We start from the raw sequence: 65773 nt of genomic DNA on the forward strand, positions 1-65773 counted from the left end.
TTCATCATCTTCATATAAATTTATAATATATTAATAATTACATGCATATTTTATATTTTTATAATTTTGATTAAAATACCCGGGTTGAACCCGGGTAAATTCGCTAGTATAGATATATAATTCAATCGAATTCGACGAGTAACAAAATACCCCAAAGCCATTATCTATATATTGGCAATATTTTAAATAAATATGGTATTTATATTTCCTTGCAAAAAATGTGCTGTTTTTGTTTAATATTATTCTCCACCATTTAAAAAAAATGAAGTTGAAGCCACTCAAACTTTTTTTTTTTAAGGATTTTAGTCTTTTATTTAATAAATTCTTACGATCATGATATATCTTATCACCAATTCACATAATTTATTACGAGTACTAATCTTATTAAACATGAAACATAGCCCTGCCAGCAGCAACTTTCTGTAATTTACTGTATTACAATATATATTACAAAAACCAATAGAAATAAAAAGGCAAAAAAGAACCAAGATACCACCACTAACTTAAGTATAAGAATCATCCCTCCCAATCCCTTCATATAATTATAACTAGTCTCCCTCCTGTCACTATTCTCCATTTTCTCTCTGTCACTAAAAATATAACACCTATATACACATACTTTCATGACTTATTCGTCACGTATATATATATATATCACATCCTAAAATTATTTCTATGAACAATACTTACATTTTCACATATTAGTCTCCTTAAATTCCGGCCAAATGGAGTCTGGCGGATTACCGGAGCCCAAACCTTCCCGGCTAACCCAACTCAACACTTTCATTGGCAAATCCCGGGTCGGAAAGCGATTTAAACTCAATGAACGTAACACGACTTTCACCACCGAGATTCGGGCCGGGACCGCGACGTTTCTCACCATGGCTTATATCCTTGCTGTCAACGCGAGCATCCTCTCAGACTCTGGAGGCACTTGCTCTGTCTCTGACTGCATCCCGCTCTGTTCTGACCCTTTGTTTGCAGTCAGTAATTGCACTGGGTTGGATCGTCGGGTCATACAACCCGATGATTCGTGCAAGTTTACCCCGGTTAACCCGGGGTATGCTGACTGTTTGACAAAGGTTAGAAAAGACCTTATTGTTGCCACCGTGGCATCTTCGTTGATTGGGTGTGTGATCATGGGCACTTTTGCGAATTTACCTCTGGCGTTAGCTCCAGGAATGGGCGCTAACGCCTACTTTGCGTACACTGTTGTCGGATTCCATGGATCCGGCAACGTGTCATATGAAAACGCTCTGGCGGCGGTTTTCATAGAAGGAATCATTTTTTTGTTAATATCTGCCGTCGGCTTACGAGCCAAGCTGGCTAAGCTAGTACCCAAGCCGGTCCGCATCTCATCTTCAGCTGGGATCGGACTGTTTCTAGCTTTCATCGGCTTACAAAACAACCAAGGGATCGGCTTAATTGGCTATAGCGCCTCCACACTTGTCACACTCGGCGCGTGTCCAAGCTCATCTAAAGCTGCACTCGCGCCGGTGATTACTTTCCCAAACGGAACCGTCACACTCTTTCCTGGCGGTTCTGTTTCGGGAGATATTTATTGTTTGCATAACCGAATGGAGAGCGCAACGTTATGGCTCGGCGTGGTCGGCTTCGTAATTATTGGTTATTGTTTGGTTAAAAATATAAAAGGGGCAATGATTTATGGCATTGTTTTTGTAACAGCAGTTTCATGGTTTCGTAACACACAAGTAACGGCGTTTCCACAAACTCCAGCTGGTGACACTGCTTATGAATATTTTAAAAAAATCGTGGATGTACATAAAATTCAGTCTACTGCTGGTGCACTAAGCTTTTCTAGTATTAATAAAGGATTTTTTTGGGAAGCTTTGGTGACATTTTTGTATGTCGATATTCTTGATACCACCGGAACATTGTACTCGATGGCACGCTTCGCCGGCTTCGCAGATGAAAACGGCGACTTTGAAGGTAATTTTATTTTTACGTCAAATACCTTACACAAACGTGCAATATTAGTCTTTTTTTTTTTTTTTTACGAAAATATAACTTTCACACATCTGTTTATGTCTATTATTGTAACAAGTTTTTTTTACTAATGTTTGCTTATAAGAGTAATAATTGCAACACGTTAAAATATCTCAATGATATTTTTGTAACATGACATTAAGCTCCGTCTGCCATATAAAAAACAAGATAATTTATGCATTACTTATGAGTATCTTTTTGTGACATATAAGTTATGCACGTGCCGTTAGTCAAAACCTTTTGTACATTGCCAAAAAATATAATTGCATACAACTAACAAACACGTCTTTCACAGGACAATATTTTGCCTTCATGTCGGATGCATCATCAATTGTTGTTGGATCGCTCCTTGGTACGTCGCCAGTGACCGCGTTTATAGAATCTTCTACGGGAATAAGAGAAGGTGGGAGGACCGGAATGACAGCATTGACTGTAGCGGGGTATTTTATGTTGGCATTTTTCTTTACACCATTATTAGCATCAATACCGCCATGGGCGGTAGGACCACCATTGATACTAGTAGGGGTTTTAATGATGAGATCGGTGGTAGAGATCGATTGGGACGACATGAAGCAAGCCATTCCGGCTTTCATAACGTTGATATTGATGCCGTTAACGTACTCCATTGCTTATGGGTTGATTGGAGGTATAGGGACATACATTGTATTGAACTTGTGGGATTGGGGGGAAGGGGGTTTACGTAAATATGGGATTCTTCAGGGGGTTAGGAGTAATGGAAGTGTAATTAATAATAGTGTAGGGACTAATGGGGTAAATGTAGAAAATGGTGTGGATGGAAGTGATAAAAGGGTTGAAGTGTAGGGGTTTTTTAATTAATTATATTATTTGATATTTTGGCTTTTATTCACATGATTGGATACAATATCCATTTTAGAAACTACTATCTTGTCTTTTTCTCATTGGGTACGTTGTTTGATTTTTATTTAAATATAGTTGTGATAATGCAAATATATAGAAAGTTTCTCCATCAATCTTTACTCAATAACTATAATAATTTTTTAGGTTTAAAAATATGCTTAAAGATTTATTATTGATACATGAATTCTATCTATTGTTTGAACTAATCTTAATTTGTAGCTGTTATATATAAACATCAAAAAAATTTAACATATTTATAAACCTACTATACTAATGAATAATGATGATGATTATATATTTATCATTTTCCTAAACTTTAGTTATTACTTGGAGTTTAATTCATATCTTATTAAGTCATGACATGACACTTTTTGTCATCCAGTGGAAGTATAAGTTGAAAATATCTAATGTAATTAGTTTGATTTCTAACTTTTCTTAATATCTACCACATATGTAAAAGAGGAAACTGATCGAATTCTCTTAAAATTTAGCTTAAAAATTATCCCAAAACATTAAGAAGGTGACATGTGATATTCATTAATTTTCTTATTAATCTTGCCCCTGATATTTTCATATGTCATTATCTCATAGTTAAGAGGATTATTAGACTATTTAGTTAGGGGAATTGATCATTTCTCAATGTAAAAAAAGTATTCAAAAAGGGAGGTGATATTTATTGTACCATCATTGTTAATAAATAAACCACACTGATCATGTATTACTGTTGTAAACTTGTGCATTATAATACATTTATCAATATCAATATCAAATATAATGGTATTAATATCACCCCTCATTCAACGATATCATCTACATATAAAATAAAGTATTAGTAAAACTAAAACAGAAGGCAGACTCTAGAGCTATGACTCCATAAGCAATACACAAATTGACACTATCACTTTTTTTTCTTTTCTTATTAACCTACATATCTAATCTGTTATGCGAGTAGACTAGCTAATCGCTTTGTAGGTATCTCGGAGTAGTCAGTCGCGGGTGAGCTCCATAGCCACAAGATCAGCGTATATGTTTTCGCTCTTAGAATTTGAATATTGGACCTCTACGTATTTCTATCTTTAGAGACAAGTTTTTACTACTAAACCACCACACATTTGATTAAATTGAAGATAATTACTTGGAAAGTGATCCAACTTTGACACTTTTGTTTTTCCGGGGCTCCAACAAAAAAAAGTTCTATTGTAGGGATCGAAACCAGATAAAACGACTTTTGTGGGGTTTCTTACAAGTTGTCAGTTAAAATTTAATTTGAAAATTATTTTGATTTATTTTTAACCTATATATTTCTTATGTGGATATTTTTCAGATATTTAATCATATATCTTCATATTCCACATATAACACTTTTTATATTTCAATTCTTTCTTGGATGCCTTTGTTACTGAGCTTATTCCCCAAATATATATAAGAAATCTCGTAAAAAAATACTGATTAAGTTTATCTAGATTGGCATGATGGCCATATTCATTGGCCTTGTTATATTAAATGGTCCTGATATAAAAAGAAAAGACAATAAAGTCATTTGATTTGGGTTTAGCAACTTTTTTCCAAGATATCACTTCCAGCAGTATCTATCCAGAATGAAGATATATGATTAAATATCTGAAAAATATCGACTGATCGATAATTAGGGACACAAGCACAAATCATCATTTCCATTTCAATAGAATCAAACCAAACGTGTGATTAAACAACACAAAAATCATCATCACTTTTTTCCAAAATCAACCGATCGATAAATATTTGTTCATATATAAAATGTATTAGCAAGCATCATCAACATCTCTTACGAATATGATTCGAACAACCATACGGACATACAACCACAAAAAAAAACAGATCTCACCATTGTTACAACGAGATGAATATACTAACAAACGCATACAACCACAAAAACCCTGAACCACCGGCTTGAGCCAAGAACCGCCACCACTCACCACTAGCGCCGCCACCACCCACAAGCGCCGCCGCGGCCGCCGCCACCACCATCTTCAGTTTCTTTTGTTATTAGATTGATGTTGATGGTTAAAGGATGTTCGATGGAAAGTCCAAGATTCAACGGATTAAAAAATTCCTCTTGTATCCATTGTCATGTTGGTATATGATCATATTATTATAAATCGCATGTCCGGAAATAGTTTAAGCCTACGAGGTCACACGAAATGACACGGTAACTCGATAATATTAATTGATAAATTAAAGTAATATATTAATTAATTTGATCACGAAATAATTAATTAAATATAGTTAAAGGGTTAATTATATTTAATTGATTAAAAAGGAGGATTAAAAGGGGAAATTGGAAAATAGATTTTGGACCCAAAGTTGAAGGGGGGGCCGGTCACTTTGAGGCTTGATTAAGCCTTAATGCAGCTTATTTTCCAAGTTATGTAAGCCTAATTAAGTCCTATAAATAGAGGGCTTAATTCTAGGTTTTTCATTCATTCATTCACAAAGCAAATTTCCTCCTCTCTCCCTCTTTTCCTTAGTTCGGCCGAAGCCTCCCTCTAAGGGGTTTTCAGTTTCCGATTTTTAAGTTTAAGGGTTTTAAACAAAGGGTTGTTTAGGTTCGTGATCGGGGTACTAGCATACATTACTCGAGGTGTCTAGTGTGCGATCGTGGAGGGGTTTTGCTTTAAACCCTAAGCATTAATAATAACCTTATTATTATTATTTTATTGGATCTTTGCATATAAGGTACACGTTTCGATTCTATTCTTTGTTAATTAACTTGATTGCATATATGTTTCAATTTTTTCCGTTGCGCTTACTCGTGTTTATGTATGTCTATGTGTTCATATTCTAACATGTCATATATCTATATATATATGGTTAAAGGTCGTCTTTTTCTTCTTCTTCTAAATGATGGTCGATGGTGATTGATGTTTGGATATTGAAATGAAACACGAGTTGTGTTGTCAAAGAAAAGAAAAGTGATTGAAATGGAAATGATGATTTGTGTGGATGAATTTGGTGTTCTTCCTGGTTTATTTTTATTTTGGGTTACTATATAATATAGAATATAAATAAATATAAATATATTATATATAAATAGAATCCAGATGGAAAGGACAATGACACATGATGTCTAAAAATAAGATTAAACCGGTTAGTTACAGGATACATCATCAAAAAATGGGTGTGGTCTCACTAAAGAAACTTTATCCGATTTCGATTCCTACAATAAAACTTTTTTTTGTTGGAATCCTAAAAAAACAAAAATGTCAAAGTTGAAGCACTTTTCAAACAATTATGTCAACAAAAGTGTGGCCCATTAAATTGACACTATCATTTTGTATGCTACTGTATTTTTCAAATTATGTCTTTCTGCTCATTCAAATACGTGATGCATTACTTCTTGTAGTTTAATGTCTCGATCAAACTCAATATACTTAATTAACACAATTATTACATTTTGTTCAATAATAGAAAAAATTAATAAAAAATGTATGCTATTACTATTCCTATTTTTGACATTTACTGAAAGATGGGAACATATCCCACTTTTGATGGATCGGATTGAAGTATAAGGTCAAACCTATACCCGCCAACACTCGTAGGACTCTTTGTGGGTCAACTGCTTTTGTTTGTTCTTTTGTCCAACTGGAATTTTAAAATACATTTACAATTTACAAACGTTACAATAGAACACTCGATATAATTATCATATCAGTTTATTAATTGAAAGATATTAACTAGTGTGATAGATGCGATCAAAAAGACCAATCAAAATTTTAGAGACTTCAGATTTTTACAGTCATTTCATATATATTATTATAGCTAAAAAAAAAAAAAAAAAACACAATATCAAAATGAAAGCCCATTATTAATAAAGCAAGGCTTAAGAAAAAGAATACTTTTTTTTCAATTCAATATGGTAAGAATTGTACGTAGCTCCAATAAACTTAATTCGGTAAATTTTAAAATATATGGTACAAATATTTCTATATTAAAATTCAAAACAGAATACGTATCATCGACTCATGAGTTACCGATAGCTACTTTATCATTGGTACCGTTTTTTGGTACTGACGTATCGAATGTTTATTAAATTTAAGAATACTACTTTTCCGTCAAAGTTTGATATCAAAGTTACACAATTAGACACCATTTAGGTTCGAGCAAGATAAAAGGAAAAAGGGGCAGATAAGAAGCAAGTCAGCAACTACAATTTAATTTTATCAAAATGAAATAAATAGAGGACAGAATAAAAAAAATAATGCAACTACAATCTAATTGAATTGGACCCATAATAAATGCAAAATAAGATTTAAAAATAGTTCTTATCCTCATTTTTATATAACGTTAGGCCTAAAAATTTGCAACGACCAATGACAAGTGATAGTGAAGCAAACATCAGATTTAGCATTAAATTCACAATGCCTGCATTTGCTTCTTGATGACCACCAGGACCATGTTTGGTGAAAACTCACCAAACTTTCTTAGACCCAATTGAATTCAAGCCCGTTTCCCTTCTTCATGGGACATTTCTATCAAATCGACAAATCATTAATGATATAAGAGTACAATTTTTTATTTTGTTTTATTTTATTATTGGAAAGGCAGACATAATACATTGATATACATCCTACTTATATATATTACTAACCTGTAAAAGTTATATTGTGTGTTAAGTCAATGAAATTCTATGATAAGTTAATCACTTTTTTTTTACATATGAATATGGGATTATTTATGCATTATTCTTTTCTAATGACTTTCATCGATCAGCCACATCATCAAAGATGAAACAAACTCTTGATATGTACTTTAGTTTAGTGTTTAATGTTTTTCATCACTAGATTCTCGCATGATTATGTTGGCAATATAATTTGTACCAAACATTTTCCTGCGCAATTTTGATGCACTACTATGCACCTTTACGTAACTAAAATCAAATAGACTAGTAGTTGTGTGAGAAACATAAGTATTGTCATATTATCTTCTAGATTTTGTTTAAGGTTTTGTTTAAAGTATATTACTATGTCAAATAACTTTGACGTGTATAAGTTCTCAGCCATAATAATTTTAGTGAACATGGTTACTACAACTCAATATTGGAGAAATGTGATTTTGGTCTATTAGATTTCTTTTTCATTCTGTTCATATTAAAGATATTTATGGTATGTTTAGTTTAAAAAAACTTTCTTGTTTTCTATTTTCAAGAAAACATAGAAAACAGGAAACGCGTTCAAATTTTATTTTTCTAAAAAAGTTTTTCATGAAAACAGAAAACAGTTTTTTCCACTTTTCTATGGAAAATATTAAAAACACATTTTTATTGTTTTTCACTTTTCATTTTATAGATTTTCAAAACCTCAAATTATTTTCTATTTTTTAATTTTGAACGCGTTTTCAAAATTTTCATTTGTTTTCAAGGGATTGAAAACTCCTTTTATTTTCTAAAAAATTAAAAATAAAAACTAAAAAACATTTTTCACAATTAAACATGCCCCTTGACTAATTTGCAGCCCATTCTCTAAAAACTAATATTTGGAGCATTTCCAATAGACCAAAAACACATTTTTATAGTGTGATTTTATAGCAAATACTCTACAATAATTAAAGTTCATTTTACACTAATATTATTATATTCCCTCAGTTCCGTTCCATCTTCAAATGTCCAAATTTGACTTTTCAAGTTTGATTTATTTATTTTTGACTGTAAACATTTTTGTTTGTGTTATATAACACATATAATGTACTTTTAGATCCCAGTTATTTGATGTATCCGGAATATATGTGACAACCATATAAACTGTCACCTCTAATTTCACGTTGTCACTTTACAAGTGTTTAAATGGTTTGATAAATCCAATATCCAAAATTTAAAAGTTCACTACATACACTAAAAACCCAAGGATTACATTTCTAAAAAGGCTATGATATTAGTACCAAAAGTTTTTATTCATCTACCACATCCATGCATTATTAATCTGTACAGTGTGCTGTAATATTAGTACAGTGTGGTAAAATAATAAAAAACTATGGTACTAATATCATTTTTCTTTCTGAAACCCGAAAACCAAGAATATATCAAAAATATTCTTCTCTTTTACATTAATTTTAGTGTTAAAATTTTCAACATCCACGAATGCCCTTATGACAAACAAATATTGTCCGTTTCTTTCTGGTACAAACAATGACATAGTATTCTCTTCCCATCCAAAATAAATCCTCCATAAAATCATATATAACAGATCACACATTATCTATGGGAAGTGATATTAGTACCACAATAGTTGGTTTATTTACCATACATATGCTTTACTAATTTGTACAGTATGTTATAAAAGTTGTATTATGTGGTAAAACAATCAATCTTTGTGGTACCAATATCACTTCCCTTATCTATGTGTCGTCAAACGAAAAGTACAATGCTAGTTTGATGATAAACATAGATTAGTGATAGGTTCTTGTATTTTACTTTTATACATTTAATAAGATGCTTCCTTCCACCTCAGATTAAATATTCCCTTTTTATATATTTTCCTTACGTAGACTTTTTTTTTGTCATATACTGTTAAATAATGCATCTTTCACAAAATTATTACTTAAATAAAAGGATAGATAAAAAGATGAGATTTCAACTATCACGAGTAATAAGTTCTTCTCAATCACAGAATCACTGGTAATCCCTCTTCCAAACACTTGGACATTAGAATTGGGTAATGATCCCTACATTGATATATTTTTACCATTATATAGTAATATATGCATAATATAGTTGTACAATATATATATATAATATAGTTGTACAATATATATCATATAGTTGTATAATATATATCATATATTGTCTAATACATATATTGTTATGTATGACAAAATATAATTGTGCAAGGATCACTTTCCATTACAATTGAAAAGTGATATTCGTACAATTGTTTTTATTGATGTACCAAAACTGTGCATTGTTGACTTGTACAGTCAGTTATACAATTTGTATATTGTGGTACATCAAACAAATAGGGAAATGATTAATCCTCCTAACCAAATAGCCTAATAATCCTCCTAATTATGAGATGATGACGTATGAAAAAATCAGGAGGCAAGATTAAGAAAGAAAATTAGTGGATACCACATGTCACCTTCTTAATGTATTAAAGAAGATTATTAGGCTATTTGGTTAGAGGGATTTATCATTTTCCATGTTTAAATCTAATTAAGTATTTATTAAAGTATGTCGATTCTAATGTCAGGTTAGTTGTTAGAATAAAGACTAATAGGACAGCATATTCATGCGTACGAGATCAATAGATGATTTGATTATCAAAAGACATGAAATGAAAAGACTGATTATTCTAATTTAAAATCACATTCTGGAATCAGACTGCTACATCTCACATGACAAAAAGCTCTGGGCATGGATTCCATTTTGTAATACAGTGATTAATAAAATGATACAGTAATAGTCAACAATTGTTAAATTTATGGCATATAAGCTATACCAAGCATACAAAGGGGAAATGATACATGATGTTAGATGTACAAAACCTTTGATAATTTCTAAAGTCGTTTACTTGAAACGACTGCGTAGGAACTGTTTAATTTCTAATATAGTTGCTAAACCTATGAGCTTGGTACTTGTTAGATGCATAATTTTGTGGATTTCACTACACTATTGTGAATCTTTATCTAAATACATAACTAGTTTAACATATTTATCAACATGTTAAGATAAGTAACCCGGATAATATGAACACACTATTTCTAACAATCTAACTATATTGATTTTTTATGAAAAATGTCCAAAAGAAAGTACAACTATTATTCATCTAAAAGGACAACGTTTTTTCTTAGCTGGCGTTTGTATTATTCCCAAGGAACCTGTAAAAAGAGATGTATTGTGGACTCTTATGAGATCAAAATAGCCTCAAGAGTAGTCTGATTTATTTACATGAAATCTATTGAAATATTTATATGATACGAACTTATGACTTTCTACAGAGAGATTAGAATTCTTATACAATGTAGTCTAGTGAAATGTTATCAATATGACAATATTGAAGGAATTCAGGAAGTGCATATGTACATAAATGCATGTATGTGTGTGTTAGTGAGGAACCAATGCTTTGCAACTTCGATACTAGAAATACATCTATGAATTCATATAATAAAATGCAAAACGTTTTCTAACTTTAGGTATCTGGACCATCCAATCATATTTACCTAAAAGTCGTGAAAACTGTGACACAACAGATGACAATTTACCTGATAAACGAGAAAAAGTTCAGGAGACTGAGAGAATCTGGGACTTGGCAAGCTGTGTTTGTTGGCGTCCCAAGTGGAACCCCGTAACTAGCCATAAAATGCATACCTGACAAAGATTTTACAAAATGCATTTCAAAACAATCAACTCCAAGTGAAGTACAGAACATAATAAAGTAACTATCGATGGAATTCGGCATACAGGTAAAGCATAAAGGGAAATGTGGGTTATTTTGCCATCAAGTGTGCTGTGAAGTAGTTTGTACATTCCAGCTGCAGTAGCATCTCCAAACCTTTGGACAAGGACATCTATGCATACCTGTACAAAACATGTATATTGTGAAGAAAAGGCAATAAAAACAAGTCATGTTTACCCATTTGCTTAAACTGGTTCCATTCGGATTTTTATTTATTTATCTCTTACGGATCAGATGGAAATAATAAAGAAAAAAACTTAGAAAAAAAGTCGAAAGGATTGAAAGTCATGCAATGTGCTTCTACTGCATAAACTTAAAATTAATCTAGATCTTACTGACTATCGGGCTACCCAATAGGCCAATACTTAATCTAATTCTAATATGAATAAATGAATTAATCACTTGATTTTCGGTTTTTAGGTCATAAACACTATGTAGGAGAGATGTCCGAGTGGTTGAAGACGTAGCACTGGAACTGCTATGTAAGCTTTTGCTTACCGAAGGTTCGAATCCCTCTCTTTCCTTACCTTCAACTAATTTACCGATCTTACTAACCACAATAAATCAATAGATATAGATCAAATAGCAATGTATGACTATTCCAACAGTTAGACCTTTCAAGGTCAACCAAACCCATTTCATGATATACCAAAAGCTATGCATTACCGACTCATCCATTTTCACCTCTACATTTGATGGGTGTGTTTTAGGATATGGGGGTTGTGATTGGAGTAAGAACTAAAAAGGGTACCTTGGCTTTGTATTTCTCATCTTGTGAGACAACTGTGAACAGTAATTCTCTTCCCGGCCTAGTTACAACGTAGGTTACCACCTGCAAACCAATAAATTAGTTGAGCTTTATCTATATGTGATAACGGGATGTTCCAAAAGCATTAAAGTTTCGAATTAAACAAGCATATTCACATAGAACCAAATTTGGGTATAACAAGAAATTTGATAAAAACTACAATTCAACATCATGATTAGTCATTTCAAGCTCAACAGAATCTAACATAGCCAGATAAAATGAGTAACCAGTTGAGTACTATATTCAGGAATCAGGATCCCTTAATTTTCTTTGTAGGGGTAATGCATGCACGGACATGTTATAATAAAAATTTAGCAATGGGTACTAGAAGCCAATCCCTTTTTAACAAGGGAAATTCTAGGTTTATGTCCTAATATACTAAAATTACTTGTTATGTTACTTCAAGATTATTTTACAACCATTTAGCATGTAGGTACATTAACCTTCCGTATGGTCTCTGACACTGCAACTGCTAAGTAAGTCGGCCAAACAGCAATAGCAATTGAGTTCAGAAATGCCGTGAATGGTGCAGAGCAAAGAGCTATAGTAATTCCAGCTACAGTAAGAATACGCCCCTGAAATATAAATAGAAAACAAGTACATTACACACACAACATATCATCTTTCAACTAACTGAAAGAAATAAAATAAATGTATGAAGAGCAATGGTTGTCTACTTGTCTTTTTACTATCTCCCTCAACTTGCGCTGCATATAAATCCTTTTTTAGAAGATGCAAAAGAGGAAAATAATAGACTAAAAAAAATAGTAGAAGATTTATTTTATTGTTTTAGGTATTTTCGCTCAAAGGATAATCGAAATGCAATGAGATGTTGCCTTTCAAAAAAAAATCTAAATAAGAAAAATGCAATGAAATGTTAATGTTAGATATTGTATCACCTGCATAGTATGCTTGTATAATATGTCAGAAATCAGAGACACTTAACAAAGGGCGGTGCAATAATGTGAAGTAAACAAGAACAGTTCACTTTCTAAAGAATTCAAAAAATTCGTCAATTATTTCTGCATAAATGGCATGGCAGGTTTTTGTCAACAGCACAGCAGAAGTAAAGCCGGTTATATCAAATATTTGTAAATTTGGTGTTCAAAATCTGAGAAGTGATGTTTGCATATTGCTGAAAAAGTAAATAACGAATTTAGGTGTTGATGATCACAACTGAAATGAAGAAATGACAAGATAATAACAAAATCGAATCATCTCAAAGAAGAAATAATATGCAAGTATGCAACAACGAAGGAGCAGGTGAAAATGTAATGTTAATTGGATTTACACTCAAATTGTAAACCCCAAGGATATGAGATCAATATATCAACTTTAAAAGTTGGATAAGTGTCAGTCTTTAAGAAGCATACATGTGTTCTAGTAGCTAAATATATGTTAATTTGTAAGAACTCTACCCGAAGAGTTAAACTTCACAGATAGCGTACCGTTAACGTAAGCTGGCCAGCCAGGATAAAAACAGCAATAAAACTATTGATCTGTGCAAATAGTCGCCTTCTTCCAGTAGGGGTTGTGGCAGTGGAGGCAATCACTGTTACTTTCTGCAGTTGAAAAGAACAGGATAAATCAGGACGGTTGCACAATGAGCAGTTCACGTGGTGGGTAATGGTTAACAACGGGTTGGGTGAAATCAGATAACTATTTCTACAGTCCTAAAGAGTCAGGAAGGCTGGGTTCACAGGAAACACTTTTTGTCCATAAAAGCCGAATTACTTATAAATAAGAAATCAGTCAAATATGATTTCAACATTTATATAACTTCAATAATAGTCCATTTAAAAAATAAATTATTTACAAGGTTTTATGCAATAGGATACATTTTAAGCTACTTTCAAGCCAATCTGACCCACTTTTTTTTAAGCTGTTTTCCAAAAACTACCGGGCTGACCCGCTAGACATCTAAGAGATAGAAACATATGAATAAGCTCATTAATGAGTATATGGATCAAAATTAATACCCTGGAGACAATAGAAACCAGTTTTTACCTGAAAATAGAAGAAGGAAGAGGTCACTGCACTTAGCCACAGGAATAATGACACACACAACAAATAATTCGATGACCATATAAGCCAGAACCCATCCAGTAAAGCCCAAAAGCGAGGCTTTGTCGAATCTACAGTTGAACTTGGAGCTGTTGCTGAAAAGTCTTTCCGATCAGATATATCCCCTTCATTCGTCTCATTCTTCTGATCAACTTCACTCTTCCTAGAAATTAGAAGTGTAAAGTCTATATCAAGCAATCATACTACACTTAAGAAGCATAAACAAATGAATAAATTGAATAAAACCTAAGAGGGATTAGTTCTTCAGAGGGATCAGGTACATCCTTATTGATCCTTTTGGATGATTGGGCAGCAAATTCCATCATGAGGGAAGCAAATAGCAAGAGATCTAAACAAACAAAGTTTGAATAAGAGAAAAGATTTGATACGGAAAAACTTGAAGGCAGGTTAACTGCAAATTATCATTTCCCAAAAGCAACGAGAGTAACCATACATGGTCCCAACCAGGCCATTCCCGTAGCGAACAATGAACCGAAAAGCTGACCAAAAGTAGCACCGGCACCAATAAATCCAAACAGTCTTGAACCTGACTGAATACAAGATGGAATTAAAGCATGCATGGCCACCAATACAAAGAAAACTGTGTAACATGTTAGCATACATACCTCATTGTCCATCACATCTGCGACTCTTGCCCATGTTGAAGATATAGTTATAAGATTTAGGAGAGCAACCTAGAGGGAAGGAGAGATTAGTTATAAAGCTGCGCTTTGGAGGGTGATTGGATTTTCGCTTTTATACTGATTATCCAATTACCGTGACTTGTAGTCAGAATAATTAGTTTAAGTTTTGGTAAGCGGACTTTTCTTCTGATAATCTAATTATTCAGGCATCAAAGAATCTATGTTATACAATATACCTGATTATCTAATGTAAAACATGATTAGCTAATTACACTTCTCTTTATCTAACTTGGGAAACTTTTACTCCTATCTCATAAGACACATCTCCTTTCACATAAGTGCCTATTTGGTCATTTTATATATTATGTCACGACTACCATTCTATGGGAGATCTGATAAATAGATATTTATGAGTAATATTTTACTAAATAATTCAAATTTGGCAACAAATTCTAGAACATCTTATCATCGGAACATCAGATACCAAAGCATATGCATATCCAAGCACCATCTCCTGCTACTCATCGAATTATAGCTAATTATCTAATTCTGATTAATCAAAATAACTTAATCACTTACAAAATGCATCCAAAACACCCACATATTGATTATCATCAATGCCAAAACTGAAAAATAATAACCAAGTTTAAAGGAGAGCAGCCAGGTACCCATAAGAAGAAGCCTATTCTCACAGAAATAAAAAACCAGCTATGCTTGCCCCAATCAGCAGAATGTTTAGAATCGGGTTGCATTTCAACCTTTAAATCCTCTTTTATGGTGGACTGCAAGGAGAGGAACCCCTTAAAATGTACGAAGTATTAAATTACCCAATGCAAATGTAATAGACAATATTTTAAGTCGCTTTACCCTAAAATCTGGAAATGTATTTTCTGGAGAAGACAGAACCCATAAAACGAAAAACAGCACAAGACTTGCACTGAAAAACCTGTATATCAAGACCAAAGCCTGAAATTCAACAAAAACTTATTACAGGATGATGTGCAGAGTCCAGACTCTCAATGACGATCAGGACTAATATACCAGTGAGATTAAAACAAATATCCACATATAGTCCTCCAATGAACGCTTTTATACCTCAGTTTACACACATTTACAAGTTTGCTGCTCATGGACAGAGTGGCATGTAGAACAAAGAAGCAGAAAAATATAAAACATGTAGTATGCTTACAAACTAACCAAAAATCAGTTTATGATCTGAAAAGTGGGTGGGGGGAGAGTGCACAATGATGTACAAATATTTACTTAGCTCCTCGACCTCAAGCGGCTAATTGTACATGACATTTAAACGAAATCGTTTATCAATGGTATTTATCTATGTAGTTAGGTCCCGACTATATGGAGTTAACTTCAAGCACGAGACGAAAATACAAATATGTATGGTTATTACTTAAAAAGCAAACAACTGAACGTACAGCCTATCTATTTGGTTAGAAGTATTGATACTTTTGACAATATATGTCATAACAATCAGCATTATCTAACTATTTCAATCAGCATTATCTAACCATATATATTGCATGAATGAGTAAACTTTGGATAAAAATGAGCATACATTGGATCATACCTTAGGTTTAGGAAAGTCATACAAGGAATAAATGAGCTCGCAACAAACTTACGTCTTTCAATCTTGAATCTAATCTAAAATCGATAATTAACTCGATCATTTTAAACCTAACATCATCTCACATTCGAGTAAAATAATATTAAAATCCGGAGGAAATTCAACTCGCAGCTAATACATCCGTTTCAGTCATGAATAATCTAATCGAAATCGCAAACTAACCTAAAAGCTTTCGACCTAATAAAAATCATCTAAAAAAATACATAATAATTATAGGAAATGAAATAGAGATAAGTAAGAAAAAGGTACCTTAGGTTTAGGAAGAAAAGGTAAGGAAAAAAGGAGAGTAGAAAGAGGAGCAGCAACAAGTGTAAGTAATAATGAACCTAAAAACAATCCAGGTATATTTTCTATCCCTAACGATATTGCACCTTCGTCTCGTAACGGTAATACCACAAAATACGCACTCAATACCTGCACCATTTCACCTCCATCATCTACATCTACATATATATAATGAAACTGAAATGTGTGTGTGTGTATATATATACAGATAAACAGGAGAGGAGAATGAGATTGATACGTACGAAGAAGAAAGAGGAAGTTGAGTAGAAAACGGTGATGGTTTCGTGAGGATGGATTGTGAGGAAGATTGATAGGAATGATTGGATTGTGGATCTTGTTATCATCGTATTTATCTATATTGTGTGTATATGAATGGTTTTCAATTGATTTGAGAGTGGGGAGAAGGATGTGGTTTTAGTGTGTATTGAACATAACAGAATCTGGAAGAGGAGGGTGGACTTTTGCAGAATTTCCTCAACTTCCAAAACGGAAAGAAAAATGAATTTGATATATTACAAAGACGACATGTTTAGAATACTACTGTATTTTAGACCGGTGTCCAACACTAGACACGGGATTTACAATATTAACAATATTAGATCTTCATACATTTAAGTCACAAAAGCTTACAATTTAAAAAAAAAACGGTTTTAAGTATTATATTTTGCAAGTTGTAGTACAATAATCATAGGTTCCTCACTGTCATTATTAGCCTAGACATATTGATGGAATTGTTTACCGTAGTCATTTCACAAGGCACATGCTATATATAATAATTTCTCCGTTATAATATATTTTGAAACAGATATACTCATAATGTGATATTATTAGGAAAAATAATTAAGAATTGAAATATAAACATATTTGTGATTCCGAACTTGACATTCAAGTATATGTATTTAATCATGATACACGTTCATAACACGCATATGTTTATTTTCAATCACTTGTTCTATGATAGTATGATAACAATTAGGATTGTTTTTATATTTTTTGATAACAATTAGGACTCTTCTAATATTTGTCAATAAGTCATTAGATTTTCAAATAAATATTTTTTTTTAGAAAATATTTCATATATATGTTAAAAAAAATTTATTTAATTAAATGATTGTAAATTTTAAAAAAATTTCTTAAGTTGATGACTAAAAATAAATATAAATAAGTATTCAGAGCTAAAAAGTGTAAATTATTGATGGAAAACAAAAAAGTGTAAATTAATGAGACTTTTTCTACAAATTGATATAAATATTAATATAATAAAATATTTGGATAATGATTATTAGGATTTTTAGTTTATCTAAATGATGACATCATCAAAAGTCAATTTGATGAAATCGAACGATGTAATTGGTTAATTAGTCATTAGTTCAACTGTCTTATAGTATATATTAAGATTAAGATGTTAAAACAAACCGTTTTAAGTGTAAATTTATCACCTAAAATAAATTTATTGGTGTAAATTTATATAAAAAGTTAAAAGTGCAAATTTATCACCGAAAACATATTATTAGTGTATATTTATCACTGAATTTAAAAAAAAAAAAAAAACATTATTTGCCATCTAATCTAATGATTAAAGAAACCAACTCACTAAGATGGGTTGGTAACATGACCCATTAAAGATTTGTTGTGTCAAGGGACATAAGTTTTATTTTATTTTATTTTTAACGGCAGTGGTGATTGGACTCAACGATATACCTCTTCATCGTTCGGTAGAGATTGACTACGTCACTAGCACAGTCAATCTGAGGGCATGACAGACAGTGGAAGACTGGAAGTCTCACTACCGTTCTGGAGGGAATTAACTAATGCTAGAAAAAACCCACATGCTCCACCTCATTGGCAAAGACTTCCCAATATGTCTTTTAAAGGTTTTGATCCCGTAACCAATATTTAGCCTAGAGTTAAGGCTCTCCTGTAAGAATTCTTAAAGAAATTGGTAGACAAAGCATAATCTTCTTACAAGCTAAGTTCTATTCTTACTAAAAGTAAAACTAAAAATAACAACTAACTTTCGATGTAAAAAATTATCATGGGGCTGGCGTCTAAAAATTAAGGGGTTCCTATCATTGACGCTCAAAACTGTATACACATTCATAATTATATGAGTCTGATAAACTTAAATATTACGTTGATGATCTAATAAAATACTTAAATATAAAAGAAAAATCAATTATGTAATTAACTGTATCAAGAAAGCTATAATAAAGAGATTTTCGATTGATGAGAGCTAGTAATAAGTATAATTTTTTTATTTAGACACGTGTTAATATCCACTAATGACTAATAGTACACAAAAGTTATTGGCAAAATATATTTTAGTGACGAATCTGACCTTCTGATAACAAATTTGTTTTTTTAAACCATTATTTGATGACAAAATTAAGCTTGGAAATTGGAATATGTCCCTTTGAACATATTTGTTTCTCTCAAACTTACTACCACTTACCCAGTTACCCTTGAATATGCCGTCGACTCGTCGGGCCTTGTATATGGAGTTGAAAAACTCTTCTCGTTGACTCGTTGTCAACATAAACATTAACGTTAGAAACGAGTTTTTGCTAAATGCTTTCCCATCATTAGACCCCGTCACCCGGTAATCCGTAATCAAAGGATAATACAATATTTGGTCATGGGCTTGATATTCATTCATAGGAGCAAAATGGGCTTAAGTATCTAGTCCATTTAACATACAAATACAATGGATATACACTGATACACACATATAACAGTCTTGAGCCCATTGACAAAGATATAGTAGAATTCACAAGTATGGGCAAAATAAAAAGTATGCCTCGTGACTTTGATTTACCGGTCATGAATGTGACAATAAAACTATAGTTACACTCTCGCATTTGTTTTGATTGGGTTTGTGTGATGGTATATTTCTGTTAGACTTTTTATGAAGCTATTACGGAGTACATTTTTAGGTTTTGGGTTAATATATAATAGCTTAATTACTATCCAAACGAGCTCCCCAAGCTATTCGAGCTAGTTGAGTCTTCCATTACATGTAAAAAAACACGAACATGGTACCCGCGTAATGCGGCGGCGTTAGCGGGGACGACGGTTTTGTGTTGTCGGTGATGGTATTATTGGTGGTGGTGGCGGTGTCAAATGGTGTAAGATTATAGGTTGATGTAAAGATAATAGTGAAAATATTTTAGAAGATAAGGGTTGAAGTGTAAATTATTTAATTAAAAACATAAAATGTCCAAGGGCACTTTCGATATTTCAAAGACAGAACTTTCTAAAAATAAAAATAGGTCTTTGCTTTATTAAATAGTAAAGATATATTGTATTGCAGATTGAAACTAATTACCTCTAAATTATGCTACAGGCCTACAGATGTATACTCTTGATAAATAATTACTCTAAATTTTACTCATGAAACACACTGTTAAAGTGAGTTATATGAGTTTTTTAAATACAAGATAGTTTATACATGATCATAAATGAGATTATTCGAGCTCGGGTTCAAGTAATTAGACGAGCATATTGAATTTAAGACCTTGAAATATAGTTAGAATAAAAATTTTGAAGAAGATAAACGAGTATCGAGCTCGAATAATAACGATTCGAGTAATTTTTGGAATATTTAAATAAGCCCGAGCCTGAACTAGATTTGAGTAATAAATAGTTATAGAAAACCCTAAATTTCTGAAACTCAAATCAGCTCGTACTTACCTCTAGGCCTACATACACCCGATAAGGCATGGCCAAAGTTGCTAAACAAATTTTAGTGTAGATCATGTGTATATATATATATATATATTGAAACTAGAGCTATACACGCACGATGCAACGGCAACGCCGGTAACGGTGATGGGTGTGGGTGGCGACAGGTGGTGGTGGTGGTGGCGGTGAAGGGTTGTGATGATAATGGCGGTGGCGAGTAATGTAGCAGGAGAGGCCTAGAGGTAATTTGGTCTTTTCAAAGGCTGAAAAGTTTAAAAAGAAAAGGTGAGTTTGTTTTATTAAGTAGCAGGAGAGGCCTAGAGGGTGTGCAAACCCGATTCCCGACCGGGTCATAAATTTTGAGGGGGCATAAATTTTTGAACTTATATATATATATATCACTACAAATAAAATGCCATTTAGTGGCACATTTTTTTAGTGGCAAATGCCTTATGTGCCATTATAGAAAAGATTTTAATGGCACTTAACTTTTATGCCACTATAGAAAGAGAACATACAACTTATGCCATTAATGTACATAGTATTTGGTAGCAAAATATAGCAAGTCATCATAAATAACTAGATTTTGTGTCACATATATAAACTTATATCATTAAATATATTTAATTAACTTTTGATTTTCCAATTGTGTCTGTGTTGGTAAAGAAAATGATTTTGGCCCTCAAAATTTTAGGCGGGTGAAATCCCTCCCAAATGTCTTTTGAAATTTTTGGTATTCCTTTTTTAAAATACAGAATCTCTAAACTTTAGTCTATTTCATTTCCCCTCTAGTTCAGATATCTTTCCTAAATTACACTTTAAATCTCTCCACCATGAGTCCCTCTAATTTGAGATGTATTTCGAAGATATTTATGGGTTCTTATCCATTTAGCAATGATAACAAATCCTTAAGGGTTCAAACAACATCAAATAAGTAGGTAACTAATTTTTTCTTTTTTAATTGATTTGAAACAACGGTTCAGGGAATTAATTCGCGTTTTTATGCATTCTCATTTTTTCTTAATTCATTATTATGTCAGGTCCTTCTATTATTTTTTACAATTTTCTATAAATATCCTAGCTATATATAATATAGTCATAATTAATCTATGAATATTTATGTTTGTTAGGCTTTTCCAGGATTGATTTTTTATTCTAATACTATTATATCAATTCTTATCAGTGATGTTGATTGCAAATAATCGTCCAAGGAATCGGGTTTCACAGGTTGAACGAGATGACATTAACCAAGATTCTAATTTCAGGTTTTTTCATTATTTTGATTTATAAATTTATATATTGTTTTTGGAAATTTTTTGGGTTATTAGCTGTTGAGTTCAATTTATTAATGGTGAATGTTATTTTGTAGTCAAATTGTTTTAGGTGTGAAAATCAATCGATTACTGTTAAAGTTGTTATTTTAGCTATAAGTGAAAATCAATGGATTGTTTATGGGTTATAGATAAAGCACTGCGGGGTACTTTATTTGCTTAAATATCATCCTTGAAGCTTTAAATTTTCATCAGATAGCGCGGTATATAAATGATGATATTTTCATGCTTTGTGATATTACCTAGAATCTCAAGAATTAACTGCTACAATATGTGCAGAGTTAACTGGAATTTACAAGTGTAAGTGATGGCGAGAACAAGCAGGTATGGACAACGCAGATGAGAAGTAGAATGCATTTATTATGATAGCTTCTGAAGCATCAATTCTGTGTATAATTTTGTATTGTATTTAGCTAAATTCATTTCCAAATGTATGTACTTCGTAGAACAATATCAATAGACAATTGAATTTTATTCCAATTTATGGTAATGAACTAATAATACTTTGTGTTGTTTCGTATGTTCCTTATGTTATTATATTACAATTAATTATAAGTATGAATGACAAATTAGTTTAGCTAAACCAAAAATTAGCATAATTTCTTGAAATTCATTGGCAGTTTTAGTGACACAATACATATGCCACAAAAGTGAATTTTGTTAACAATGGCATAGAAAAAAGTGCCACAATAAACATATAAGGTTGCAGCGGCACAAGCAAAAAGTGCCACAAAAAGGCTTTAGTGGCAAAGTGCCACAAAAAGGCTTTAGTGGCACCGCCTGTAGTGGCACTTTTTTTGTATGCCACTGCATCTTAAATCGACTTTTAGTGACACTTCTTTTACATTTAGTGACACTTTTTGTGTGCCACTAAATGACAGTTTATTTGTAGTGTATATATATATATATTATATAAAATGTATAATATGTTAAAAGATGTGTTACAAGTTATTGAAATCTTATTTACGATCAATAATGTTTCAAAAAAGACTTGGTGGATTAACTATAATAACTATCGGGAACGAAATCTTAGATAACATAAATTGTGAAGAGCTAATTAACCAATTTGCTATGAAGAATGCTAGGAGAGTTTCACGGATCATCGGATAAATAAGTAATTACTGTGGTATGCAATGCTAAAATTATGATCTAATTATGCATATATAATTTTTTGTTATAATGCTAGTTATCGTTTATAAAAAGAAGTTATTTATACATTTGAAGTCGGTTAAAGTTAATGGCATAATTTTTCTTTGCTCGATCGGGGTGTTAAAATTCTCGGGGCCTGTTAAGTAGTATAGATATAGATATAGAAGTATATAAGTATAGATGATAGATAACTGTGATAATGAACCTACTCAATAACTATTGCAGCCTCCGTATAGTTAGCTCATTTAAGGCCAAGATTCGAAGTATTTCAGATATGAATTGCGTGATTGGGGGAAATACATATGGGGAGGTATTAAACAGAATTAGTAAGGACAAAATAAAACTAAGGTAATTAATTTATAAGTATGATGATAATGTAGCAGATATAACCGTATTAACCGTTTAAATGTGTCAAAGACTAATTGTACAAGAGAATCAACAAGGGTCAATTGGACGGCAATGGTTAGTTAGGTATTGATAAACATTAAAGGTAATGACGATTTAGATAGGGACAATAACTATATCTTATAACCAACCAAATTGAGAACCAGATTGAGAAAGATTGGATCAGAGTATTTTAATTAGGAACAGGAAAAGAAAACAATAGGTGTGGGTCATCATTTGATTTTATGCTACAAACTGAATAACTGATTTTTTGGGCACAACTTAATTGGGGCCGGGTTCCCTCCTTCCCTTTTTATATATAATTTAATTTGATTGGAAAATTTATATGTAATAAAGTTATGAGCGCGCGATTCAGCGATAACGGTAGTGGCGGTAACGGGTGGTGGTGATGTGCGGCTGTAACGGTGGCGGTGACGTTGGCGGCGGTGATGGAGTCGATCCGTGTAATGCGGTGGTGTAATGGTGGTGGTGGCGGTGAAGCGTGGCGGCAACAAGTAGTGTTATTGATGTAACGTGGTTTTGATGTATATTACATCATGCATTAGCACGTGTACATTGTTGAATGTTGAAACTTAAAATGAAATATGCTTTATAATATAGTATATACTAGAATTATACTCGCGTGATGCAGCGGTGTAATGACAGCAACAATGGTCTGTTTTAACAAACTAGATTAGAGAATTTCTAGTACTGCTTAATTTATCTACCTTTTTTTTGTATCGATCAGTAGAAAATAAGGATGAAGATCTCTTCAAGTTTGTCAAGTTGAGACAGGCTTCAAACTTAATCTTTTAAGTATTCACTTTTAGTTTTAGTCTAATAATTGATGGAATCCTTTCCAAAAAAGAAGGTACAAACAAAAGGTTGGCAAACAACCCAGTGCCTTTGTTATGCTATCTAACATATACTTACGATTATACAAACAATATAAGTAACACTAAAAAAATTAAGGAAATAATGTTGTTATGTTCAATCAGTGTGATCGGTTTAGTACAGTAGAAACTATATACGAGTACTATATATTATTTGATCTATGAAAGTGTTACATAAAAATTAAGGAAATAATGTTGTTATGCTCAATCAGTGTGATCGGTTTAGTACAGTAGAAACTATATACGAGTACTATATATTATTTGATCTATGAAAGTGTTACATATGATGATAAGTTAGATACAAATATTTACAACTTCACAAATATATATATATATATATATATATATTTACTGCAAATTTATCGATTTTCAACTTAAAAAACCTTTAATTTATTCTGTCCGGATATCTCTTTGAAAATTTACTTCAAATTTGTCAACTTCCAATATCACGCCTCAGGTCATACTACATTTGTCTTCAATCATAAATGTTTTAGCATCCGAAATTCACTTTATTGTGTGATATAATACGTAAATTTCGGAGATGCATTATCAATGCAACATTGTCATACACGAAAATTGTCTTGTTTAACGACTTTTTGGCATGAATGTTTGTTTAAGTCACAATTAGAGAGAGTCCCACAATCAGTAGCAAATAGTTGATTGTCTATCATACTTGATTTGCCTCTTTTTCAACTTAATTTTTTAACACCCATGCTAATCACTTTGGGAATGGACATCCACTCTACAGATATCCAAAAAAGGACCAAAAAACATGTTGTGGAAAGTTGGACAAAAAGAGTATTTTGTGGGGGCCAAATTGGCAATTGCTTATGTTTGAGTGACATCATAATAACGTGGACGCTATAGTCAACACCGACGCGCTCACCACAACAATTTTAGCTATTCACCTGTCGGCTTGAAATAATTTATTTCAAATTAACCCTCGTGGTTTGATCGTGTTACATTTTCTGATTTTTAATGTAATTAGCTTAAAACTTACCGACACAAATCCAAGATAGTGTAGGATTTGCTTAGCATGAAATGTATTACTTTTGGGGAAAAAATGTTTATTTGTCATATATAATCGGAAAAAAGGTTTTCTTTTTATATTTGATCGATATTTCTAGCAGTAAATTCGGGTGGAACCATATGTGAATTTAACAATATGTACTAGCTTGTCTTTACAAATGAGATGATAATGTTTCTAATGTGTTTTGAAGTGGCACTTTAATTTGATAACACTTTTGATAATCCGATAACTTAATTATATTTTAGTAATTTATCTTTTTTTTTTAAAAACTTTGTTTAAGACTAGCAAGAATTTTACATTGTATCAATTTTCTTTTTATCGTTAAGGCAAAACCTTAATGGTATCTCAGTGTTCTCATGGAGGTCTTAGGCCTAAGGAGACCCAGGTTCGAGTTCTGAAGGGACAATGTTTACTCCTATCAATCGTCGTGCCATTTGACGATTCAATAAGAGGTTTTCCTCCCTTGGTGGTTCCTTGAAAATTCGAATGACATTTTGCCCAAAAAACATAGCTGTCGATAAGTGGAACGAACAAGATCTGATACATTAAAAAGAAAAATCAAACTTCTTTTAGGTAATTTAATAAATTTCTATTAGTTGCAAAATACTTTCTTTTAACCAATAATAAAAGGTTCAAACAGTTTTAGTAATAAATGCACAAAAGATACAGATAAAACTATACATTGTTTTTGCATATAATGCCTTTTTTTCCTTTCATTCACGCATGTCTAACAAATATGAGACATGATAAGGAAATGCAATAGTCTATTTGATCAGCTACTTAATTTCAATCACCCATCAATTTCATTAACATATCATGCTATTAAAAAAACTCAAAAATTTCACAACATATAGTTGTGGTAGATGTGTTTGCATTCATCAACCAAATCACAAAGGCGAAGCTTGGTTGGGACCTTGGGGTGGGGGACCTATTTGGACACACATTCACACAATTAACGTTAACATTAACATATGGAAATAAACGCTTACCTATAATTTTATTTATAGAAAATTAACTATTAACTTTGATTGTTACGGATTTTACTTGCTAAAGCTTTGAGATCTAATCTTTGGTTTGTCTATCGATTAGTAATAGTTATAATGTACTTATGAATACACTAACCAAATAGTCAATTGAACTATAAACTTACCACTCGAAAAGATCATAATTAACAAGACATATCTAACGCCTTGAATTTCAAGTATAAGTAACAGACATGCTTCTTTAAATCATGACCTTTAATCTTAATTTAATGGTTAAGATCTTCAACTATTTTAGAGGAGTTTAATCTTTTCTTGAGATATTATATAAATTTAATATCCTTTTAATCATCTCCGAGAATAGATATATGGAGTTTTTGATTAGAGTGCTTAAGTTCAAGCTTAGATGAACGATTGTGGTAGAAATTCTCAACATTTAAAGACTAAAATCGTTATAACTTAAACATATATTAAACGAAATGATCAAGCTCACCGCAAGTTATTATGTAAGGTCATAATTCCATGATCGAGTTAAGGATTAGATCCTCGTAAATCACATTTTCATTAAATAGATATGCATGCACATATCTATTTAATGAAAACGTAACTGTTCTAGTTATGACAATGATTGCCCTGGTTTAAGTGGGCTTTTTTCCTTTTGGATGATGGGGACGAACAATGTAAAGGTCATAAACACTAGTCCCACAAAACTTAAAGATCATTTAATTGCTTTGTGGAAAGCCAGCTGAAAGTAATGCGCGCAGCAACACAATTCCTAGATCTTCCTACTTGGTAGGGGACAGTACGTAGCAATGGCCTTGCAACGTGGAAGAAATATTTGTTACATAATACATAACGATTTTGTTTGTATAAGGTTACAAAAAGAAGCCAAAAGGTAAAATAACTAATAGAAAAATCCAATTTACTATTTGTAACAGTTATTATGTTTTTCCCATATACACCGTTAAAATATTATGGTCCATAACCCATAAAAGACAAAAATAAGCAGTTTTTTTTCCTTTCTTTTAATTACTATGTTTAGTACTTTGGGTTTAAATATAAAAAAAATTATTTTACTCGGTAACATTTATTTAATTAATTAATGTATCTTCGGCCATCACTTCCATCACATCAATTGTTAAGCGAAATTAAACATTCAACCTTGCATACCACCTCCACGCCGTGACCAATTATGCTCTCTCATCTCGCCGATATTCAAACCCACCTCTCCAATGGCTCATTCCCAGGAAACTGACGTGATAGCTCTTTTCTGATAATCAATATGTCCCCGATCAAGATGCTCTAATTGTTATCTAAAAACAACGGCGTCCTTAATTACGTAACATTATGAAATCATAAATAACACTTGATAAATACAAAAGATGAAATAAGCAGTAGTAACAATAAACAAAAATAGCATATATACAGAGGAAGTGATATCCGTACCATAAAATTTGATATATTTACCAGTGTTGTGCATTATATATTTGTACATTGTGTTTTGAAACATGTACAGTGTGATGAATATATCAAATGTTGCGATATGATTATCACTTTCTATATATATATAAAAATAATAAGAATCCTAGCTTTTTAAAACCTTCTGTCAATTTAAAGCTATTTTTAAAACTTGTCACATAGATTTTTATCCTATGTGTCATCTTCATATTTTTTTCACAATATTTATTTATTTAATAAACGGAAATTATTAAATATATTGGTATGTAACAAAATAAAAATTTGAAATTAATAAAATTGATTTTGTTTCCTAAAAACCAACATTAGTTTTAGTAAGTAGATTATAATTGTGTCGACACCAATACCATCATATTTTCTTTTAAGTTGATTTTTATTTCATTTTCGAAATTCTTTTAATTTTTATGTGTTTTATATATTTATCTTTAAAACTTTATTAGCTGATTAGTTATGGACAACTAAACCTTTTCTTTCTTTTTGTTAATTTGATTAGACGATTAACTGTTTATTTTGAGTTAATTTTGACATTAAAATTTATGGTTCTTATCATCATTTTTCTCATCCAACTTTTTTCATTTCTTCAATTCTTTATCTAGGTGAATGAAATTTAGATGCTTATGTTTATACTTTTTTCATTAATCTGCTATATTTTTTGGTTTTGGTTTGATTTTGACATGGTTATCCATTAAAACTTAAAGGAAAAATTGATGATAAATTTTGATTTAAAATATTTGATTTTCACTTTTAAAGACTTGACGATAAAATTAAATGTCTATTCTACATTTTCACATTTTGTTAAGTTTATGAACATTAGACTTTGGAATAAGATTTATATATGTACTTTTACAGATTTTATGCTTTAATGCATTATTATATATTAGTTCATGTTCATTTTTATTCTTTTTTACGTAGGTTATTTTAAATAACCGCACATCGTGCGGGTAAAAGAGCTAGTATATATATATATATATGAGAAAAAGTGAGTATGTGGTTGTTAAATATCTAACTTGTAAACATCTAATTATATATATATATATATATATATGGGGGAAGGGAATATGAGGCTGTTATGCACTTAAGTTGGGTGAAAAACCCCTCACATTTCTTTTTTAAACCATAAAAATCATGGGGGCCAAACACTTATTCAAAATATTAACATATTGGTACGCGAAGGGTTTTTCACCTAAGTTGGGTGCATAACAGCCACATACTCACTTTTCTCTCTCTTTATATATATATATATACTAGGTATTTTACCCGCACGATGTGCGGTTATTTAAATTGATGATGAATATTGTTTGTAGATACTTGTAAAACATGTTATAAAGAAATGGTATCAAAGTTAATTAATATGTAAATTAGTAATAAACACATTCATGTTTAATGTCATGTACAAAAGAACTACGGAAATATGTCATACAATGTAAAAATAAAGGTAATTTGATGGGAATTCTCTAATTCAATGTACAACATTGTTATGCTGAGTTTTTTTATTTTTTTTATTTTTTTTATCAATAGTTAGTTTCCATTCTCAAACTTTTTGGCAAGAGTGAATCTGGGTCTTTCAAAACACAAATCTTCAATTACGTCGTGATGTGAGTTGGTTAACAATATTAAAATGAGAACTAAATTAAAATGAGAACAAATGAGAACACTTAAAAACTACATTTTGATGCATTAAAAGTCTATAAAACTGACATAGTGCATAACTAATTATCATTATTTAAGTGTTTAACAACACATTAATTCGTCAAAAGCAAAAAAATCACGTTTTTTGTTTGATGCATCATTTTGATGAATTTGCATGCAAGATAGATGCACAAAAAAAACCGTGATTTTTTTTATTTTGACGGATCAATGTGTTGTTAAACACTTAAATAATGATAATTAGTTAATATAACACGTATCTTTGAAAAATCTTTAAACCATTCGTTATTTTTTTGTTTGAATGAAATTATTAATTTTTATTTTAATACATAAATTAAATAATATTTAAATATAAATATAAATTGTGAGAAAAAATATGGGTATTACCTTGATCAATAAAAAGCCCTTGAGTAAGACAAATTAGTAAAAATGAGTCAATAAAAAATAAATAAATTCTGTATTAAAAGTAATTTTTTGTTTGAGTTGGGGTGGAAAGTGACTGCTCCTATACATTATTTTTTCTCTTTTAAGAATTAAATCATCAAAACATTAATTATCAGATTTTTACATGGCGAATAAATCCCAATTACAATAATACAATCACGACGAAGCCAGGGTCTTATTTTTCTGATGAGCCAAACTTTCTTTTTTAAAAAATATATATGAATCGATGACTAAAAAAATTAAGTCACAATAATATTTTCATGTAAAAACTTATAAATTGCAATTGATTTCCATAATAGATCATTTTAAAAAATATAAATTGTGGGAAAAAAGTATGGAGATGCTACATATGATAAATCCTACGTGACATATTTTTAAAATAAGTTTGATTTTTTAGAGGCTTTAGAATCGTTCGGTTTCTTACTGTTTTAATAATTATATATATATATATATATATATATATAATAAATGACCCCCCCCCCCCCCCCCCACAAAAAAAAAAGAAAAAAGAAAAAAACATGTTTTTATGAATAGAAAAATCAAAATGTAAAAATTACACACCTAAAACATATTCGCATTCCTCTCTATATACACATATAATATATGATACTATAAGCGTTATATACTTATATAATACTTCGTAAAGTGTTGCGAAAGCGGTTTGGTTGTGGTGTGCATACATCATTTTACCCAACGTGCATAAAAAACTTGTATTTTATCTCGTTATAATTCAAGAATAGACTTTTATATAGTAAAAGATATAACTTTTTATACATGTTATTAATAGTACTTTGGGGTTTTGTCGTTAGAAAAATATTTAAAGATATGTCTTTATTAAATGTATTTTTAATATATATATATATATAATAATATAAGAAAAGAAACCCTTAAAATATCAATTAAGGAGTTTGAATAATTAAAGGTCTCGAATTAAAGACATAGAAAATACATTATCAAGGAATTTTACAAATAAAGTCCTACATTGAAATAGGTTTGAGTCATGTAGATGAGACATAGTTTTATCCCAATTAAATATTATGCCTTCGTGCGGTTTAGTTATGGGTTTTTTCTTCCTATTAGGTATTGAGGGTGAGACTCTCGAGCGCAGACACGGGTAAGACAACGTAAGTTAGATCCCTTGTTGCAAGCAAATGATTCACACCATTAAAAAGATTGTTGCAAGCAAATAATTCACACCATTAAAAAAAAGTTTTAATCATAGGATTTTTTATTTTTAGATATAAAAAGATAATGTCACAATCTAACAATTTGTCAATAACGTCTTTAATCCTTTTACTTATACTCTTTTTATTAACAAACCTTTCATGTAAGTTTGTTTATTATTTGAATTTTGAGTTTTTGTTAGATTAAATTAGAAAATTCAAAGAATATTGGATTTTCTAAATAAGTTATTTAAGAAAACGATTTCTTAGTACGTCATCGAACACAAAAAAATTAATACAATTTTCCTGTTTTTATTGATCATAAAATTTAAAAATATCATAAATCAATATACAATCTTTTATATATATTAAAAAAGAACCTTTAATTCTAAATTAAAGAAATCAAGACCCTTCATTAGTCTTCAACATTTAATATCCATCATTAAATCAACTTTGATGACATCATCTTTGACTAAACAATGAGTTTTATACATTTTCAGTCCTCCAACTTTAATAAGTATGAGACTTTCGACATAGTAATATTAAAATTTTAAAACGATATTTAGGTTAATTCAAACAGTTCATTCTCACTTTCAAAGTTTATGGCCTCCATAATGTCAACCTTGATTAATTCGTAATTTTCTTATACAAACCATTAGCAATAAAAGTTATAGAAAGGGATATATTTGTGTATGTGTGTTTTATGAAGAGATATGTCGGTATAAGACAAACTATAAACACAACGTGAACTAAACCAAATTTAAGAAAATATATTAGTGAAAGTTAATTACTTCGAGAATACGAAAAGCTCAACAACCTGTCACAAATAGTGACGTTTTATTTACCAATGCTTCCTTAAATAAACGAAAGGCCTACAGCACCATTAATCTAAGGATGGCAACAGACGAGAAAAAATTTGTTATTCGTCCATTTGCGGATCGCAAGCGGATGATGGGTATAGCTAACTATACTAATTAGACGTATAAGTACAACCCAAAAATTGTTCCATTTGAGGCTCTCTTTGATGAAGGAGACGTTAGGAAATCAATAACTTCGCTATGGCTTCAGTGAAGAAGATTAGATGCTTATGTATCATAGGCACAAAATCAGGTTCTACAAAACCAATACTATTCGTGTATCCAATTATTTTGAGGATGCCATGGATCCTTATAAGGTAGTTCACATTGGGCCAACCTTTATATCTTTCAACTCAATGGAAAACGCATGTTGTAATATGTAAAAAAATATAATTATTTGTGAGAGTTAAGGTATGCCTACATCTTAACCTCCCCCATACACCGTCGAGGTATTGGGGCTCAAAACCCGCGGAAGGCGGCACTGAGCAGTTACTTAATCTTTTGTGACATTACATAGTCTTATTAATTATATTTATACGATGGTTGATTTATAAAAACGACCGGTTAAGTATGATTGTGCTTAATTTATTTATTATTGTGTCAGTTTCTATAGCCTTTAAGTACTTTTTTTTATATCATTATGCTAACTTTTTATACGTATAAATACAATTTTTTATAAGTTTCCCCTACGTTTCACGCAGGATATATTCTAGTAGAAGTATAAAATGTAGAAGCTCGGGATCATTTATGGGGATAAAATCTTTGTTCCCGCAGTTTGGTTAGTGGGCGATCGTCTCTCTACGTACGTCCGTGGGGTCCTAGCCGAGTTTCATAAAGCTCGCCGGTGTCGAGCTAGTTTTGAATCCTTATAATAAATAGTACATTTAAAAGCAGAATGTTAATTAACAGTGGCAACTCTGAGAATTCAAGTGTCCAAACCGAACTGGGAGAAAAATGCCCCCAACTCATAGGATTCCAATTATATAAGCAATTTTATTTTAAATAAATGACGTTATAACAATAACATAATGATAGTATGAGAAATACTTACCACAATAATTAACCAATGATTCAGGAAGCTCGCCTATCATTTTTCATAGAAAATTGGGTTGATTAGCTGTTCGCAGCCTATATTTTCTAAAATTTCATTCTCAATAGCTATCATTGTCAATCCACTATCTTTCTTGGGACATTTTTGAATAGCTCAAATCTTGTCTCAAGGGAAGAACGAGCCTAATCAACAATATAAAAGAGATAGTTCACTCTAAAGTTCTCTTCCGAGGTAAATGAAACTTCTTGGCTACTCAAGTTCTCACCAAATTGTTTTTTCCTATGAATAACACGGTTTTATGGAAAAATCAGATCAATATCCATTTCACGAGCAATCTCTTTTACTTCATCAATTGCTTTTGAAAATCCCTTTTCTCTATAATATTTGAAATACTAAATTAATCTGTTTATTTTTTTCGATAGTTATATCAAGATGCATATTCTTTCATTAAAGCTTTTTACCCACCAGAGTAAAACTAAAATATTCTTACTGATGTTACTCTTTATCTTCTAAATTTTATTTGAACTCTCTGTGTGATAAAAAAAATTGTTAGGAGTATTTACTCTTTATCTTCTACACTTCATTTAGATGTTTAATCATTAATTAAAGTAAATTGGTAAAGATGTATAAATTATTACTAAGAACAAAACTTTGTATGTATATACATATTATAGTATTGGCATTAACTTGTTACTAGAATCAAATATATCCATATAATATAATATATTATACTTTTACATATATAATATACATAGATACTTTTTAAAAATTTTGTGCCCTCTCCAAAATTATACCCCGGCCGGAGGTCTTGCTTGCCACTCTCGGGGCCTCCCATGTTAATTAATTTACTATATCGTCTTTATACAATTCTTAATAGAATCGGTTTCCAAGAATATGTAAAAACTACAGAGAATATTATAATCTTGTCAGTATATTATACGAGTAATTTTAAAACTTTGTATGTTTCTCAGAAAACAATTATTTAAATATTTTCTTAACCACTTATCTATACCTCTTGTAATACAAACTAGAGTTCTTAATTTAACAGTTTTTTTTCTACCCAAAATAACCATGTACACAAATAAAACGCTACACGCTTCTCATTCTCCTTTTTCTTTTCCTCTGCCCACACTAAACACACACACAAACACACCTATCTTACCATAACCACCCATCGTCGTCAATCACCGCATTCCATTACCACCAAAGCCATAAATCCCCAAAATTATTAGCGTTTAATCGTCGCAAGCGCGAGCAACCATCTATATAACAAATTTAGTTAGTGGGTTGATATTTCACTGGTAAAATCTTTGACTTCGGCATATCAAATTGAGGTTCGAACCTTATTTTTACATGTATGAGACTATTGAAGGTTTTGGACATCTTAGGTTTTATTTTTGGTATATGTTTAGTTTAAAAAGAAAGAAAGAAAGAAATCGCTCAGTGCCGTTTTTTCGGATTTCGAGCCCCAATATCTCGACGGTTTATGGGGGAGGTTAAGATGTAGACAGACCTAACTTCTACTTAATTAGTAGATAAGCTACTTCTATTTTCTACCTAAATAATAGAAAATACCTTTCAATCTTTGCATGAGATGAGGATCATAATGTTTAACAGTGATCCAACTATGCAAGTTTTTTTTTTTTTTTTTTGGTATATGTTTAGTTTTGTATATGTTTAGTTGATGAGTAAGATAATTTATATAGAAATATTTATTTGGCAAATTCCATCGCAAATATGACCGGTTCTTCTACGTTCACACGTTATATCAATTTCCCCTTGTTAAACCTTCAAAACAAAACGTAGCCCCCAAACAAACACAAAGACATGCATGAGAATACGCGTTGCGGTTCCCTATTCCACCTGTATTCATTGACTTTCCTACTTTTAGACTTTTTCAAATATTTTTCTCCCATCCCACCAATATATAAATATTCCCCTCATCCCTTTATTTTTTTCATTTACAACAACTTGTTCAACAATCCATCAAAACAAAAACCTTCTTATTTTTTTCCTTCTCTCAACCTTCATATTCCTAAAATGACAAAAATGACCAATCTCCGGCGATTCGCCTTCACAATCGTTCTCGTATTCTTCATCGTCGTGTCACAATGTTCAGTCGCCGATTCTGCTAGACCGTTGACCACTAATAAATCCGTACCAGATAAAGTTGAAGCAACATTGCCTAAGAGATTCGGAGGTGGAAATGTTAAGAGTTTGTTTATGAGTTCTTTACCTAAAGGATCGCGTGTGCCGGCTTCTGGACCAAGTAAAAGAACTAATGGCATGAATAACTAAGCATAAGTTTTAGCTTTTTCTAATTCGTTTATTTTTTTTATTTTTATATATACATGTTTGTAGTTTAGATCAACGAAAGTTATTTTCGTGTTTGTTTAATTAATTAATTAGTTCTGGAATTAGGATGATATGATTTTTTAGATTGTTAAGTTTTTGAAATGTAAATTATACACAAATGCACTAACTGTGTGCATATATACACATATATATTCATTTATTTATTGTAGCTTATATACGTATTTAAAGTTATACAACTAATTATATATACAAATCTATGTTTTTTTTTTTGTTAATTTGTTCTTTAGTTTTAGAGTTATTATTCATTTATCCGGTTTCTGACGTTTGCAATTTTATACCAATTGGGTTGGGAAATTTTGAAGTATTCAGTGTTCTCAATTAATTAAAAACAACCAATTAACCAGATATATAAATCCTCGCATATTTATAGTTTGTGTAAAATAAAACTTGAATTCACAACTTTATGTTTGATGTAAGTTTGTGTAGTAGTAATCATAGTTTATTACTCGTAGAGTACGTCGTAGTTAGCTAGCTAGCTTGATCGTTTAGAAAAATTACACGGTTTTTGAACTTGAGATGTAAGTAGTTACAAAGAAGTGCGATATAAGATTAGATTTGGATTTTTCATATACATTATATATATGAAGATTCATGTCGTATGTTATACCAATATTACATTCAGTATTTCTGTTGTTATAATACAATTGTTGGGGTAATCTTTTATCCAAGATTCATGTGGTATGTTTCGGTGTTTCATGTTTCACGGCCAGTTAATTAGTCATTATTGAATGATTGGAGATTTCTCATTAATTAAAGTTTGGATAGTGTGATAATGGTGTTTGTTGACCATACATTAATTATATGTTAGAAATTTTTTTGTACAAGATTTGCAGGAGTAGTAAAATGGTAGTGCATAGCAGCTTTGTTTTGACTAATAGTGTAAAGTTATTTGTACCCCAATATTGTTGAAGGCGATTATTATGTGCTAACAGAAAACGTGCATACAAGTCAAGTTCTCATTTAATTATCAACACCTTTTAGCCATCAAATTCTAATATTTTATGCCTTGTAGACTTGTAGTTGGTGTGTCAATTCTTAAACAACTTGATAAATCAATTTTCAAAGTTGAACCCATATTATCTTTTCCCCACTTTGACCGACAAATAATACCCCTTTTGTTTATCTGCAAGTGTTAATATATTAAATATAAGTTTGTTAAAAATGTCAAAAGTCTTTTTAGTCATAATAGGAGGCACGAAAATGGGTAAAATCTATATATATGGTATGAAAGAGTGGCGTGCACCAACTAACGCTTGATTTAATTATTTTTCCGGCAGGTTTGAAAAATACTATATGGTAGGTTGCCGTCACCCATGGCGGTGACAATGAATGAATTTAGTGTTCTTGTTTTAAGTTGTATTAATTGTTACAACAAAAAACCATATACAAAATGAAAGTGTACTTTCTTACTTTTCTGTACGAGAACTTACATAAAAGCCAAGGTTAAAATTATGTGATTTATACACACTCTTTTTAGCTATACACTGCTATACGAGTCGTATATGACTGATGGAAATGATATACGGTTCATTGTCCCTTACATTACTACGAGTATTATGAATTACTAACAGTATCAAATATGTTATTACAAAACCCAACTACTTATAAATGTAGGTTAGTCCATTTGGTAAAGGTTCTTGCCTCTTGTAGTAGAGGTCAAAATTCAATTCTTGACAATGAGGTAGTTTTGGTATTAATTGATATAACTTAGTAGAATACATTACATACTAGTCTATATTTATATCTATATTATTATATAAAGCATCTAATTCTTTCCTTCTCTTTTAACTAAATTATTGATAACCTCAAAATGTTTCTTCATTTTACTGATTATGTTGAACATTTTCACTTGAATTATCTGTAATAAACATAATGAAATTATAGTAATAATTTACATCTACCTTAACTCCAAAAATAACTACGTACACTATCCATTTAATCTTTTACATCAATAACCTACACAATTCGTTACCGCTACTATGCACCAATCGCCGTCTCCACCACTGCCGAGTGCCACCACCATTATTAAACCGTCATATCGTGTGGGCATATGACTATTAACATATAACTAGTACTCTGATGTTCAAGATGATATTTAATGAGATTTGAACTCGAGAACTCCGAAGAAGACATCAATAATCAATTCATCAAACCATTAGGACCGTGAGCGGTGGACTAGAGAGTGTATATAATAAGTAAAGATATTGAGCAATTACAAGAACTCAACAGATTGTAATGTGTAAAAATATCGTTGTTCACTTGTTCGATATTGTAAATTGAGACGTATTTTACAGGGTTTTGGTTAACGGCATTGAATACTCAAGATGAATATGAAAAACTTAATTAGAACAAGAACGATCGAATAAGATACGCACTTAAGCCATCAAATTAATTACTATTAAAAAAAATCCAGATCAATCATAGGAAAGCTTGATGTCCTCCCTCCTAGCTAATTGATTAGTGATATTTGAGGATCGATTACATTTTTTTTGAACGGTTGGGAAAATACATAATTCTAATATTTGTTAGGAGAAAACCGTTGCGGTTCAATATGTTAGAGGCTAACAGGTCAGTACAAAGGTTTGTATTTCGATGGTCTAATATTAAGAAATTTTAAATTATAACATACATCTATTTCAACTAGTCTGGTGCACGCGCGTTGCAACGGAACCCGTTAAAAAGCGGTTGTTAGGATGTGTTTTTTAGGATGTGTGTTTTTGTTTGTGAATATGTGTTTCTAGGATGTGTGAGTTTTTTGTTTTTGTGGAAATATAATTTTGAAATTTCAAGGATAAGGTAAGGATATTTTTGGAGAAAAAAAATATGCTTAATGTCTTAATACTATTCACTTTACAAAGGGGTATAATAATATAAATAGATTTCAAAGAGAATTTGAATGTAGTTGAAAACGAGGTCTCTCAAACTCTATAATCTCAAAATAAAAAATTCATGGTGTTTTGGCCACTTTGCAGTTTGCAATGTATAAAATAAAATAAAATATGAAGCATTTGTTTTTCTTCACTACATCTATATTACCTTATAATTTTTTTTTTCCTTTTTCCCTTTTGGAAGTGTTTAGAAAAAATGGAACACTATAAATGACCCAATTGTCTTTAATGAATACCTTTTAGAAAGACTTATAAGAAGTTATTTAATTTGCACTTAATTAATTTACGCCTCAAACTCTTAATTTATAAATTTACATCATAAACTATTATTTTTAAAAATATTTCCACTATCGTTTTTACATCAATTACACATATATCAAGTTACACCATTCGACGCAACTATGTCATCGCCTCTAGCTACAGGCTTCGCCAATATTGAACCACCGTCGTGGAATGCATATCAAACTACTTTCTTTTACAATTCTCTAATAAAATATACTACGAGTAGTATTCATTTTGGTTGAAATGATTTTATCATATCACCTCATTGAGCCATTTCTCATTCACGATTTCATGGTAACAGGATTTTTAGAAGTCTATTCTACTGGATTGGACTGCCAAATGTAAAGCATCTAATTGGGCTGGTAAAAGAAGCTTAGATAGCAGGTCCAGAAGAAAGAAATAGCCCAACTAAACTCGATAATTCATAGGTTAGGGGCTAGTTTGTAAATTGTAACTCGTGAAACTTATCATTCATGATTCATGAATAGTTCACTACTATAACATTCGATCACCATTAAAATTAAATTTTTTAATTTTAAGTTAAAATATGATTGTAAGTTGTAACCATCCACTTTCTAGAGTTTTGATCTAAACCAGCCAGTTAACGAATATGCACTTTTAATAGTTACCTTCAATAGCATTTAAAAATCGTGTTCGTTCCAGCTTGAGCTCGGAAATTTTTTTATTGTTAGAGCTTGAACATGATATTCGTTTATTATTTTATTTTATTTTTGTTATCTGTATCTTAGTAACTACATATCAATGTCTCGAACTTGATAAACTTGTCTGGTTAATTGGACTCGAACTCGAATAATCTTATTTATGATCATGGATAAAATAATTTCATAGTTAAAAAAACTCATAAAACTCACTTTAACTAAGTTTTCTGAGCTTGTGTAACTCATGAAGCACGAATAGTTCGCTTAGCTCCATGCCTCCATAAACTCGTCTAGTTACCTCGAACTAGAGCTCTAATAATCTAATGTATGATCATGAATAGAGTAATTTTATAGTTAAAAAAAATTCATGAATTCACTTTGTAAGTTTATTTAATATTTGATCAAATTTATCAAATTTAAATTTAAAAAATTGGGAGAATTTTATAAATATCCTAAAACAAGTTTTACTTTTAAAACTCATATGAGTTCTAACAAGACAAATACTACGGGAGGTGATCTTCATGCTTTCACAATCTGATTAGTAAATAGGATTGTATAGGTTTAACAGTTATTTAGGTTTGCAAGTCTATTCAAGTTTTTAGAATCTAAAGCTCAAGTTTGAGATTGTTTATTAAACGAATTTCGAATTCGACTCAAAGATGACTCAAGCTTTGTTTAGGCTAGATTCAATTGGAGGTGTTAACCAAAACTTGACTCGTTTGCAACGTTAATCGTACACGGTTTCACCGATGCATCACTCTGATACCGTGAAACCCGTTTGATTCGGCCCAATACCCGGGTTTTGCTCCTTAGTCGGGCCTCAAACAGGTCTAGTCACCCTAACTTGGACTCATCAATTTAGTTGACATAAAGATAGTAGTGTGCATAAAATTCATTCTCTAGATATTTCGTTTTTTTTTTTTAGGCCCCACTACCCAAATTAAGCCCTAAACCCCAGTAATCCTATATATAAAACCCTACACAAACTTTTCTACTTCATCACTCAAGTTTATATATTGTGTGCATTTTTATGTAGAGAAAGGGTGATATGGCTTCTTCCACCACCACCCCTCTCATTAATCACAATGATTCTCAACAATGGCCCGAACCTATCTCATATCGAACGGGTCGATCATCCACATGCAAATTAGTCCTCTCGGGCATAATCTTGGCCGGCATTCTTGTGTTTGCATCTTTGGTTCTTGTGATTGATCACAACCATATACAAAAACTACAAGATGGCCGTCAGTCTAATGTCACTAAAAGTTTATTTGAAACGTCGAATATTGATCATCGAGAGAGCCTTGATGAGAATGTGGTCAGAGAAGATGATAGCGTAGAATGGCAACGATCTGCTTATCACTTTCAGCCCGAAAAGAATTTCATTAGTGGTATGTATATGATCAACTGTTAAAAAATCTAGACCTATCTAGCTTTCATGTTAGATTAAAACTTGATAAAAAAATATATATATTTAACTAATTAAGTTTAATTTTTGTTTTTTTGTGTGTTTGTAATTATGATGCTTTTGTTTTTTTGTATCATATATGCTTTTGGCTTCTTGATAATTTTGGTGGATGATTTTGCTGATCGTCATTACTACTTCAGATCCTGATGGTAAGTATTCTTTTGTTGATTTAGTTTCCTTTTATAAGTTTGAAGTTAATTTGATTTAAATAACATATTTATTGAAATTTGGTTGATTGATATATGATAATCACATCTTATTGATATTGATACCAAATAAGTATTATAACAATCAAACAGTTACTTTGTCTGGATCTCTAAGAGAGGAAAGCCATTTGTTTCCATGGTCAAAGAGTTTTTCAACCAACCCTTAACAGATGTAAAATTCGCATGGAAGTTATATTAGAAATTGAAGCAATAGGCCTGGTACATTATTTAATATCAAGTTAATTGCCAAAGCGTTCTTCATTAGTACATAGACTGGTTGCAAGCACATTTTGGATGGTTTTTGTGTTTGTGGCAAAATAAGTGATTATTTGTATTTTATTAAAGAGAAAACATAATTTTGAAAAAACAGGTAATCACATGTAGTTTTTAAACACATAATCTATTTTATAAAAGAAGACACAAACACCCCCTTAGACGGTTAGACTTTTAGTTAGTTGAGACTTTTCATGAATATAATAGGCAATTTGTTTAACTCAATAATACTTAAACAATAGGCCATATAAAGGTATTGGATAACATATCAAAACTTTCTGTACTACATTTGTGTATAATAATGATCACAAAAGACGATGAAACGTGACATGGAATGTGTTTGGCTCTATTAGAAAGAAAAAAAGTAATCTAGACGATTATCATACATGTTGGCATATCTTTAACTCTAAAGTTGCAAAACAACAAAAAAGAAATATGATAAGTATTTGTGAACAATTTATTTTAAGTAATGATTATAGTAAGTAACTTGACACATGACATATTTGGTTTTATTAGGGAACGGTTTTAAACTTATTATCACAATTTGTTTGCATAGCTTTTAAACTTTGCAAAGATACAAAAAAACTCGATTAAAGTGTTAAAATACTTTATTTATCTATAAATAAATGTTTAAAATATACTAAGGCATTCTTGTTGGTTTACCATTCTAGATTAGTTCAAATTTGTAAGCATGTTTATTCAATAGATAGATTATTGGTTGTAATTGGCACAATTAAAATTAAATTGATGTTTATGAGGCCCGCAATATTGTTATATGAATGATTTTAGTCTAACGTTTTGGATTTAATTAGTTTAAAACTTGAGGAATACAATGTAAACAAAAAAAAAAAGAAACGATGTGTCTGTTGAAAGAATGTCTATGATTAACAAACTTCTAAATTCTAAAATTTTGGGATGTATAATGTATTACAGGTCCATTGTATCATATGGGTTGGTACCATTTGTTTTATCAGTATAACCCATATTCGGCTATATGGGGCAATATCAGTTGGGGTCATGCAGTCTCCAAAGATCTCATCAACTGGTTCGAACTTCCTTTAGCCATGGTTCCGGATCACTGGTACGATATGCAGGGGGTTATGACCGGTTCTGCCACCATCCTGCCCGACGGTCAAATCATCATGCTCTATACGGGCAATGCATATGATCTTTCTCAACTTCAATGCCTAGCAAAACCCGTAAACTCTTCTGATCCACTTCTTATTGATTGGGTCAAATATGATGGTAACCCGATCCTCTTTCCCCCTCCTGGCGTCGGGTTGAAGGATTTTAGGGACCCGTCTACTCTTTGGGTCGGGCCGGATGGCAAGTATAGAATGGTTATGGGTTCAAAACATAATAATACTATCGGTTGTGCTTTAGTGTACCATACAACTAATTTTACTTATTTTGAGTTGTTGGATGAGGTGCTTCATTCGGTTCCGGGTACGGGTATGTGGGAGTGTGTGGATCTTTACCCAGTATCAACGGAAAATAATAATGGGTTGGATATGTCGGATGATGGGTCGGGTAATAAGTATGTGTTGAAGCAAAGTGGAGATGAGGATAGACATGATTGGTATGCAATTGGGTCGTATGACCCGGTTAAGGATAAATGGTTCCCGGATGACCCGGAAATGGATTTGGGTATCGGGTTGAGATATGACTATGGAAAGTTCTATGCATCAAAGACGTTTTATGACCCGAGTAAGAAGAGACGGGTCCTTTGGGGTTATGTTGGAGAAACGGATCCTCAAAATGATGACCTCAAAAAAGGATGGGCAAATATTTTGGTAAAAATACTAAAACTTTACTTGTATTTGGAACATACTAATTAAAATGTGGTTTTTTGTTATCAAACCATAACTATTTTTCTGAATAAACGAAATAGAAAAGGGCGTTATTTATAAAAATAAACTGAAATCTAAAACATCAGAACTTCACAGCTACATGAGAGTAGTACTAAACGGGTGATTCTTTAAAAACTCTTCGTGTTGCAACCCTTTTTTTTATATTTACCGGGTGTGACAATCTTTCATTCAAAAGTATAGATTTTATAAACGTATTGTAAAAAAAATTTGTTTTTGAAGACAAAAACATACATTATGCAAAAGTTGATCACATGATACATTAAGACACATACAAACGACATTGATCTACTCATATATTGTTTTTTACTAGATGACATGATCAAGACATGGATGACATTCAAATTCATTACCAAAAATATTTGTTTTTACATGCTATTTTTATTTATATACAGAATGTTCCAAGAACTGTAGTGTTGGACACAAAGACACAAAGTAATTTGATTCAATGGCCGGTTGAGGAAACAGAGTCGTTAAGGTCTGAAGAGCACAATGAGTTCACAGATGTTGATTTGCGACCTGGATCAATCGTGCCACTTGACATATGCGAAGCAACACAGGTGACTCGTTTAGTTTCAAACGATAATTTTTTAACCAGGACCAATATATGAAACCAAATAGTTAGTACATCATAAGAAAGTTTTATTATATCACTAAAATTCATAAAATCTTAACATATATATATATATATATATATTAAAAGAAAGCTTTCACTAATAGAAAAATCAACTTCAGTACAAGAAAAAACAGTTTTTGTGATGACCAATGTCTAAAGAACTAGTTTTTCTTGTAGTCATTAACCTGGCCATATTTCATTTGGTGGCATAAAAAAAAGAAATTTTCACTAAAACAGTTTTTCCAAAAAAGATGTCACCAAAAGGTAATTGAGGCTCAGATTTGGTGACACTTTTGGTGCCTCAATAACATCATTGTTTCTTCAGTTAATGACACTTCTTTTTGCATAATATTAACATATACATTTTATTTGACAAAATGGACAGTTGGACATAAGTGCCTCATTCAGGATAGATGAAACTTTGTTAAGTGCAACCTTAGAAGCCGATGTTTTGTTCAACTGCACCACCAGCCAGGGTTCAGCCACGAGGGGTGTTTTCGGACCGTTTGGACTTGTGGTTCTAGCCGATGCGGCTCTTTCTGAACAAACTCCTGTGTATTTTTACATAGCAAAAAACACAGATGGTACCTCAAGAACTTATTTCTGTGCTGATGAATCAAGGTTGCTATTTTGTTCAATCATATATATACTTCAATTCCTATTTTTGTCAGATTTCTTGATTCTTTACCTAGCTAAATGAAATTTGAATTTATACAGATCATCAAGACTTCAAGATGTTGGGAAAATGGTGTATGGAAGCACTGTTCCTGTACTCCATGGTGAAAACTACAACATGAGATTATTGGTATGTGAAATTGTGAATCCACTTTTAAGAAAGTTAAAATCTTTAAACTAACTATAGTCTATATTATTGACTCATTTAATTACATATAACAAAGTCTAATTGTGTTGGTACAATAGAAAACAAATTAGCTCTTGAAAGTCATTAGAATCCCAATAATACCCATCTGCTAACAAAATCCTTATTCAAATTATAACCCTTTTGTAATGGAAATTGATAACCGTAACATAACTTTTGATTAATCTACCAATCTTTTGTATATAATTATATTTGTACAGTCTGTTATTCGAGTTGTACCAAATGGTACATTAATAAAAAATCTATGGTACTAATATGGGTTCCCTTTTGTAATAACCCTTACAGCTTCTCCTCCCATCTATACACATCGCCTCATCACCACCACCCACCAATACAGTCACATTTAACCGCTGCTTTTTTTAAGAGATACCGTTGTAATGTACGGGTGTATATACTTATGAATCTTATATGACTTGAATGCAGGTGGATCATTCAATAGTTGAAAGCTTTGCACAAGGAGGAAGAACAGTGATAACCTCTAGAGTATATCCTACAAAAGCAATCTATGACTCCGCCAAAGTATTCTTGTTCAACAATGCTACTGGAATCAATGTTAAGGCATCACTTAAAATATGGAAAATGGGAGGTGCAAAACTTAAGCCATTCCCTTTATAATTACATGGGATTCACCATGGGCATTTTTTTTTTTTTTTGTCATTGTTAATTAATCAAGCATGTTGTTGTTGGTGAAACTTCATAAATTTTCAATTTTCAATATATCATTACTATGTTATATACGGTTTCTTCATCTCCAATGCATCTGGTAGTCCCTCTTATATATTTTTGAAGGCTCAAAGCTAGCACAATTTAAGGAAGTTTCTTAATTACACTAGGGTGGGGGTGGGGGGGATTTGAGGAGGTTTCACCAAGTTTGAAAACCATTATAATTAATCTCTATATATAGGGGTTAAAGTTTCAGGGTTTATTCATTCATTGATGACAATTAGTTGTGAAAAAACCCTAACTAGTTTTTCCTTACTTTTCTCTCTTTGGGTTCGGTCGACATCAACAAACAGAAGGGGTTTTGGGTTTGCTTAATTTCGACTTCAAGGGTTTGTACACAAAGGGTTGTGAGTTCGTGATCGGGTACTAGCATACATACATAGGGGTGTCAAGTGTGTGATCGTAGAAAAGTTTTACTTTAAATTTTAAATAATAATAATCATCATTATTAATTATATTGGAAGCTAAGCTAAAAGGTACACATTCACTCATATACTTTGTTAATTATTATATTGCATATATGATTCTTTCTGGTATACTCGTGAATATGTTTATGATAATAGTTATGAATCCAAACATCTATAATATATGCAACATTAATAATGCATCTCCACATATCGTGGCTGCTTGTTGGTCTCGAGTTTTAGGTGTTAACTTCGTACTTAATTTGTTTTTGTGGTTTAATAATGTGTTTGGTTGTGTTTGTCTAAATCTTTTATTTCATTTTTTAATAAACCATCGATCAGTCCATTACATTCCGCATAAATTTCACATATATATTTATTAACTATGAGACTATAACCTACGACCAATAAGTTGATGGGTCATACTCATTACAAACCAATTAGTTAGAGTTAATATTTATATTTCCTTATAAACATCATAATATTTGTGTGTCAGTTATTTCATTCATGCTGATTCCGGCTGGTGGATATAAATTACTTTACCTTTTTTTTTAAAAACATATTTTTGATTAACATAATTAGAGTTAAAAATATATAGTTGAAATAAAGAGAAAATTACATTTTTGGTATCTCAATTTAACAATTTTTGCATTTTTAGTCTCTAACTCAAAAAATTGCAGTTTTCATACATAAAGTTTTATGTTTTTTTCAATTTTGGTACCACGTTCAAATAGCGTTAGATTTTGCCGTTAACGCCCTCACGTGACAAGCACGTGAGGGTTATTTTAGTCTTTTGACCTCATTTTTTTGAGAAAAATTACAGTTTTGATATCTCAAGTTGTCAATGTTTTCACTTTTGGTACCTTAAGTAGGCAACATATTTTTATTTCACTCTCCAATTTTCATCTCAAACATTAACATCTATCAAAGAACACATGCTCATAAATCAAGAAGCATGATTTTTTAATTTTTTTTACGGCTCCTAAAAAAACACCCAATGGTGTGTATCTATTCTTGAAATATTATACGTTGTTGGTGTAATTCGGGTGATTGTGGATGAACCGAATGCATTGGTGGATCGATGGCCAGAAAAAACTCATGTCGCCGGAAAATTCTCTCTGGTGGTGTATGATTTATATAAGAGATCTAAATCCTCTCACCCCTAATATTATATGTTGTTGGTGTAATTGCGGGTGATTGTGTTGATTTTTAAGTGTTTGTTGTTTGATAGATGCTAATGTGTGATATGAAAATAATAAAGTGTTAATGTGTTATAAAAAAATGTTGTCTACTTGAGGTACCAGAAGTGAAAAAATTGACAACTTGAGGTATCAAAAGTGTAATTTTTCTATAAAAAGAGGGGGTCAAAAGACTAAAATACCCCTCACATGCTTGTCACGTGAGGGAGTTAACGGCAAAATTTAACGCCGTATAAACGTGGTACCAAAATTGAAAAAAACACAAAACTTTAGGTATGAAAACTGTAATTTTTTGAGTTAGAGACTAAAAGTGCAAAAATTGCCAAATTGAAGTACCAAAAATGTAATTTTCTCTGAAATAAATAAAGTGAGTTTTTACCTTGGAAAAATCTATCAGGATTCAAATCTCACTTCCTACATTTGTAGGAGTAGATTATTAGGGGGTTTTCGAGAGTTTTGGCCTTCATTCCAGATATGCATAATTCAAGCTCCACATACTGCCTAATTGAATATCACTATGGTGTCTCGAATGTTAACTGTAAACTAATAACTATCAATTCGTTGTTAAAGAAAAAATTGTAAAAATGAAAAGTTTGACTAAATATATTATGTTAGTATTAATTAAGATTTAAGCTGTAAGAATCGTCATTTCCATGTTAAATTTGTGTAACTTTTAGTGATGGAATGTAATTCTCTAAAAGAAGACTCTTTACTCTCGGAAAATGTTCGATTATCGATATGTCATCTCCTCATATATTGCTCATAACAGCTTTGGATATCATTGTTGTGACATGTTTTCTAAATTTCTCATGATCCACAACTTTTCATTTATCAAGTAGTAAAATTGTACGATCTTAATCTAGATGAAGATCGAAATCTTAAAAATACTGTAGAGATTCATTTTCAATTATTTGATCAAATCTTAAGTTGTTACAACAATTAACTAATGACAAACTTGTTTATGGTAAAACTGCTTTAGGTTTAAGATTCTTTTATACTTTATAGTTTTGTTGCACTATATGAAAACAAAGTAAGTGACGGGAACTTTTTCCCGTCTCATGTATCGTTTTAGTACTTAGAAACCACACCTCATATAACTTATGCCCGATGATTCACCATTTTCGTACATTGATCATAAGATATAATTTCTTCATTTGTGTTTGACAATTTTCGAACCTTTGACCTGCAATCTTTATTTATGGGCTAATGTGGTCACATGATTATGATACCATTGGGTTCATCCCTTTGATATGAACGTATAATCAAAAAGAGGAAATGAAGGTGAGGTTGTCTCAAAACCAACTTGGGTAAAATATCTCTTAAATCTAATTTTTTTAATATTTTTTTTACAAAGTAGGACCACTTATTTATTAATGGGATAAGTATCCTCGAATGTAACAAACTTTGGGCAAATGTCTATAGTAGGAAATAACTAAAGTTTTGTGTATTGTATGTAAACAACTTTAAAAAATGTTTATTGTATGTAAGAAAACATACGTGACAACCATATAAAGGTATCACTTGTTTGATTTTAATTGGTTGAATACATTTTCTTACATACAATAAACATTATTTTCGAGTTGTTTACATACAATACACACAACTTTAGTTATTTACTACTATAGACATTTATTCAAAGTTTGTTACATTACAAGATACTTATCCCTTTATTAATTTGTAAAAAAACATTAAAAAATTAAGATGTGGGAGAGTTTTTCATCTAAATTGGTGTAAGACAACTTCACACTTGCTGTTCAAAAAAAAAAAAAGACAACTTCACACTTACTTTTACCAAAAAGGAATTGATAATCGTACCAAATATTTTAATAAATCTACCATAATTATGCATTATATATTTATATTGTTTGTTATATCAGTTATCAAGTATGATGTATTAATAAAAATATGTGATACAAATATGTGTTCTCTTCCCAAAAACCTATAAGTTTGACACAACAAATGGTTACTTGGAAATTTAGTTTTAGACCCTAACAAAACTTCAATTCAATAGGCTTCTGATTGATGATAACGCGAAAGGATATCATGGTCAATATAGTTGCATTATTATTTGATGTTTAGGCTAAGTTATTTCGTGTACATTAGAATGTTTCACTTTATCAAGATTTACAACGCACATATCAACTTCCAAGGCTTTGCTTGTTTAAGTGAATCAAATATATACACACACATACATATTTGTGTTTAGATTTTGACTACACAAACAGAATTAACGGTGAACAAATTAATGTGATTGTGCTTGTATCTAGTCATGATTAATTTCATGTCTTATATTATCGGTCTACTCATGTCCACAGTCGACAAATACCTTAATTATTATATTAATTCCATTAAGAGCGAGTTGTGAGGATATGCAAGGTTGTTGAGATAGTGTCCACTCATGTAATCCTATTGTAATTGTAGTCTTGTAGGGTTTAATGGTAATTTAAGGGAATAATAGACACATTGAGTAGAACCAAGTATAAAAGTGTTTAATTTATTTGCTTTTCTTATAATTGATTATTGTCGTGTGTTGATTTCTTTGTCATGATGATAATCGATCCCAACATATTATACACCATAGAATTAGGGAAAAGTATTCCGAAATGTAATTAATTATAACCAAATATTTATAGTAGGAACAAACTACAACTAATTTCAAGTTGTCAACTCTTGTGGTTTTGGACATTGTATGTTAACAACTCTTGTGGGTTGCCACGTATACCATGTTACATGATTTGGACAATTTACCAAGTTATCAATATACAATGTCCAAAACCTTAGTTCGTTTTATATCCATTTGAGCATAGTTAATTACATTTTATGATACTTATCCCCATAGAATTATTATGCATTTGTCTACAACTAACTTCAAATTATAAGGGACACTACTATATATCAAATGTCCTTTGTTAACCTAAAATAGTGATTGATATCAAGATGTTCAATTGCTTAAAAGTTTTATCATAACTAGTCGCATCATACAAGAGACATCCATAAATTTGATTTGTTCCATCCAAACACAACTTCAACCAAATCCTAATCTTCCATGCATGTATACTTGTATCATAAACAGTAACCACACACCCTCTTCAAGTTTGTACATTTTGTAGTGTGTAATTAAATAGAATAATCACTATGGCTTCTGTCAACACTCTCTTTAATCAAAATGATCTTGAACATCCACAGAAAGCAACCAAGTACAAAGTTATTACCAGTTTCTTTGTTGCCATGCTAATCCTTTCTTCTTTGGTAATTATAATTCATAACCAACTACAAGAGCCACAAGGTGGCTACCAGTCCACCTCCAACGCTTCATCATCACTGGATATCGGGTTGAAACCTTTGTCAAGACGGACAATGTTGTTGGAGAAGGTTGCAAAAGCTAATGATAGCATAAAATGGCAACGATCTGCTTTTCATTTTCAGTCTGATAAGAACTTCATGAGTGGTACGTACATACTATACGTAACTATTTTCAACACAATTATAAACCAACTAATTCCAAAATGTAGTGAAAAATCATCTTAAACCTATTCCTACTAATCCTTTTTTCAACGCCTCACAAAACCGAAGCCTAGAACTCTGTTAGAGATGACCTAATGGCAAAATGCCACCACATGCTAGCCCAACCAAGCCATACAGAGCCTAGGCCCAGGAGCACCAATTCCAGGAAAAACCGAGCCGAGTTTTAAACCTCGGCTACATATCGTAAAACCTGGTTGACTCGCCACGCAGACCATGGGTCATTGGCATCCTACCAATCCTTTTGATAATTAAATCAAACACATGCATTTAGAGAACTCGGTACTAGTAACTATATGTCTCCAACTAGTACAAAAGTTCATTAGGATTTTGCATTTCTCATCACAAAAGAATTAAGAACCAAAAGAGTAAGGTTTTTAAAATTAAGAGTAAATTACATTTTTTTCCCTTAAGTTGAGACGTTTTTCACTTTTCGTCCTGAAGTGAAAAAATATCAACTTTTACTTTAAAGTTAGCAAAATTTTGCAAAATTTTGCAATCAAGGTTCTTCCATTAAACGGGGTTCGTTTTTGACCTTTAAAGTGTGCATGTGCTAAACACATAACACATGAGGGTATTAATGTAATTTTTTCGTTAAACATGAATGACTAAAAGTGAAAAACGTAACATGTTTAGGGTCGAAAATTGCAATTCACTTTATTTATATATATAAAAAAAATTAAAAAAAATAAAACCCTATTTTTTTAACAATCCATTTGCTTCTATATTTATCTTCCACATTAACCAATAAATCAAAATCTAAAAATCAATTGTCTGAGCAGTGGTCAAAGTCCGACAAAGAATATACGGACTATCATCATATATATACAAATTTATATGTACATCCAAATCTAAAACAACTCAAAAATCAAACACAAATCATATCTAGGAAATAAACAACCACATATGTGGAGATAATCCGCCGATGTTGCAAGCCGGAAGTTGCAGCCGGCGGCGTCACTATCACCACTATCGCCGCCTCCATATCCCCTACCATCACCACGTTTCTTTTTCTTGATAAACATAGTGATTATAGAGATTGTGGTTATTATAATATTGTAATTATTTAGTGAAGAAAACTGAATAGAAAAAAGAAAAAAAATCTGGAAGTAAGGTGAATTTACATTTTTTGTTATTAAAGTTGACACGTTTTACACTCTTAGTCCCTCGTGTGTAAAGAGAATTGACATGATATCCTCCCGTGTTTAGCACGTGCGTATGTTAACGGCAAAAAACAAACGCCGTTTAGGGGAAGGATCTTGATTGCAAATTTTTACCAACCTTAAAATAAAAATTGACATTTTTTCAATTAAGGGACGAAAAGTGAAAAACATGTCAACTTGGCAATAACAAAGAATGTGGTTTTTGCAATACATTTGCTCAAACCAAAACTTACATATATTTTTAAGTAAAGGAAGTATATAAATATGGAAAATGATATATGAGGTTAACATCATCTTTGTTAGATGATGTTCACTTACATACTCACTAACATCAATTTTTACATATGTTAAAAAGCCCCCCATGAATTTTATGGCTTGTGAGAGCAACATCATCTTAGTTAACATCATTCAAGTTATCCCCATATAAGTAACTTATGTTTTGTTTGGAATTAATTACGAGTATTTATTTTCTAATGCATGTCTTCTAACTTATTTATCATGGTTTTGGCATTCTGGTGGATGATTTCTTTGATGTGCACTTCAGATCCTGATGGTACGTATTGCATTTCAAATCCAGCACCTAAAACTTATAAAATTGTGTGAAATAATATTTAACCTGTTTTAAAAGGTTTAACACTTCACTAAAAACTTTTGATCACAGGTCCATTATATCATATGGGTTGGTATCATTTGTTTTACCAGTATAACCCATACTCAGCCATCTGGGGCAATGTAACATGGGCTCATGTAGTTTCCAAAGATCTCATCAACTGGTTCCACCTCCCTTTAGCCATGGTTCCGGATCACTGGTATGACATCAAGGGTGTTATGACCGGCTCTGCCACCATTCTTCCTGATGGTCGTATTATCATGCTCTATAGTGGTTCAGCCTATGATCTCACTCAGCTTCAATGCCTTGCCTATCCTCTTAACCATTCAGACCCTCTTCTCATCCATTGGGTCAAATATGATGGTAACCCTGTCCTTTTTCCTCCTCCTGGTATCGGGCTCAAAGACTTCCGGGACCCATCTAGTCTGTGGATTGGACCCGACGGTAAGTACAGAATGATCATGGGCTCAAAGCAGAACAATACTATAGGTTGTGTCTTAGTTTTCCACACCACTGACTTCATTCATTTCGAGCTGTTGGATGAGGTGCTCCATTCGGTTCAAGGTACTGGTATGTGGGAGTGTGTTGATTTGTACCCGGTGTCCATAACAGAAACATACGGGTTGGATATGTCAGATCATAATTGGTTAGATGCTAAGTATGTGTTGAAGCAAAGTGGTGATGAAGACAGACATGATTGGTATGCAATCGGGTCATATGACCCACTTAAGGATAAATGGTATCCAGATGATCCAGAAATAGACTTGGGTATCGGGTTGAGATATGATTATGGGAAGTTTTATGCATCAAAGACGTTTTATGACCCGAATAAGAAGAGGCGAATCCTGTGGGGATATGTTGGAGAAACAGATACGAAAAAAGATGATCTCATGAAAGGATGGGCAAACATTTTGGTATACAAAACATTTATTTTGTGTTAAAGTGTAAAACAATTTTTTCCCAGAAGACATTTTAAAGAAACCAGTAATTTCGAAAACTAAAAATAGATGGTGAAAGTAATTTAAAAGCCAGCACAATTCTCATTTTCTACTTATGATAGAACAATTGATGCTAAGGTTTTTGCTACTAACAGTATATTTTTCTGTCGAATATATCTACAGAATATTCCAAGAACCGTGGTTTTGGACACAAAGACTCAAACAAATCTGATTCAATGGCCTGTCGAGGAAGTGATGACATTGAGGTCTAAAGAGCATTACGAATTCAAAGATGTTGTGTTGCACCCTGGAATAGTCAAACCTCTTGATATAGGCTTGGCCACACAGGTAAAGTTTCTTTAATAAAAGAGCTAGTAAATCGAAACAAATACTGGTTATACTAACTTACATTCTACTGGGCAATGGTTACAGCTGGACATATATGTTTCATTCGAAGTAGATGAAACTTTGCTGTGTTCAACACTAGAAGCCGACGTTTTGTACAACTGCACCACAAGTGATGGTGCGGCTACGAGGGGCGCCTTGGGGCCATTTGGGCTTATGGTTCTAGCAGACGCAGAACGTTGTGAACAAACCCCTGTCTATTTCTACATAGCAAAGAATACTGATGGTACTACCAGAACTTATTTCTGTGCTGATGAATCCAGGTGGGTATAAGTTTCCTTTATTTCTTCTACTTTTGTCTTTTGTCTTCACTTTACTTAATTCTCCATTAAAATTAAAATAATGCAGATCATCAGAGCTTTTAGATGTCGGCAAAAGAGTATATGGTAGTACTGTTCCCGTACTCCATGGTGAAAACTACAACATGAGGTTATTGGTATGTTATCCTTAAAACTAAGTGTTCAAATGAAACTTTAACCTGTCAAGCCAAACCGAACCATATTCAAACCAACGGTTTGAATATAACCACGGTTCAAATCCAGTTGGTTTATTGTACCTTCTTTCTAGTGGTTTATTTTTGGTTTTCGAATATGAGTGTGCCTCTGTACATACACACATGTGCATACATACATATACACATTCTAATGAACCGTACTGAATGCAGGTAGACCATTCGATAGTAGAAAGTTTTGCACAGGAAGGCAGAACGGTGATATCAGTTAGAGTGTATCCTACAAAGGCAATCTATGAAGCAGCCAGAGTATTCTTATTCAACAATGCCACTTCCATAACTGTGAGGGCCTCTATCAAGATTTGGAAGATGGGGGAAGCAAAACCTAAACCTTTCCATCCATAAATGGATTTATCAAGGACATTGTCGTAAATTCTAAGCCCGTATATCAAATTCATGTTTTTTTGTGTGTGTATAATCTATATGTGGTCTACGTTTGTTACAACTTATCAAGCAAAACTATTAGTACGCTACGGAATTCTGTTATATTTTACAACTCTGTATAGAAATTTAGAAACGTGTGCGTTGTTGTGCCCTGCAATCATCTAACAAGACTGATTTTTTATAAAAAGGCAACATATTAATAATAGACAGAGCTGTTGTAGTAAAAGGGGCGTTAAATTGTATCATATTAATCATCAGTCTATAATGATACGAACTTTTTGTAACTCAATACAGGTTTTCTTGAGCTGCACATGTGAATTGCCGTGACAGATTTTAAAGAAAGAAAGAAATAACAAATTGATATGGAACATGAGGAAATTGTTGTTCATTAACAAAACAACAGTGCAGTAATTTTCAATCCACTCAATGGGGATAAAAAAAACTTTACCTCCTTTGTAACAGTTACTCCATCTTCTTGGTAGTCATTATCATTCCTCTTCTACATATTCTTGATTTAAGTCTATTAAAAACCGTCTTTCTACACCCGAGGAATTCGATGATGAATCTTCAGAAAATCTTTGTGATGCTATCGACTCATCGGATACTTTGCGAGATGCTATAGACTCGTTGGAAATAACATTGGTGCTAGATGTTGAAATTACGCTTGGAGGTTGGCTGCTGAATTGCATAATATGATCAATCGAGGAAGTTTGTTCTTTTTTACAGACATCTAGAATGTGTTTGGGTGTGCGTTTTTTCAGGTGGGTGTGCCAATGGTTTTTTATTTCGTTATCACTTCTTCCCGGTAACTTTGCAGCTATGGCTGACCATCTTCAAAACATCACAGAAAGTTTTATAAGCATAACCCAAACAATTTCTTTACCCTGTCTAATCTTCCATTATTAAAAGATGCAGAAACCATATTCGTTTTGCTAACATCATCACCACATTATGCTATCTAAAATTGATCCACATTAAGAATTATTTTCTTGTTCTTTATTTTGTCTACCTAACTTTAGGTGTTGCATCCACAAGTCTTTATACGTATCAAAAACTATATTTGATTTTTAGTCACATTCTCTCGTCAATCTAACGCCATTTGGCTATAGATTTAAGATTTACATAATTTGATACAATTGGTAAGTTAATTTATTATACAGCAAATTAACTATTTTACAAGGAAAATGCATAAATAATCACCAAATCATTTATCATATCCCTTCAGGCCATAATCTATTATGCAACAAATTATATACTCTGATCAAATCAACTAAAGGGTAAAAGTGAGATTGGTTAACATACCTATTTCCCATTTCTTTGTGATACTTATCGATGAGATCTTCCTCTTCTTTACTAAAATTTCCACGTTTCACAGTCGGTCTTAAATAATTCATCCATCTCAATCTGCAACTCTTTCCACATCTAGCTAATCCTAATTTTCAGCAAGAATAATTTCATCAAAACACAATTTACAAATTTTAAAATATAGATATATCAAATCAAATCCAACACCCTTTTACAACTACCCCTGTTTCGAATCATAACACCAATTTCTCCCCATTTTTCACAAACATGTTGATCTTCTGACTCAACTGAATTTTTCCTTATCTCAATTTTTTTTTTTAAATTCCTCATCTTCAAAACCAACTAGACTACCAAATCAACAAATAATTCTCCCCTAAAAAAAAAGGAGAAAATACACACGCATACAAAATGACATTGAAACCAAAAACAATATCAAATTAAGCCGTCTATTGTCTATTTGACTTTTCAACCGACTGTCTGCATCCCGGACCATATCATGTCACACTAATATCAAATTATAAGAAAACAATAATAATAAATGATCATAAAGGAATATATAAGAAAAATGGAGCAACTGGGGTTAAAGTGTACACACCAGCATATTTAGGAAGTTCGCGCCAATTCCAATGGCCATAACGTTGAACATAAGATCTTAATTGATTATCTTCTTCTTCACTCCATGCTCCTTTTTTTATTCCATTTTTATCAACACAAGGTGCTCTCACCATTTTCACTTTTTAACTTCTTCTCTCTTTTTAGATCTATCTATATCTGTATCTATAGGTTTCTATTTTTTGTTTCTCTCTTTAACTGACTATTTACTATTATTGTTGTTTATTTCTTTCTCTCTCTCTCTCTCTCTCTCTCTCTCATCAGCTGCTGCAGTGGTTGGCATGGTGGGTGATCAGTTCAAAGTCTTTAAAAGGTTAGTTACCAATCAACATCTATTATTTTAATACAAAACATATTTACAGTCTAACTACTTCTATGTTTCATTGCTAGACAATCCTTGCCTTGTGTTTTTCTCATGTTTTCACTTTTGGTCCTTGGTTTTTTGGATTTATGTTTTTTTTTGCTAACGAATAAAGTCCGACTATTTGAAGTAATCCAATGACGAAAACGTCCGCGAATGTAGACAACACTGGATAGTTTAACCTACCATGTAGCTTCATTCTTTAAATCTTTCCAAAAAAACCAATTTGATGATTAAAAATATTGTCATCTACAACAATTTTCTGTTTCAGACAGCTATATACTATACAGTAAATACGTGTAATTGTTGTAATATGGTAAATTTTTGTTGTGAATATATCACTTCTTTTAAAAATATGATTCATGCGTAAAATTTAAATGTCTTGTCAGTTTATGGGTATATAATTGTCAAGAAACAATTTTTTTTGGCAATATGTGTTTCTTTGGTTTCTTTACCTACTTTCCTATCTCAAATATATTTGTTTCAACATAAAATTTAGTCAACTATGTTTGCTTGTCTCTTAGTTAATACACTCTTAATGGATATTATAACTTATAAGAGTTGTGTTTAAGCATATCCTCATTTGGTTAGTCTCACCAAACTATACCGAAATATTTGACTGTGTTTTTTTTTTCTTCTTTTGTGTTTGTATATACATGCACACACCTTTTTTTGGTTTTGCGAAAAACATGGATGTTATTAAATTATGTAAAAGTATGTGCATATTCTGATATTCATATACGGACTACTACCTTAATCATATAAAATGAAGTGACCGATACTTCTTTTGTTTTGTGAAAAACATGGATTATATTAAATTATATTTTATATAATATGCATGTTCATATACGGACTACTGTATTGATCATGCCAAAGATCTTGTCTCAGATTGGCATAAAGAGAAATTTACTTTAGTATTTGGGATTAGGAGGTGATATTTATACTAGCACTTCTAATAATTATACCATATTTGCGTACCACATATGGGGTGAACAAGTTCTGACCAAAAATGAACGTTCAAAACAAAAAACTGCAAAATCTATACATTGTGGTTGTTAACCAAAAATAATATAATGGTACTAATATCACCGCATTTTAAGAATTATTAGTTGAAGTTTTGATTTATTCATTTTTATATGTAGAAAAATTATTGAAAGTTAATAGTTTCTTGTGAAAACTAAAAAGTTGTGAGATAGAAAAGTTGTAAGGGTAAACAAGTTTGTTGAGCATCGAGTGTCTCTACGCTTAGGGGGGAGGGAGTGGTCACCCAACTTCTCCCAACACTAACCAATTAAATCTTTTCACCTCAATTTTTCCTAATCTTCCTCCATCTTCCCCAAATCACTGGTGGCACTTTCCCCCATCTTCCCCCAATCTCCACCTCATCATTTCTTTTTCATTTATTTTTAATACCAATATAATTTCAAAAAATATATAAACTAAAACATATATATATATATATATAAATACAATCAGCAATATAAAAATTTAAAGTACAGGGGTTGATTTGAAATAAAAAATAGTTTACAAGGACCAACATGCAATTAATATAAATAAATAAAATAATTTACAGGGACTAAAATATAATTAACAAATAAAAATAAAAAATAAAAAAGTAGAACAGATTTGGTCGTTTTTGCTTCTTCTTCTTCATGGCTAGACATATACATATACATATAGTCATATATATACAACTCCATTGATCAACTATATATAAAAGAAAATAAAAAATTAATCATGGCCCCTATCTTTAACCAACTAATCAATCTCACTCTCTTTCTCTCTCTCTCTCCTTCTTTCCTTTCTCTCTCCTTCCCCCCATCGGGGTTCTTCACCGAAAATCATCCCCTCTCTCCTGCGGTTAAACACCGGCGGCGGTGTGCCCGCCCGGCCCCGCGACCTCTTCCCCGCTTCCACTCCCTCCCTTCTTATAGCATTGAGTTTGGATTGATATCCTTATCAATTTTGAGCCTATATCATCTTTCTTATTAATCACTTTTATTATGTGGTTTAATAAATTTGTATTGATTAGTTAAGGCTAATGGTGTTCATCCGATCAACACTCTTAAGTTTCCAACCATATATTATATTTTAGGGCTAAATGCGTCAGAATGCAGTCAACTAATCCTGAAAAGTTATTGTGTGCACGAACTCTGGGTCGGCTTTATTGTATTCAGGAAACTTGTTCAAGAGTCCCAAAGTAAACAAAAGTTACCGGGTAAGAAGTTAACCGGTCACCACTTTCACATTGACTCGTTGACTGCTTACGTGGCATGCACACAATAACTTTTTTGGATTAGTTTATGCATACAAAAAAAAATATATAAAAATAAACAAATTTTATGTGAAGTAACTAGTCCCACGTCCGTTTTATGTTTACGATAAACATAATTGGATTGATTGTTTTGGCTTCCTAACAACAATATTAAACTCATTTACGTTACCACCGTCTCCTCACCATTCAATTCACACTCCTATTTATGGTTCTATTCCATTTTTTCAAATCCTCCGGTTTCGATCTCTAGATACTGATTAATTTTAATCAAGTCTCCTAAAACTGATTTATTCTAATCAACAGGTTAGTTTTAGTTCTCTCAATTTTGAGTGATGCGTAATATATATTTTAGCATCAGTCCATAACATTTTTTTTTTTTCGTTTTCTAAGTTATAATCTTATTAAAGCTTTACATAATTTGAAGAATAAGTTTAACTGTTGTCTACTTGTCTATGCATAGTAATTTTGTTTATACATTTGCTTCTACCCATTAAGTTCAGTTCTTAAACTTTTATGTATTCTCTTGGTGATGCAGATAAGAATGGACATAGCAACTATGAAGTTGTTAAAGCATCCAAATGTTGTCTGCCAATACGAGGTCCTTTAACTTTCGTGTAGCATATACGAGGTCTTTTAACTTTTTCTAAATGAAATGAAGTTCATAATGAAATTCGTTAATGATATCTCAATTGTTTCAAGGGGTCCTGCTAAATATATTTAAGTGCAATAATATGTTGTGTTGGTAGGTCTTCGGTTCCATCAGGTCATAGGGAGCAAAGCAAGATATAATATCACACCGGAAATTGTCACAGGAAGGAGCTTTTTGATAAAATAGTAATATCAGTATTAAATGACAAAAGTGATATAATAAAGATATCAAACACTTTTTTTTCTTCTCCAACAACAAACCAAATACTTTTTCTAACACTATTCTAATGCGCCTAAAACAAACAATCAATTTCAATTCCTCATCAATTTCAATTCCTCCCAGACGTGCAACGCACACGCTTTAAACCTCGTTTATATAAAGAATTAGACTGATTAACATATTGACCCGACTAATTTAATCACATTTTTTAAATTTAAATACTAGAAATTTATTTTAAAGATTAAACTTCAATAAAAATTAATTTACATACCTTTTAAAATCTTAGAGTGTTACTGAGGGTAAAATCAACTCTCGCATGTAGCCTATGGTACTTTCATACCATTTTTTGTAGGCTCACTTTTGCACTAATAACATATATAAATGCATAAAGACTGTCATATGTAGACTATGATACCATCCTACGTACCAATTCATAGAGACTCACCTTCATGCTAATGAGCACATATGGATCCATATAGGAATAAACACACACGCCTTACTTGTGTAGACAACAACAATAGCAACTACTTAGGCCTTAACGTCAAATCGATTGTCTCACACGGAATCCATCATCATATGGTAATCAACCTAACACATATATAACTGTATGCAAGAGTACTCACTAAAGTTTTGGCTTATCCTTTAAGTTGTTTCCTTTTTTATAAGTGGTTCTGGAAGTGGAAACAAATTGAGGCCCTTGAGATATTCGAATTGAATTTTGATTTGAAAGCTTTTTTGCATTAACGAAAGAGTAAGTAATGTTCTTAGATCCCGTAGTGGCCCTTTTTGTTCTTGTCTCTAAATATTTCATTTTGGTAAAAATATTATAATGTTAAGTGTTAGAGTCAAGAAGTCTTTGAATTTGTAATTATGATGCATCTATATGGAAAAAATAGTATTTTGCCAACTTGGATAAGTTTAAGTAATTGACTCATTTGATGGTTTGAATGTGATTTAAAGTATATACTAATTGAGGGCAACACCAAAGTATTACACTACTTAATTAAGGAAATTAATTAATTGCGGATTTTGAGAAGAGTTATATGACTTGGTTTTTTATGGGAAGTGATAGTCATACAACGGAATTTAGCCATCTACAACAAATGTATAAGTTGTAATGCACATAAGACAACTGATTAATGCAAATATTGTTGTAGATGTGTAATTTTTATTGCAGGAATATCATTTCCCTTTTATTATAGGTGCGGATTGAATATCAAAACGTATGGTATAAATTAAGTTGTATTAACCGGGTCCACGCTCGAGAGCCCTCACTCAATACCTAGTACTGGAAAACCCCTAGTAGTCCGCCAAATGAATGACAACAATTAGAAGACAACTTTGTCCTTTTAGACTTGAAACTGAGTCTCTCCATATCCAAACCCTCGTAGAGAGATATCCTTACTATTGGGCTATTAACCTAATAGTTAGTTATCTAACTTAGTTAACAATGTCAACTATCAAGTACATGTCAAGGTTATATATTATTTACGGAAAAATCCATAAAAAGGGGAACCATTTCGCTCAAAATTCATAATTTAGGGAATCTATTTATTTTTCGTTTATTAAAATGATTTTGTTTCTAAAACTTTATTAATAAAGATAATATTGTTAATTTTTTAACGTGAGATCTTCGTTAACTACCAACATAGCTTGCCATGTCATAAAAGTGTCCACGTGAACTATTGAGTTTCCTCCGACGACTTTTCTAGCTACACCATTTTCCGACAACTTTTCTCGCAAAACCATTTTTTGTAAAGTCATAAATTATCATAGTTTATTAGTTTTAATCTACATATGCACGTCGCCAGTAACAATGTATGTTTGTACAAACTTAGCCGATAAATTATACCAATAATGTTTCCCAAATTTTATGCGTTTACCATTTTCATGTCATCACATCTCCACCGTCCATTGTGCTTCCCAAATTTTCCCGTCAACCATTTTCTATTTTTCACCAACCAAACTTTACTTATTTTAACAAAATTACAGTTTGGAAAATCCAAACATCCATATACATACTAACATATAGAAATCTATATTTATTTAACTCGTTGTTTCTGAAACCCCGCTCCCCCCACCAGTTCGTTCTTCAGGCGGTTCGTTTTTCGGCGACATTTCTAGATTGTAAAATTAGAAAGGGTTTGTACGCGATTGAAATGTGAATCGATTGCAACCAATTTCGTGTTTTAATTTTAACAAAGGCGAGAGAAACCACGAAAATACTTTTTCCGGCGAGTTGTTGGGTTTTCCGTCGAAGGTTAGATCGAGGTTTATTTTGGTTAGGATTTGTGTGGACGTCGATTTTGAGCATTTTGGTACCAATTTCGAGTTCTAACTCAAATAATCGGGGTACAAATCGCGAAAATAAACTTTCTGACAACATTTTTTCGGCCGCCAGCGGTCTAGAACAGTAGTAGCAAAGAGAAAGAGAGTAGCCGAAATCAGAAGAGACAAAAAGAAAGAGAAAAAGAGAGAGTGAAAGTGAGTGAGAGTGTCGGTGGTGAGAGATAGCCAGGCGGTGGGGGTGTGATGAGCGTTCAATTTGTGATAAATTCCCTCCATCATAAGCCACATTTCAATGCTTAAATGAGTTAATATTCCGGAACTATTTGTACTTAATGGATTCGATATAAATGCCGGTTCACGGAAGATACGAGTGAGAGTAAATGGCATCAATCAACACAACATGAAGGCCTGTGAAGTTACAAGACACAAGGAAGCAATTCGGGAGTCGAACGAAGCAAATCAGAGTGTAGCAGGAGCTGCCAGCGCCGATGGCCCAACATCAGTAGGCCCAGCGCCGCTAGGCGGCCCAATTTAGCAACCGACTTTCACCTTTATAAATACGAAATAAACCCTCAAAACCCTAAGAGAAAGTCGATTCAGCAGCCCTATGCGCCATATACAAACCCTAGGTCGACTTTGCGGATTTCAAGGAGGTTTTGGAGCTTCTAACACCTTCCTATCTTCATATTTTACTTAGATCTATCTCTTTTATTTACTTCCAGTTGGTAAACAATGTCTTTTATCTTTTCAGACTTTGTTATTCCTTTAATAATGTCAGGCTAGTAGGCTGAATACTTGTTTGGTTCGATGTGATCATGTAGACGTTTAATTATTTTACTTTATTTGTTAGATCTGTTGGATTGTGTTTACTGTTTGTCGTAGATCCATGGTTAATGAGTTCTTCATACTATTATTGGTTCTATATCTTAGTGTATTAGTTTAATTCTGATGATCGATCTATAATCATACATTAGGATTAATACATGAAGATGGTCGAAAAACACTAGTCGGCCTATAACTAGATGTAAAAAGTGATTCACTTATAACTGAGGGATCCAGAACCATAATAGTTAGAATAAGTTAAACATGATACTTTTCAGTTTTGTTAGTTTTAATAGGAAATTGTGACAACCCCCAACCGCTGGAATTACACACATTGTTAGACTAGGTAGTGCAAGCGCCTTTGCGAACGATCATGTATTTACCACAAAACTATCTACTTTCGATCGGGTCCACTGCTCGTTAGTTTGCATTTTGTTGAGGTATTTAATTGTGCAACATTTTATAAATTTAAAACTATGTTTTCTTAATTAAAAATTATTTTTTCAAATTACGCAACACACCAGGGTGGTGGCCGGGATCAGTAAATGGAGAGAGAGTGTCGAGAAAGAGAAAGTAAATAATAATATACTCGTATATGATATGTATAAATAGATATATAAATATAGTCCACATTAGGTTTTTCTAACGACGTGAACTGACGTGGTAGTTAACGAAGGTCTGACGTTAAAAACTAACGATATTACATATATTAAAAAAACTCTACAAACGAAATCCTTTTAATAGACGAAAATTAAATAAGTTCTCCAGATCAGAAATTCCAAGTTAAAGATTACCTTTTTATGGATTTTTTTTTTCCCTATTATGATTTTTATCCATTTAAAGTTTAGTCAATAAACTTAGTAAGTCATCTTTGATGTTTTTTTTTTCATTGAAAAGGCAAAAGTTAATGAATAATTAACAAACCTTCTAAATCTACTCATATTGGCATTTTATCCATGGCAGGTTGAGAATTTTATTTTAAGTGAACTCTTTTCACCATAACACAGTCAACCATAAGATGAGAAACAGACTCGAAATAGTTCATGCAAAGAGGCCAAAAGATGGAAGGAATATTTGACCCTCGTTAGCGAAGATTCAAATAAAAGAAAGTCAAAAAACTGACTTCACCCACCTATATTGTACGAAAAATACAGTGAATATTTTTGAAAACGAGGGTTGGTACCCGCGCGTTGCGGCGGTTAAATGGTGATAATAATACATAACAGTGGGGGATGAATTGATATGCCTGTGTGTAAATATGAAGGAGAGAAAGAAATGATTGTGTGTTAGATCTTGGTATGGTGTTTGTCTGATTGTGTTTAGAGATATAAAATTAAAGGTAATGTATGAATTAAGGGCAATATGAGAATATTGAAAAAAATGTTTAAGTTACTTAAAATAGAGTTTAAATATGTTTTATAACGTGCTGTAGAAGATAAATTGTGTGAACAAACTATCAATTCTTTTTGAACGATAGAAGAATTGACAACACACTTAGAATTTGAAGTGCTCACCCCGAGTTTGAATATTGGTAACGCTCTAAAGGGTATACTCCGATGGAAGTGACTTAATAATTAATTAGCATGTGGAAGTGTACTTAACAAGTTTGTGAAAAGAGTATCCAATAAGCTTGTTGAAGTTTATTAACGAAGCTTGGTATATGAAAGGTGTTGTAAAAGCTTTACAAAGTGTCTTGTGTAAGGTTAACATGTGTATAAATATATCAAGAAGTTTTTCATTACACTTGTTCGAAAAAGTCAACAATACTAAAAGGAAGTCGGTGAGGGTCCGAGTGAAACTAAAGTGGGGTGTTTTTTTATGTATAGAAGATAAGTCGGGTCTTTGTTTTAGGGTGTAGGACTTGCTGATTTCACGTGTGTTGGTTTGGGTGGTAGGCTTAAGAGAATAGTATATGTGATTGTAACAATTTTTCACGTAGTGAAATCTTTTCTCTTTGGAGGCCAGTGATTTTTCTTCGGTTTTGGAGTTTTCACGTAAATTCTTGTTTTCATATTGTGTTTGATGTTTATCTATTTTTGGACTATGATTGTTGTGAAACCAAAGAGACTCGTTTTTCCCAATATACTCTTCTGTGTATTGGATAGATAGAACGTTACATATATCACCTCCCCAGATGTCTTTTACTAAAAAGTAAAAACTTTATAATATATTTTGGGGATTAGTTTTCTGGAATGTATTATCTTTGACCGAATGTCTATAGTAGGAAAAAACTAAAGTTATGTGTATTGTATGTAAGCAACTTGAAAAAATGTTTATTGTATGTAAGAAAACATACGTGGCAACCATATACAGGTGCCACTTGCCAGATTGTAATTGGTTGAAACGAAATTCTTACATACAATAAACATTATTTCAAAGTTGTTTACATACAATACACACAGCTTTAGTTATTTCCTACTATAGACATTCGTTCAAAGTTTCTTACATTCGAGGGAACTAATCCCTATATTTTGGGGCTAAGTGCGCCGGAATGCGGTTAACTAATCCTGAAAAGTTATTGTGTGCACGAACTATAGATCGGTTTTATTGTATTCAGAAAACTTGTTCAAGAGTCTCATAGTAAACAAAAGTTACCGGGTGAGAAGTTAGCCGGTCACCACTTTCATGTTGACTGCTTACGTGGCATGCGCACAATAATTTTTTGGGATTAGTTTATGCACACAATAAAAAAAATATATGAAAATAAACAAGTTTTATGTGAAGTAACCGGTCCCACATCCGTTTTATGTTCACAATAAACAGAATTTCAAGTTTCCTGAATACAATAAAGTCGACCTAGAGTTCGTGTACATAATAACTTTTGGTGATTAGTTGACTGCATTCTTGCACACGTAGCCTTATATTTTGTAACCCCTTGTTTTTCGATAAGATAAATAAAAACATATTCGAAGAATTCACTTTATTTTTTTTATTGTTTTTAGAATGAAGTGTTAGTTGGTTAATGACTCGAACCCTAGTAGTGACATCCAAGCGGGCAGTATGTTAGAAGTTGGAATCGGAAGGC

General features: G+C 31.9%; 5 protein-coding genes across 7 annotated transcripts; 3 read left to right on the forward strand and 2 right to left on the reverse strand.

The window, feature by feature from the left end:
- Window positions 1-561: 561 nt before the first annotated feature.
- Window positions 562-2927, forward strand: LOC122587165 (adenine/guanine permease AZG1-like). The gene is made up of 2 exons (XM_043759254.1): window positions 562-1950; window positions 2303-2927. Exons 1-2 carry the CDS (start codon window positions 726-728, stop codon window positions 2827-2829), a joined length of 1752 nt encoding a protein of 583 aa, XP_043615189.1. The 5' UTR covers window positions 562-725; the 3' UTR covers window positions 2830-2927.
- A 7369-nt stretch (window positions 2928-10296) lies between these two features.
- Window positions 10297-17230, reverse strand: LOC122587357. Of its 3 annotated transcripts, XM_043759497.1 has the most exons (14): window positions 16998-17230; window positions 16720-16884; window positions 15696-15794; window positions 15497-15628; window positions 14811-14879; window positions 14639-14735; window positions 14431-14533; window positions 14128-14347; window positions 13569-13682; window positions 12564-12695; window positions 12064-12144; window positions 11318-11434; window positions 11119-11224; window positions 10297-10734 (listed from the first exon to the last, which is right to left on the reverse strand). In XM_043759497.1, exons 1-13 carry the CDS (start codon window positions 17097-17099, stop codon window positions 11138-11140), a joined length of 1518 nt encoding a protein of 505 aa, XP_043615432.1. In that variant the 5' UTR covers window positions 17100-17230; the 3' UTR covers window positions 10297-10734; window positions 11119-11137. The 3 variants fall into 3 exon arrangements, with proteins under 3 accessions (XP_043615432.1, XP_043615433.1, XP_043615431.1); XM_043759498.1 differs by lacking the exon at window positions 10297-10734 and having other exon boundaries at window positions 10965-11224; window positions 15497-15610; XM_043759496.1 differs by lacking the exon at window positions 10297-10734 and having other exon boundaries at window positions 10965-11224.
- Window positions 17231-40094: 22864 nt separating this feature from the next.
- On the forward strand, window positions 40095-44972 carry LOC122586939 (beta-fructofuranosidase, soluble isoenzyme I-like). The gene is made up of 7 exons (XM_043758971.1): window positions 40095-40437; window positions 40655-40663; window positions 41927-42786; window positions 43257-43421; window positions 43863-44098; window positions 44195-44282; window positions 44781-44972. The coding sequence occupies exons 1-7, from the start codon at window positions 40095-40097 to the stop codon at window positions 44970-44972; spliced, it is 1893 nt and encodes a 630-aa protein (XP_043614906.1).
- A 4846-nt stretch (window positions 44973-49818) lies between these two features.
- Window positions 49819-54260, forward strand: LOC122587999 (beta-fructofuranosidase, soluble isoenzyme I-like). Its single transcript, XM_043760146.1, has 7 exons — window positions 49819-50131; window positions 51913-51921; window positions 52030-52892; window positions 53100-53264; window positions 53349-53584; window positions 53670-53757; window positions 53986-54260. The coding sequence occupies exons 1-7, from the start codon at window positions 49819-49821 to the stop codon at window positions 54175-54177; spliced, it is 1866 nt and encodes a 621-aa protein (XP_043616081.1). The 3' UTR covers window positions 54178-54260.
- Window positions 54261-54431: 171 nt separating this feature from the next.
- On the reverse strand, window positions 54432-56420 carry LOC122588926 (transcription factor MYB4-like). Its single transcript, XM_043761144.1, has 3 exons — window positions 56117-56420; window positions 55519-55648; window positions 54432-55047 (listed from the first exon to the last, which is right to left on the reverse strand). Exons 1-3 carry the CDS (start codon window positions 56247-56249, stop codon window positions 54705-54707), a joined length of 606 nt encoding a protein of 201 aa, XP_043617079.1. The 5' UTR covers window positions 56250-56420; the 3' UTR covers window positions 54432-54704.
- Between the last annotated feature and the right edge of the window lie 9353 nt (window positions 56421-65773).

This window comes from Erigeron canadensis, chromosome 2 (genome assembly GCF_010389155.1).
Source record: "Erigeron canadensis isolate Cc75 chromosome 2, C_canadensis_v1, whole genome shotgun sequence".
NCBI lineage: Eukaryota > Viridiplantae > Streptophyta > Magnoliopsida > Asterales > Asteraceae > Erigeron > Erigeron canadensis.

Excerpts from the sequence above, each read along its gene's own strand:
- LOC122587165 (XM_043759254.1), top strand. The coding sequence starts at position 726 with ATGGAGTCTGGCGGATTACCGGAGCCCAAACCTTCCCGGCTAACCCAA. Across the intron at positions 1,951-2,302 it reads TGAAAACGGCGACTTTGAAG|GACAATATTTTGCCTTCATG; the intron begins GTAATTTTATTT and ends CGTCTTTCACAG.
- LOC122588926 (XM_043761144.1), bottom strand. The coding sequence starts at position 56,249 with ATGGTGAGAGCACCTTGTGTTGATAAAAATGGAATAAAAAAAGGAGCA. Across the intron at positions 55,649-56,116 it reads CGAACTTCCTAAATATGCTG|GATTAGCTAGATGTGGAAAG; the intron begins GTGTGTACACTT and ends GCTGAAAATTAG. Across the intron at positions 55,048-55,518 it reads CACAAAGAAATGGGAAATAG|ATGGTCAGCCATAGCTGCAA; the intron begins GTATGTTAACCA and ends GATGTTTTGAAG.
- LOC122586939 (XM_043758971.1), top strand. The coding sequence starts at position 40,095 with ATGGCTTCTTCCACCACCACCCCTCTCATTAATCACAATGATTCTCAA. Across the intron at positions 44,099-44,194 it reads TTCTGTGCTGATGAATCAAG|ATCATCAAGACTTCAAGATG; the intron begins GTTGCTATTTTG and ends GAATTTATACAG. Across the intron at positions 44,283-44,780 it reads ACTACAACATGAGATTATTG|GTGGATCATTCAATAGTTGA; the intron begins GTATGTGAAATT and ends ACTTGAATGCAG.
- LOC122587999 (XM_043760146.1), top strand. The coding sequence starts at position 49,819 with ATGGCTTCTGTCAACACTCTCTTTAATCAAAATGATCTTGAACATCCA. Across the intron at positions 53,265-53,348 it reads ATATAGGCTTGGCCACACAG|CTGGACATATATGTTTCATT; the intron begins GTAAAGTTTCTT and ends CAATGGTTACAG. Across the intron at positions 53,758-53,985 it reads ACTACAACATGAGGTTATTG|GTAGACCATTCGATAGTAGA; the intron begins GTATGTTATCCT and ends TACTGAATGCAG.
- LOC122587357 (XM_043759497.1), bottom strand. The coding sequence starts at position 17,099 with ATGATAACAAGATCCACAATCCAATCATTCCTATCAATCTTCCTCACA. Across the intron at positions 15,629-15,695 it reads ATACATTTCCAGATTTTAGG|GGGTTCCTCTCCTTGCAGTC; the intron begins GTAAAGCGACTT and ends GTACATTTTAAG. Across the intron at positions 11,225-11,317 it reads TTTCCCTTTATGCTTTACCT|GTATGCATTTTATGGCTAGT; the intron begins GTATGCCGAATT and ends AATCTTTGTCAG.